We start from the raw sequence: 59,832 nt of genomic DNA, 5'->3' as shown, positions 1-59,832 counted from the left end.
TATTTTCCTCGGGAAAATTAATGGTGCCGCTGACAAGCCGCGTAAAAAAATACGACCGTTCGTCGTATACATCGATTTCCTCGATGCGACCTCGCAATTTCGTCGGTGACTCGCATCACGCTTTTTCCTTCCCACCGTCGAACTCCACTTCGTGGCTCGGCGCTTCGTTTCTTCTCTTCCAAACGCCGCGTGATCGATCGTTTGTCTCCTGTTACGCGAAACCACGGTTTCGTCGACCGGTTCCGTGGACTTCGAATCTTTAAAAGATGGTCAGTCCTGGAGTTTCTCTCGATTTTTCGGCAATGGAATTTCGAAGCAGGCTACGAAGGTTATCGCTAACGCGGTTGGTCAATTAGGACTATCTCTCCGCAGAAAATCGGACACTTTGATCTCTAAGTAGAGTGATGCCAGATTCTAGTGCATTTGAGGGAAGAACGTGGAAAAAAGGATGGATGGTTCGAAGAGTAATCGATCTGCGATAAGTCTGTCCTTTAGAAGAAAATTGGAAAAGACTATCTGGTCGAGTGTTTGCGTTTTAGGTTTCTTCGAGCGACGCGGGGATATTCGAGCTACCTGTTCGACAAACATTCGTTTTTCTAGATTCCCGATGATTCATCTCTTCCTTTTTTTCATAGTTGGCAGAGTCCTACCTTTTATGTTTTTAGAACTATTTGTCATTTTCTTAATGCAGATCTTCCTAATTGCGGTACAACACGATCCTCGTAGAAGAGGAAGGAGAAATTCATCCACACTTTCCAAGCACCGAGAAGATATCTTAGTTACCTATTCCGCAAATATTTATTCTTAAAGATTCGAGACAATGGTCTTTTCTTCCCTTTTCTAATTTACAAAATTCTCTTTTTTCCCTGCTCTTCAAAATTTCTAAGTTAAATTAATAGTTTCTGATTTCGTAGAAAACGATTCAACTAAGCTACATTTATTGCTTGCAATTTGAAATCATCTTTTCATTCTTTTAAACATTCTACTTTCATCTCCAGCAGCTTTAATTTAATTTGTCGACTCCCGGTTTCCCATTGTCTTCCTTCTTATAAAAAAATCACCCCAGTTGGAATTCGACCGCAGAAGTTCGTTTCTCAAGGACGAGAGACAACCAGGAGGGTTGCGTACTCGAGTTCCATCGGTGTCCTGGCGAAACGGAACAGCCTTACAAGATTTCCCTCTTAAGGAAAGCAACCTATAAAAACGAGCACTTTGGGAATCTTCCCGTGGAAAAACGTGCCTCGAACAATTTCACAGAGGTGCACTTGATCCAAACCTTCAAATATTAGACACGAACGAAGCAGTTCTCGTTTCCTGCAATTTCAAACGATGTCTGGCGCGCAGATTTCTTCTTTTTCGGACAGATTTCATGAAATCTTTGTCTCCTCGTAGTACAACGTGACGAGGCATGTCGTTAGCATCACGGAGATTTGAAAACGAGCTTCTGTTCCAAAGCGATGGCGTCACGTGCTCCATAGAATTTCGTGGACGACTGTGCGACACGTGTTCGACGAGCTGACCGAAGCTCGCTGTTCACTGCTGGACCCGCATCGTTTCAAGATCCACAGACACTTGAAAAGGTCGGCTTGGAGAACATTAAAGAAACCCTCATTGATGCACGGAGAAACAACTAGGAAATTTAGCGGACTACACGAAAATAAACCGATGCGGAATCACCATGCTACGGGTAAACAAAAATAGAGCGCCGGCTGGGTCTCCATGCGAACCAGAGCGAATACGTTGTTAAATGCACTAAAATATTGGTACTAATACTTGACAGCAAAGTATCCACTGTTCCTCGAAAATATTTCAAGAATATCTTGTATTGTATAAAGTTGTATGGCAATATCACGAAGTGAAATTGTTAATAAAGAACCATGTCACTTCGCAACCTCAACAACGTTGATAAATTTAGAGCGACTCCTTATCCAAAGTATCATTGAATAAAGAAAATTCTCATCCAAGCGGAAACAACCCCTAACCAATAAATATCCCTGAAACGATACACCATATCATATTTTCTTTACACTACATTTTCTCCATACATAAATAACCTTTCATAACAAAATATATTTCCCATCACTACTAGTTATACCCTCACGCAATTTCACTACGAAAAGACCTCTACATACATACATGTATATAAGGTGTTTCAGAAAATTGGTACCAACCTTTTGGAGAGTACATCTTATATCCTTTTCACAGGTATATTTTATATCTCAATCTGATCGTTGGACACGCGTTTATTACGGCCTTTTTGTTTGCTTTAGTGCTTACTAGATGCTTCTGAAATTTAACATCAACTCTCTCAGACACCTTGTACATAATATACATAAAATCCCTAAAATAAAGTCGATCAAAATTCGACCTGCTCGCTGGACCACGTCGTCCTAACTCGTCCCTTTCACCAGTGGACGAAGGAAAATGCGGTCCCCGAGGAATGCGACTGGTGCAGGCCCCAGGACAAGACCTCGAAGGGCTGTATCATGCACCGGGTGCCCCCCTGCTGGGTGCTCTGTTGCGAGCAGAGAAGGGGGTGTGGCACCGGTGCACCCCTCGGGATCCTGCGGTCATCCCTACTCGTCGGCGGCCCTTAGAAGCGGCCGTGTACACGCACAGCGTGGCATTATGCAGGCCCCGTGTTCTACAGGCCGTTACGGAACCGCCCCATAATGGGATAAAAATAACCGTGTTTATATAGGATTACGAGACGATCATCTTCCATGGGACGAGTTTCCAGGATGGAAGGGGGCGAGGTCGAGAAGAAACAGGAAGGGTAGAATTTTCGTCGAGCCGGTTCCTCTTCTCCATTGTCTGCGCCACGTCGAGCAGTCGCGGCTAATAGATATGTGATAGGGAGACGTGCCGTCGTCTTGGGTACGAGATCGCTGCTACGTTTGTATTTATACGCTGATCAATTTGTGCGCTGTCGCGTGCGATGCGCCATTGTTGAATGCGTCTAGAGGCTAGACACGCGGTTCGGTAATATATCCGGTTTACCTTTTTAGGAATACGATAGATTATTTGGAGTTCTTTCTTGGTCTTTTTGTCGTTTGTTTGACGAGGAAGATGTGCGACGTTGAAGTCCTTTGTATTGTGAAAAGTTCTTTGACGAGATATTAAGTATGATACGTTCTTTGAACTTCATATTATGATCATTAATTATTTCCCAATGTAAATGATGTATTTTGTGTGTGATATTTACTTTTCAATTTACTATACGGTGTCTCTATGGAGTATTTGTCTGGAGAATCTTCTGTATGGTGAAATATGTGAAAAAAATGAAATGGAAATAAAGCTTTTCCTGTTTCAGAAACGAGATTTTGTAATGGAGGTGTATGTTTTGAGAGTAAAGTTGTCGATCTTCGCTTTCTTAAATGGAACTATATATTTTCATTTAGCTAGACGTGTAGTTTAAATCCATAGATTTGATATACTGCTCTTCCTATGATATAAAATTACTGATTTATAACAAATCAAATTTGCATAATAAAAAGGTGCATATTTTATAAATCGTTCCCTATGCAAACACCCTATGAAGGGGTTAAAACGAGGCCAAAAAAAGCCATACGTAAAGTTAACCTCTCGCGCCTCCATCACCCAATCAATCAACCCCCTCCCCGATTCCCATCGTCGCTCACGAGAGGGAAGGAAAGGTTACAGCGTGTGTTTGCCACGGTACTAACGAGACAGGAAGCTCTGTCTCGGAACCATGTCCGTCGATATTAACAATCAAGCTATATTTGATTACAGTCTTGCTAATTGCGCGTCGCCGTTCATTGTTCTCTTCTCCCTCGTCTTCTCTCTTTCTCACCCCTATCGGACGATCAATCGCTCACTATGCTCCCTCCAGTTGGTTTTAGGTTCAAACGTGACAAAGCTGGACAAAGAGCAAGCGCGACAGGGACAAAGGATCCTCTCTGTCGTGCGTAGAAATGATGCGCCCGGGTTAGCTGATAAAGACAGAGAACTCACCCCTGCCGGAACGTTATTAAATTATTCTAGCGTAACAGTAGATCTACCCGCAGATATAAATTGACACTGACAATGCCGATTTCGCCGGCAACAGGACACGCGATTCGGGAACCACGAGCCGCGACTAAATACGCGAGCGCCAGTTCACCTCCGCAACGGGGTTAAATTCCTGTTATTAATGGATTTGTTTGCGGTTCCTGCCCCGACGGTCAATATTTATTTATCCGGGCGAATGTTAGCGTTGCGACAAGTCCTGGCCAGTTCGGTGTTCAACAGAGGGAACGAGAAAAGATCGGAGATCGAAGAGGATAGGCCACGACCTGCGGCAGCGGGGAGGGCAGGGATGGTCGGAGTTTGCGGGTCACGTGAAACAGCAAGATCGTAAATAAATGGCCGGCGTATTTATTCGGGGGAAAAAACAAATTTATGCACCGGTCGAAAAAACGCGGCGATGGTAAGAAGCAGGAAGAACATCTCTGATTTCCTGAACCCTTTTTTATTAAGGTTCCACGTCGGCTGTGAACCGGTGACCCCACGACGTCCAACAGGAAACGAACGCCGAGTGTTCACCTTTTAAGGGTTGCCTTTTAATGGGATCCGATGAAACTCTGCAGGCTGTTTGCTGGGCATTTTTTCCGTTAATTTTGCTTTCTTTCTTTCTTTATCGGTTTGGTTGCATAAAGGTTCGCGTAACGTGGGATTGGGCTTATGTAAATGTAATGCAATTTGGCGCAGACGTTTTGGTAGCTTTGCGTATACTGATGAGAAGAATCAGAATTGTATCATAAAAATCAATGGCTTCGTATGTATGTTCTTTTTAATAGAAGAATCTAGCCGTGTTTTTATCCTGCCGTTATACGAGACTCTCCGAAGCCAAACTAATCGATTTCACTTTTCATCCATTTCTTCATTTCATTACATAAGTGTTCTAATTTTCTAACTTCGTGTGTATTAAAAATACTATGATATCGATATGTTCTAAAGATTTAAACAATCTTAAAATTGATCAAGATACGTACTAGCAATTTTGTAGCCATAAAACGATTCTATCGAATCAGTATGTTTTAATATTGGTTTCATTAGTATACATATATAGATGTTACAACAAATACGATTGCGTATACGAATATCTTTCGAAGCCACGGTACAACGATCGTCCGATATATCGAAACATCGATCTATTCAACACATCAACCCAACCATAACGACTCCGCCCAAAAATCGTAAACCACAGACTTCCCCGGCAAGTTCTTCTTTTCCCAAACACCCGTCCCAAAAACCTTCCGAAAACCTCCTCATCCCTTCCAATGTTTCCATAAAACTCATACGAGACAACAAAGTTACTCGTAGCAACGGCGTCGAAGCGTTTCTCTCGGCAGCTCGCGCGGCACTCTGAAGCGGTGTTCACGAGCTAACCATCGAGAGCTCCAGCATCCGTACTCCCACCAGCGTGGCAGCTCGAACACAGCGGGTTCAGCTCGTCTCCGCCGCTACTGCCACCACCACTAGACACGTCTCCACCACCACCAGGGTCGACGGCGTCTCCACCACCACACGGCGACCGAGCAGCAGCGGCGCTCAAGAGCCGAAGGGCCCCGAGGTTTCTGCGCTCGGAGTCAGTTGGCCGACATGAGCCGCGCGCGTTGGGGCTCTCGGTGTTTGTTCGCTCGTTAAGGGTGGCAACGCGACCGGTGGCGTGCACCACTGTCCCGTGAGATGTCCGCGGATCAGCAAAACTACGCGACTCGCGACCCATTCCAATCGAATAACACGTTTGAAAACACGTTCGTCGAAAGTGACGGCGGCAGATAGTTTCTCGAATCAAGGGTAAAAAAAAAAAAAAAAAAAAATCGGGATTGTGTAAAAGAGATTGAATCGTGAGAAGGGTGAAGGACCGAGTTTTACGTAAACTCCGGGTCAGCTTTAGGTGAACCTGAACCAGTGTCAGTGCAGTGGGCTTTTCGAGTGTGGATAAACAAGAAAAAGTGGTTTTCGGAAACATTGAACCGTGTGTTGCTCGTTGGGGTGCAAGGTGGATTTCCTTAGAGAAAGCTGTTAATTCTGGGATTCCAACAGTTACAAGTGAGTTTCTTGTAGATTACGTAGAACGTATCTAGGCGGGGTTTAATTAAAATTGAACGAGGTACGTGGAAATTGGACGAGTATCCTCGAGGAGGTCGTCGAAGAATTTTAACGAGCGACTTGCCGGTTCGAGTACCCTTCCGCTTCTTTCGATATTTTCTATTTGATCGACGAGAACTTTTATATATTTCTGGTTCCTTTTTTCTTTTTTTCTTTTTCTAAACGAGTATTTCTTTTAATATATTGAAATGTAGTCACGGTCGAGCGAGCGTCTCGAAAAGCTTCTACGAAATTAGGAGGCGGTCTCTTATCTGGCAAGGCGAACTCCCGCTGGGCCACGACTTAAAGGTCCCCTGGAAAAACTATTTAAAAAGCCGCGGCATCCAGTGAAACTGTTTTCCCTGCTCTTACGCTTCGCTTGCCTCGCAGCAGTCTCTGGTTATTGCTATTCAAATTAAGCCACCGTGGCCCGCGAATAAAGCGATTCCCGTGTGCCTGCTTATCCGAGTCGAGCGTTCTCGGTATTCGGAATTGGAAAAATTCCGCGAAAGTGCTCGGGCCACACGAACGATTTACTTGTTGCTTGTAGCAAGTTTTATCGTCCACGAACTCGTGATTGGAAAAATTGCTCGAATCGAAGGCAGCGTATAGCTTGACAAGTGTAGATTCAAAATCGTGTTGGAAATAAATGGAGACTTGTTGCAGTGGTTCCGAGTATTTGTTAGAATAGAAATCATTTTTATAGCTATTGAATGGATGAATAGTTTATGTAGTAGGATTCATTGATTTCCTGATTGATTCTTTCCACTGACTATGATTTTTTCGTTCGTATAATAATAGGAATAATAGGAATAATAGGAATTTCGAGTCAGATAAGCGGATTTATCAATTGACAAAAATTCAATTTACAAACACTCGTGTTTTTCCTATTTATTCTAGTTTCTTCGATTAGTTGGTACTTTATTTATTAAATCACTGTATTGTAAAGATTTATCTAATACAATTATTTTGCTCGATTAGATGTATTCGCGATTGAAGCTATTATTTTGTGCTACATCATAGTCCGATAAACAGAATTTTACTCTATTTCTATCGCATGGCAAATTTTTCATTCAACTATTGATCAAATAATTAACAAGTTATCATTCGATTTAAGATTTCATACGTTTCAAGATAATTGCATTTCAGGAAATCGTTCTATGTCGCTTACGGCTGCTATAAACGTCAAACTCTAAAAACAATCTCCAAAAATCGCATTTTCACCACCATACAATTACTCAATCGTAAATCTACCGAACGATCCAAAATGAACCAACAACATTTAAGGTTTCGCTAAAAACGCCGTGCGTAAGCAGTTTCTGTCGTCGCAGCACGCGATCCCAGACACATAACGTCTGAATCTTAACGTTCGACCGGCGGACTCCATAAATTCTATAAAATGGGGAACCGCTAAGTTTACGAAATACGCATGTCGAATAAAGCTGCCAGCTCCCCGGGGAACAAGCGTGCACGGAGGATGCTCCGGTTTGGAAAAATACCCGAAAGGAAGCGGGTACTCGTCGGTGGTCGCGAACGAACGACTCTCGACCTCCGGCGGATAGCATAATCGTAAAGTGGCCGTCCATATGCGGCATCGAACGAAGATTCACAAACATTCGGCTCCACTTACCAGAATTACGTGGTCCGAATCGGCGTTGTTCGCTATAGAAACCGGGAGCAGTATGTTTTCGCGGATTTACGCGAAACGCGTGCAAAGAGGGAAACGAGTTTCCTCGTAAATACACGAAATATGCAGAGGGGCTCAGCAGTTTCTTAGCTTTCCTCCTTGAAACGGTCGTGTTCAGGCTTTTCGACTTGCAGATAGGGTGAGGTTGAGAATGTGTTTGGTTAAAAGGCGAGGGTGTTCGAGTTCATTGATCACCGTTGAGAGACAGAGGTTAATTCATGGAATTATCTTCGTAAATAAAACATATAATATTGGAGCCATTCATTCACGTGCGGAAAAGAAAATAATGAATGCGGATGAATAAAAGTGCAGCTCGAAACAAGGTTATTTCTGTAATTCACTGTGATATACATTTTTTTAATTGATACAAATTTTGGTTCGTTTATTTGATCATTTAGATTAAACGACTTCAATTTTTGGATGAAACCTTCCAATTACCAGCAGACATTTTTTTTTTAACAAAAATGCAACTTTTAGTAGAAAATTGTAGAAATCTTTTTAGTAGAGCTTTTCATAGAAATGTTAATAGTACTTTTAGTAGAAACTTTATCCTTGAACGATTAATCTCTAACTATACACGTTTGTAATTTTGCTAGTACCATATTCGTACTCTTTAATTACAGTATGATCTTATCTGTTAAATGATATGTTATACAAATTCTAGAATATAGCGTACCATTTTAAACTTCACAAAATTGTAATAGCGAGATAAAAATTCCGGCTCTCGCCTACCCTAAAAGATTAAACACGCAAAGTTGTCTAGTGATCAAATGCATTCCATCATCCCTAACATGTTTATCTTTTCCACCCAACTGCTTCCCACCACCTCCATAAACTATCCTCCATGCGCAGCACCCATAAACAGCGAGAATCTCCAACAGAATATCATGAAAGCCCAAGAATCTGCTGATATTCCCCATTTCGCGGTCGTAGACGAAGAATGATCGATAATTCACGGTCACAGGCAAATCGACCTGTTCTATCTATTCGTGAATAGTGGCACGATTGTCAACCTCGTGCGATCCCTTTCGTATTTTGTCTAGTCTAGTTCCTCGTTGGGACGAGGGAATTGCTGCGATTTCCACGACCCCGGATCGATAAACGCTTGAAATTGCGGAACGTTCGACGGCGTTGTTTGCGACGGCCTGTTAACCTTCCGATCGAGCTGACGCCCGATCATAGACGCCGCTAACGAGGATCTATCGCGAGAGACGCGACTACAATAATCGGCCTTCGATTTTGCACACTCTATCTCCCTCTCTCCCATCGTTCGCTCATGCGTGCACTGTGAATGCAATTAATTAATAAGCCGCGTATCTCTCTCGTCGGGCCGCCATTGATAGCGGGCATTAATCGTCGCCGCGATACCGCTGCAATAATTACGCCTTTGTCTCTTTTCACGAGAACGATGTCCGCGGAAACGATTCCCCCGAGTCCCTGACTTGTTTTGCACGGAAAAAGTTCGCTTTCTGGGAGGCATTTCTTTAACAAGATTCTGCGTTGAATGAATGTTCGTTGGTAATGGAACGTTCGCGTGTTCTGTGTCAGTGGATCGAGTGGTTGCCGTCTTCGTCAATGGAATTTTGTAAGAATGTTACGATCAACTGCAGCTTTCTTTGGGACTATCACATTAAAATATAGGTTTAGAATACTTGATTTTAGTTATAAGGTTTTGTACATTTCACATATTTTATGAGCAACGTCTTCCAAAAAAGAAAGGTATCTAATGAGATACAAATACGAAGAGAATGCGAGGAGAACAGCAGAGTTAAATTTCTAAAAACCTCTACATTTTTTTACAGTCCTTGGTTATCAATAATACCTGCAGGAAAACTTTTTTCTACGTTCCCTCGAAATCCCCGATTCCTAGACTCCTAGATCCTACTTATCAATAAACAAACGGGAAATGGATCTTTTTCGACACTTCCCTCAATTCTTATCTCGCGTCGTATCGACCGTACAAACACCTCCACCTTCGACCCTCCAACACTTCTTAAACTATAAGCCAAATATAAAAACGCATCAAATAGAAAAAAACTACGTTTTACTTTTTTCCAAATTGAACCATCAAGTAACGGCTCCCACAAGCGGGTCCCCCCTCGTGTCTGAGCCTAATGCTCGAAAATGGCCGCCGCCCACGCGAGTAACTTCAGCTCCCGGAGCTCTTTAACTCTCTAAAATTCTCTTACGGCGTGAAACTGCTCTCGCAACGAGCAAAACAGCTCGAAATCGCAGCGATATCGCGCGCTCGACTCGCGAATTCCATCGACGCGACTCGTCGACGATGAAAGAAGTCGGCGGAAGCGGCGAGACGAAAGCGAACAGCACGAGAAAACTGAAAAGCGTTGACGGGAACATTCAAAGGGGCGCGTGTCGCGTTCACGGGAACGAGACGACGCAGCAGAAATAAGAGGATCCATTGGCACCGCTCGCGGGTCCCCGCTCGACTTTCTTTATTTTCCGGTCGGACAGGCTGAAAAAGAGAAGGAAGAGAGAGGTTCAGCAGCGTCTTTCTTTATCCAGCCACGCTTCGCCGGAGATCATTACGCGGGCAGGAGCTTCGCACAGAACGGTTGGTCGTTAATAATGTCTGTCAAAGTCAAATAACAGGTCCCATTCCTCCCGATTCGTGGCGTTTAGTCAGCGTAATCTCATGCTCCGCGTAATCTCATGCTCCGGGTAATCGAGGCTTTTTCAATTTTTCTCTCCCCTCTCGCAGGACGTTTATTATCTGGCGGAATGAGTTCATGTGGCGCTCGAACGTTCCGCGTTATCCAATCGCCAATTGACGTTTTCATACGGAAAGTTTCTTTGATATTGAAAATTCCGTTTGACGTCGGTTCGATAAGAAAAGGGTTGAGTAAGTCGTAACGCGATAAGCCATAGTGCCTAGACGCAAGTGAAAGATCGTAGATTGTCGGCGAATAATCTAGAGTCGATAGTCCCGATTCTCGCGCCGCTTTTTCGTGGTAAGGATCGTTAATCTTCAACGAACGTTTTTTGCATTCATGTTATGAGCTCGCGTGTTCGATCTGCGCACGAGCTTCGTGAGTATCCCGTAATTATCGAACGGTGCCGTTTTTGCATGGATATCGGTAGAGATTTCCATGATTACCCGCGGGTAATCGAGAATCGTCGAGGTAAGTCGACGCGACTCCGCTGTAAATTATATGCATATACCGTATTCGACTCGCGGGAAACTTGTACCGCAACGGGGCGCGCACATGATCGATAACATTGATGATAATGTGTATCTAAATTTTCTGTACTTGTCCACATTAACAATAGTATTGATAGCGTGTAAATCTCTTAAAAATGTCTTTTGTATCTCTAAATCGCGATTGAATCTTCGTCTTAATCTCCATTCCCTTCTTAAAGGAGCTATTTCCTACAAGTGTCAGACAGCTGAACCTGATGCGAATGCATCGGTCGAGCATCATTTAAAAATACGCTTCTTCGATGTATCATTATATCTACAAGCGTTTTGCACGCTGATAGAATATCTCTCTATGCGAATACGATATGCAATCGAATCAGACGTCTCACGCTGATGAGCATATTACAGATATTTCTGCACAATCATACTTTTATAGTCCAATTAAACATATGGAATCTAAACAGAGACTTGTTTCATCTATCGAATATTATAACGACCGCCTTATTTTAAACATTTTATACTTGTACATTATCATGCATATTCTTGATAACTCTATGCTTCTACGTTTTTCGCAGACGCATAAGAATCCTCTAGATCCATCGATAAACTCGCAGCTTTCTCGCGATATAACGCGATACCCATCATTAATAATCATTATTCCTCTGGTACTTTAACAAACTGAAACCGAAAGAATCCTCCCAAGGCAAGAAACGTCGAAGAAAAACATCGGTGGTTACTATGGACAGGAGGCAGGAAACGAGAGGCACGTGATGGGAGTGCGTAAAGCCGGTCGAAGGCGTTTCGTTCCCCTAGCCCGTTTTCCGTCGCGAGGCCATTAAAAACTCGCCGATGCGGCCTGTTATCTCGGTCGACGGATCGATTTTCGGTATCACGGTCTCGATCGGCTCGCAGGAAACAACGTTGTGCCTTGCAGGAGGCTGAACCGGGGCCCACCTGGCACGCGTTGCCCCTCCATCTGCGTTCTCACGGCTTCGTCCTTCTTTTCTACCTGCCTCCTGTTCGAAACCTCGGCGTGCACGCGAGCGTGCGCGGCAAACACCATGTTCACGCTTCGACGAATTTCTACAGTGATCCTGGGTTGGTGGGTTACGAACGACCGATGAAGATGAAGGACCCCGAGAATTTTCTTGTTAGCTTATAGAGACTTCCTGAGGTCTGAGGGACGTCGAATATAATGGATACAAATCGAATCGAACAGAGATTCGCAGGATAAGGAGATACAAGGTTAGATAAGGGAGGCCATGAGGGTAGAATTTGTGGCTAATAATGCGGAAATCCGACGCCTGGAAAAGTTAACGTGTCGATAAAGAGATATTGGAAGACACGATTATGGGGAGGGATGGTTTGGTGAATGGGAGGAAGCTGAGAATGGAGGGTAGATTTGTTAAATCGTATTCTCTTCGAATCGTATTCGATTTGTTAAATAGCATTCTCTCTTGGGTTTTTTCGTCGCTTCGATTATGATTTTATTTTTATGGTATAACGATAGATACGGTGTAAATTTTTGATTCGTAATTACAGATGCATCGTTTATGAGACATTCTATGTCTTGGTTTGTGTGCATGAACTCTTTGATGTCATTTACTGTAAGATAGAAATTTTATATAGAAAGAAACTTTGAGATAGAAACTTTTTTTTACTGTTAATGTAACGTTGTTCGTATATTACGAAGCTTCAAAATATTCGATTTAAACGATACTTAAACAAACCTCTGAACAAACAAACGAGCCTATCGATGTCGAAATCTAGCGAAACGAGATAAAGGAAAGCAAATTGAGCGGGTGTCAGGCAGGATAGTAGAACGAGGCGAACAAGAGATAGAAAAAGAGACAACCGCTGCGAGACATTCATCACGAAACGTCCCAAAAGTGCTGGTACATGTGTGTATACGTGCTGTGTGTACGCTTGGTATGCATGGCGGCGAACGATCGACACGCGAGATTAGAGGGAAAGCGTATCGTGGAAACGAGTTTCTTCTGGCGCTAGGTCCACCACGTCAAGATCGCGCGACAGATATGACTAGTCGGGAAAAACGTGCTCGAAGGAAAAAAGCCAGTCTGCATCCTGAATTTTCCGTAGTCTGGCACTGTATATTGTGTTTCGTGTATTCATAGAAAAACGTCAAATAATTCCGCGACTCGAATCATGGCATAGAAGACTAACGTTTGATCCTCTGGACGCCCAACTCGATGGCGTCGTTGACTAACGCACACGTGGCTCACTCAATGTATTTTCAGCGACACGCGGCATCCAGTCGCTCTTATTCGCGTAACGCAGCGGCGCCGCTTTAACGAAGCGATCAAAGAAGTTACGAAGGTGTGCTTCGAATTTAGACTTTGAAAATAGAGAAACTAGAATGATCTACTTAATAGCTTGTATTACCGACGATATCGATCTTTTTGGATTTCAGTAATACTTAAATTCAGATGATTCAAATTTGATCCTTCGCTACTTAGTGTTCTCAGCTTATAATACCAATTGCAAAAGGCAATGAACAGATGCGATGAGAGTATTATCGTTTATTCTTGTAAAATCTCATCAATTCTTTCTCCTTGTCGGTAGAATTGGATTTCATTAATAAAATCGCTACCTGTTTCACGAGAATTACAACATAAACCATCAATTTGTTGGAATTTAACCAAGCACTATTGTATACAAAATCATAGGAAAGTACAGATTTTCCGCGAACGAAAAGATTCTGTTGATTTTTCACGGAAATCCTACAAGTCATCTTTCGTGTTACAATTTCACCAAAGAAGTCACGATTGAAGCCGGGTCTTCTCGAGTTCCCGTGAAATCTCGTCGTTTCCCCTTGACAATTTTAAAAGGCTCAAAGTCACGGGTTAAACCCTCTTCGTGCCACTTTGACGTGGCTGTTTCAACCTCGTTCCTTTCACCGCCGTGTCACCGTAGCAATGGAACAAACACTCGCACGAGGGTTCCAGGCTTCCTTTCGACGCTACGGAAAATCGATGGATCAAGGATCGTAATGGACGACGTTACAAGCTCACAGCGGTGGCCACGATGCACTGGATACCCATAAATCGACCGCGCAGGCCACGTCCCAACGAATTGAATCCTCGTTCTCGTAGGTAGCTGCAAATTTGTACACATTACGTCGAGGTTTTGTCGTCATCCTCCGTTAGCCACCCTGTATACCACAAAAAGTTCGTGTATCTTTCAAAGATACGAAGGAGAAGCGACAAAAGAGGACCTTGGCCGTATGAAAGCTTGTATCTTTGAGATCGGTTCAGATCTTAGGAAGATAGGGCACGCGGTCGTATTGTGGTTACGCGTGCAAATTTACTGCTTGTAGGCACGCATCTGGCTTGAGGACCGTCTACATTTACAGACAATTGTTCGCAGACACGTAGATAATTCGCAGAAAGTCTATAGATAATGTGGCATACAGTAGAAGTCCAAAGGTAGTTCGTATAAAGAAGAGGAAAATCGGTATAAATGAAAAAATTTTGAGGTTGATAACATTTTTGAGAAGTTTGAGAAATCTGTGGACAAAGAAGTCTGTGTGATGTATTAAACTTCTTCTAAGCATGAAACTTAGTTTAAGAAACTTTAATACAATTAAACTTTAGTAGAAAAATTCGTGCGAATTCACAAAGCTTAGGACATTTATAATAAAATCCTTTGAATGTAAATTACAAATATCACCTACTTTTGAAGAATAATATTTTTAGAAAATAATGCACTTATAGGTACTTGTCCGACTATTAAATAATCATCGGTGCTTCACTGCAATGAAAAAGAAGGAATAGTGTCTGTAACTGTCCTCGGACAAGTATATATGAACAACTGTCTGTAAGTCTAAACGAGTCTTTAACTAACGGACCCACAGCTAGTCAGAGGAACTATATCTCCAAGGATCTTCATTCGAAGACTACCTACGTGGAAGATAAGCAGAAGTGAACGAGATCGAGGAGCATAGAGAGGAAATATTCTAGTCGCGCTGTATAAAGATGCTCCGCAAACCCACATCCCTTCCTCTACAGGGGGGTTGACATGTTTATTTCGCTCTGTAATCTTCTCGGATTACGTTTTGGCCACGGAACAGGGTGAAGAGGGGAGGGAAAGAGAGACGTTTGTCGAAGAGAGGGTGGAGAATAAAAAGAAAGGGAACGGAGAAAGAAAGGATAGCCAGGGGCGGAGACACGAAGCGCATACCTGGCGTCACACGTGTACCTCTCCAGAAGAGGCTTCTTGAAATCCTGTACACAAAACGGGCCCTTAAACGCAGTGACTGCAATCGACTCGTGGTACGTTCGTGTTACGCACACTGTGCTACTTCTGCGTAGAACAGCATTCACTGATGCTATAGTTGAATTGGGAAGATGTCATAATTTTATCGATTCAATAGCAGCAAATTATTTTATCGAAGACAGAATCAAATGTAATACGTTGCGGAATATTTTGAGGAAAATGAAGAATTTATTTGTTGCACAATTAATTTTTATTGGATTTCAACCTTCGTGAATAAATTACTTCTATTTATTATTATATAATAGTTCATTTTTTATTGTTACGAGCTCCAAAACTTTTCTGAAATAAAAATAAAGATTGAATGAATAAAAATAAAAATAAAGAATGAACTTCTATTTATTATTATATAATAGTTAATTTTTTATTGTTACAAGCTCCAAAACTTTTCTGAAATAAAAATAAAGATTGAATGAAAACAAATTTCGTTTTGGTAGCTTTTGAATGACCCCGTCATTTATGGCAATTAAATAATTAAGTAATCAATTGTATGTAGATAAAATGAGAATAAACTCAGATTTGCAACACATCCGAGTCGTATACCGAATAATTTCCTTTTCTTCAACGACTATTACGGATTAGTTCCAAACACCACAATGAGAGATAATAGTGGAAATGCACTTGCATGTTTCCACAGGAAAGAAGATGTTCCATGTGAAATTTACGACTCCCCACGATCGCGTGTTGTGAGCGCAGAATGATCTAGAGATGGATACACGCGGGCAAGAAAATTGGTCAAGGGATGATTTAGTGAGAAATGTCTTTTTTATGGCGCTTTGAGATTCGCCGGGAAGATACCAGGATGAAAAGTACGGTAGATCGATCTTTGTGTACATTTAGTCTGTAGCAGGAACTTTATCATCTTAATACATACTCTTCTTTATTCTTCAAAAAGAATCCTCCATAAATTATCATTTTTTATACTACTTTATTCTTGTCATTTTTTAAAATTCCTCGTAAATCATTTTGTTTGACAAACACATGTTTTAGAAAAGGTACAACTATCTGTATATCGTATCTCACAATATATATATATATATATATATATATATATATATATATATATATATATATCTAAATCAAAATGCTATTTAATGGATGAAGCTCTTCAGAAAAATAAACGTAGCTAATTAGTTTAGGCAGATCTTTTAAAAAAATTTTTATGATCTCTATAATCTAGCCTCTGGAACTACATAAAGAAAAAATTAATATCATTTCATGATCAATGTAACGGTGTTCTTTGCCAGAAAGAAACACAGATTACAAGGAGCCACCTTTGATTAAGCCATTCGACTCAACCTTTTGGGTTTCTCCGTTTTCATTCACGGAATACTCCGTACAATATAGATATATCGCAAGCCAATTTCTCCAACCACCCAGTGTATACTCAATCCCTTGCGGGGGAAAGCCTGGAGAACACGATCAAGTTCGTGGCTGCGAAACGCAAAATTCGTGACACGTTACGTAAATGCATGCAAATTTATTACAACCAGAGGCGCATGCGTGCGTCGCAATTTACAACGCTGTAAGATAAAATGCGTAATATCCCTGGGTATTAGAAATGTTACGGCGAGCTATAGAACGCTTCGAGATTACACGGCGGAGAGAAGACGAGATCGGCCGGGAAGTTTCTAAATAACACGATGCACGGTTTTCACGATTAGTCGAAAGAAAGAGAGAAGCAGGAGGAGAGACAATGTCGTAATTACCCGCTGTTTCACGAAACCCCTGCGATCTTCGAGGGGTTGTAGCTTCTTTCGAGAGCGTCTATCGATCCGTGTCGACCCTGACACGCAGACATACAGCTACGATGCTGACGAATAACGGAATACAATAGAAGTATCGTCGAAATATCAGAAAGCATCGGCATTGATTTGTAAAAGATCCTTCTTTGCAGAAGAAAGTTCGCCGGAACAAATATGTATAGATATCGATTTCACGTTCGCTGGATGAAAGCCATAAGCACTGTCATATTCTATTATTGTATTAAACATTTTATTTATAAGTATGATTTGTTCCAACGTCACTGATTTTATGCCAGAAAATAATTAATTCTATAGGTAGGGTATTCCATATCCGAGCCAGTTTTTGGCTATTGTAAGCTTTTAAGAAAATTGGAAAACTTCTGAATTGCCTATACCAAAGATAAACATTGTTTTTCAAACACGAGGATAATAAAATTTTACTCTGGTCGTGTCAATTTACTCGGAAAGAATGAATTATTCTTTCACCAAAATGAAAATAACCTGTTATATAAATCTAACATCGATAACTTCACATATTTTCAGTATCACATACATTCAACCCACATATCACTTTTCTCCCCAACGGTACAAGAAAACTACATTTCCCGACTACTTTCGTTGCCATCGAGCTAGCAGCCCTAATAGAATCCGTCCTCCCCAGAGGATCAGCGAAATTTCGCGCGCTCTCGCGAGACACGAACAATCAATAACGAATTCTCGATTGGAAGTCTCTCGCGAAAAAAACATCCAGCTATTTCTTCGTTCCTCGTGCATAAAAGATTCCCCGATATATTGGTGAGCGCGTAAGCACGCGTGGATCGTTTCTCGTTCCTCGGGGGCCCGCTTCTGTTCCGTAGCCAAGGTGGAATAGAAACATCGAAGGGAGGCGGCTTCGCAAACCGGTAGCCGCTGAATACTCCGGGGAATCCAGCCCCGTTGATTCCCCCCTACCTGTTGTCACGCGATACTCAGGTTGCCCTTCGAAGCTTTAAACCGCTTTTCAGTCGCGGTCTCTCATCTCTTAACATATAACATCTCTCTGAACCTCACTGATCCAGAGCGAGATAAACCAAGAAGAAGAAGAAGAAGAAGAAGAAGAAGAAAAGGGACAATGGGGAGAGAGAGAAAGCGAAAAAGCAAAAGAAGAGAAAGATGAAGAGGAAATGGACAACACGAAGCGCGCACGATGCGTCGGTTTCGAAACAGACGGACAGATTGTGCCGCTTGTAAAGTGGCGAGGAAGACCCCTGGAAAACAGGTCTCATGAAAAGAAAAGACCTTTCGTAGAGCAGCGAAGCGGGTGAATAGCACTCGAGTTTCTCGCGTTTATCCCCGACTAGCGCGCGCCAGGGCGAGAGAGCCAGGCATTCGTGGCAATTGCAGTGTGAAATGCCATGTGTTCATCCGCGCGCGGCACCACGACGTCTGCTCGGTGTCGAGTGTTTTAAGCCTTTGAGTGGTAATACCGGGCACGTTTATAAATTGAGTCCTCGTCCTGGAGGATTAGACCCCGACATCTCTCTCTCTCTCTTTCTATTCTCGTCGATGGGAAATCTGTGTAGGGACGTCCGATACGTTCGCATAATGCGCGTTCCACGGCCTCTCTACTCGTCCTGTGGATTATTCCGCGTCATGAATCTTCGAGACCATCCTCGCCCCGTGTCTACCTTCGCTAACACGCGGTCTCGTCCCTGTAGCTCCTGTATTCCTCACGTGGTTTCATCGACTTTCCACCGGATAACGGCCTGACTATCGATTCGACGCGATTTCATCATCGTGATCCACGCTTGTCCCTGTTAACTCCGTTTGCGTTTCAATTAGAGAGATATCGTACCACGCGTCGACACGGAATTTTGATGTGTCAGGGTCTGGTTCTGTGGTGTCGTCGTGGAATTATCATTTTACTCCCTTAAACCGCGATTCAACCGATCTTTGATCTAATTTTACCCTGTCGGAGGCTGCAAGGAATTTCTTAAAGGATGGTGAAATTCATCAAAGATAATTACTTCGAGCGCTGACAGAGCACGTGCACACGAAACCACTTTCGATCTCGAACGAAATAGTTTGCGCCGCCTACAAGCGCGAGTTCGCGAGGCTAACAAAGGACCCACGAAGGACGACATTGACAAACGATCCTCCTGTCGCGTTTCAATCCGCCGATAGGAGCTCTTACAAGTCTACCAGCGTTTTCTGTTTCTCCCTCTTCCTCTTTCTCTCTCTTTTTCTCTCTCTTTCTCTAGAGCGCGTTTGTTCCCATGAATTTCCTTCGAGTCTTGTCCAACGAAACACGAGCTCGCGAAACTAGTTCCCCGCGAGTACACACCGAACTGTTCCAAGCAAATACGTTTGCCGTGTGTGTAGCGCTTTATCGCCGCTCGTAAAGTTTCATCTGGACTTTAATTAAACCCGGGAACCTCTCTCGATACTAGTCAGACGCCGATATTTTGCATAGAATGAGCCTGTATAACCGGAGCAATCGAATCTTGATTCTCTGCCTTCCTCTAGGAATTCCTTTCTTTTTCCATTCTTCTTTCATGTAACAGAGGAAAAGCTTGATTACCTGAAAAATAAAATTCCTCCGCTTATATTTACATAGCTGATTAATTTTCTCTATGATTGTTTCTTATATTTATCAAGTAATCGAAGAATCTTATTAATCCAGAGGAGCGAGCTACCCCCTTCGAGCTTCCAATTATTCCCAGGACGAAACGAATTTTTCGCGTCTGGCGATCCATTTCAACTAGACGGATCGCCGTTAATAATTAACGATCCCCGGTTATCGGACTGGATTGGCCACGAAGAACCGGCGCGAGGTTGATTCGAGGGAAACGAAACGAAGGGAGCGAGAAAGGGGGTGGAATTACCAGTCTACCTCTCGCTCTCTCTCTCTCTCTCTCTCTCTCTGCCTCTCTAGGTTCGAACGAAGGCACCACGAGGAAATTTCGCGTGCGGGAAAGTGCGCGGTACCGGTGGAATATTTAAATGGCAAGGGTTGCCAGCCGGCACCTAAGTGGCACTCTCACCACTCCTAACCGTCTTTTACGTTTTCCGGTGGAAACAACGGAACGAGCAAGCGAACCCAAGAGAAACGTTCAATCCGCGTCCCAGCGTCGATGTCGCTTCCGCTCTCCATCGCGTGCCACCAAGAAGTTTCCATTTTTTTTCTTTTTTTGAGAAAAGGCCGCTGCTGGCTTATATTTTCGATGAAAACGCACCCTTCCAAGCGGCAACCATAGCTCGAACGCGGTTCCTATAGAAACTGTTAACTTTTTTCTGAGTCCTTTTTCTATTTTCTTTCTATTTTTTGTTTTCACGTTTCAAGAGTGGATATGTATTTTAAGATGAGATTGAATATACGAGAACGTGGTTGGAGGAACGTTATGTCGGTGGATTTCGAGTCGAGAGGGATCAAGAGTCCATTTTTACCTCTAGAAATGAAATATCTTTGAATATGGAATTTAATCTGGATTTTTCACTGCATTTTCAAGTCCCTGAACGATATTGGAGAATAATATGGAAAGGAAATATATATATATATATGTATAGTACCGATTGACAGTATATAAAGAAGTCGTATTCAAAGTATATCTGATAATCTAGCAACACACAAGTTTCCATTGACTACTCAAAATAACAAGTCTTTAGTCGATTTTACGGTGAATTTGTGTAAATGTAAGTTGAAGAGCGTGCACGAGACCCCAGAAGTCGCTTTCCAGACATTCTTCGTATATACATATGTATCTCTGAAAAACTTACTGCTTCATTTATCTTAATTAATCATGACTGACGAACTACGATGTATACCCAGGCTAGTTCATGCAACGTTAATCTATTCCCTCGTATACGCCGGTGCACGCTTCTAAAACATTCCGTAGAAACGGATAATAGCTGCACGCTGCTTTATTCATTCACTTGGAAACAATTGCATTAGCCTCGTCAAGTAGATATATCACGATGCTGTTTCTCTGTTAGCTACAAAGAATACTCTTCGTACATTTTCAACCTTAGACACGCCATATTACAACGCATACGCTCACTTACCAGTTTCAATCTATGATGGAGATAGAGCTATAGTAGAGTCATTTATATTTGAATTGCATTTCTTGGAATAAAATTTTAATGGATATCTTCCTATAATTCAACATGATTGTAAAATTATAGAAAGAGAAATTTTTACGCCGCAACCTATAATTTGACATCCTATATATTTATTACTTCTGATTCAAAGTTTTCTTTCATAAGAATCGTAACTCGTGGAAAGAATCAATGAACCTTGGTTATATCCATGAACTATTTGCCCATCAATGAGTTCGAGTAAACGAAGTTCAACTACATTACCATCTCTCACGTTTGAAAATCCTACAGCTTTTAATTTTAATCGGATTACTCATTTTTCTATTTCAGGTGCAGTCCACAACCACCAAGAGGTTTCACGGTGAAAGTGCATCGCCACCATTTTCTTTAATCCAATTTTCTTCGACGTAAGATGAACGAATGACCGACGAACGACGGTGACACGTACGCGATGAGGCCGAAATCGTGTTCCCTGTTCCTGTTGTTCTGCGTGCTGTTGCCGGGACTGGTGCGCCCCTTCACATCCGGCGAAGGTGAGCAAACTTCCATCCCAGAATCTCTCATGACGACAAAATGCAGTCGTCAGAGACTCTCCAGTTAGAATCTCGCTTTCTATCGATTCAAGAACCCGGCTGCGACAGTCGATGACTGAAGTGATCGAGTGCACTTCGTACGAGTTCTTTCACCACAGAAACGGGAAACGAATGCTCACGGCCTCGTAGATCGTTCGATAAGTTGGGAAACGGGCGGACTTGTTCTGAGAAACAGCCGCCATTTTGTTATTTTCTGCTCATTTCACGAGGACAATTAGTTCGGAGATAAAGAGCTTCTAATGTTTATCGTAAAATTCTGCATAAACTCCCCGGACCTTTAAAATCATACTATACAATTGATATTCCAATTTTTCAGAAATTTACTTTAGAGATCCTGATTTGTTTATTTGTATTATTGATATTGTTTGTTTAGATTCTGAGATTGTTTATTTCCATTCTTGATCCTTCGTAGTCGAACTGTAGTTGGCAATGTATGTTATGTCATTTCTTTTACCTTTAGCCGATTCCGTTTATTCTTTCGTATCAAAATTTAATTTGATAAAAATGTTACAACGTAGGCAATATCATTATTTTATGTTTATAATATTTGTTCCAACGTATCGTCCACTGATTCGTTTCTTTCTCTGATGATAAATTATTCTATTTTAAAATACCTTTAAAATAGAAAACCTAACATGTAAGAGCATAATAATCGAATCAAACCACCGTGTCCAACAACTAATGTGTGTTAATCCCTTAAATTCCTTGAACGAGCCTCCACAAAAAACTTCCATTTATCCATCATTTTCCTACGATCGCTCAAGATTCGATTTCCAATCCCCACAGCGAAGCTTTATTGTTCCCCGATCCCGATCCAAGGGTACGTCAGTAATGAACGTTCGACGCTCACGAGGGAGGAAGCCGAACACGGACATGCTTTTTGCGATTCCCTAGCCGAGAAAGAACCTGGTCGTGTTCTATGTGCACGGGGCTAGTCACGAGCACGGTCTTTGGCTTGGGAAAGGGAAAGGGTGAACGGAGAGGGGCCCAGGCAGATCTAATTATACGGCAAGTCAGCGTCGTTGATTAGTGGTGGGCATAACCGGCCGGTTACGTTACACCAGCCGTTTTCGATGATGGATTACGATCCCCTGGAGCTAGTTTTAAAGCGACTTTACGCGAAGAGGGGGGCTTTTGGTCTTTCTCGGTTTCTTCGCGCACTCGCGAGACCACGTGGCCGACTAATTAGCGTCCCCGACATCCACCGGCCTCGTCATCGCGGCACATAGGGATGATGAATGGCACACGGCGAGCAAAAAAAGAAAAAGAGAAAAAATGAAAGAATCGTTACACATAATGATAGAAAGTTCACGGATTTATACGCCTTAACTGCGCATATCTCGAAGCGAGAACCACTCGAAAATGTATTCCTTCGAGTGTGCAGTAGAAGAATTATTGCGTTCTTTAAACCTTCTTTCGAGGAAGTTGGTTATCGGTGTTCGCTATGTTGGTCGTATTTCAAATTAACACATTGGCAGTAGTACGCGTTATGCCTCAACAATTTCTGATAAAAAGAATTGTAAAAGGGGTTATGAATAACATGCGGTTTATGAGAAAGGTCATCGTATCTGCTTAACGATATTGTGTTATAGAATTGGTTGAAAAAAGATAGCGGTTATCGTGTGTGAGAAAATAAAGACCCGTTTAACTATAATATACGGATAATTGGAATTAGAGTGAGTAGATAAAAATGTACAGATATGTGCAATTGTGCCTCTGTGAAACCCATAGTTTTAACTTTTCGACACGTTAAACTAATCAATTCTAGCTCCCACTAATTTTCCGATTTCAACACTACGGAGCGTGACTGATATTTAACGCTTTTAAAAACAATACTTTAATCAAGTTCACGCGACTCAATTATTAATGCGTTAACGAACATACCAGTGGAACCTACAAAATCGTTTAACGAATGAATTTCACCGTTTCCACCTCGCTTGCAGTGACTCATTCGCGGATACCGGCAAACTCTTCCAACAACACAAACTCATCAATAGGCAAAGCCACAGCCACGCTTCACCGACGCAAACAACGCCAGCCAGACTTTTCTAACGCTCGGAGTAATTACGCTTTCCGACAGCTGGCACGGTCGTTCATTTTTTCCCCAAGCCACGGGAGAGGCACCGCCATGCAAATTGCACGCGTCGACATTTAACGACTTCGATTGTGTGTGCACGCGTGCGACTTTCCCGCGAAGCCAGCGCATCGTCGGCGACACCGTGGAGAGGAAACGGCGCCTAAGAAAATCGTTCTCTGTTCTTACGTTGCCAGGTGAACTGTTAACTGTTCAGTCGATAAAGAAAGAGGGAGAAAGAGAGAGGCTCTTACGTGCGTAGAAACCCGCGTGTGAATAATAGCTCTGACGATTTATCGCGATGTGATATCGTGTCATAATTCCAACGACTCGGCTGGCCGACGTTCCGGCGCGCCGAGGAAAATATTAGCCGCGTTAATAATTAACGGGCCGCGGGCAGATCGACGCCGCGCGTCGTTCTCACGTTTAAGATCGCAAATCACTTTGTTTGTAGCTTCGTGTCGCGTCTATTCCGTGGCGTCTTCAATTTTTCAGCCTCCTGCGAACTTTGAGAATTTTAAATGGTTCGAATAGTCGAGAATAAGGCGGGAAGTTACTTGGTTCCAGATGAGTCATATGATTAGTCTAACACAGTGGAATTGAGCAAATGAGCTTTCATAAATCGTAGAAAATTTATACGGTCTGTGGTACAAATTGGTGTGATGAATGTTGGAAATTTGCTTGAAGGAATAACAAAACACAGGAAGTAAGTCAGTCAGTAGGATTGAATTTGTCGATACAGTGTAGATATTTTGTATTCTTCGCAATATGAATTGGCACGATGAAGACTAGAAGTTTGCTTAGAGAAATGAAAAAGGTTCAAGGGAAGTAAGCTGGTAATTAGTAGGTTAAAATTCTACTTAACGGCGTGGAAATGAGCTTCGTTAGCATAACATGAAAGAGTTGTACTGTGATGGAAATTAGCGGTATAAATATTAGAAGAAACCTGGGAAAAAGCAATAGAAGAATCAAAGGAGAAGAAAAGAAGACGAAGATGATACTAGCGTATACTAGTAACACGAAGTGAATACTAATAAGTGAATACTTAGAAAACATTTAAAAACGCTTTTAATAAATGATATTGCAATTATTTGTTCGTATCAACAAAATGAGTTACAAAATTCAATGAAAAAGAAGAAGAGCTAATTGATTAATTGTTACTACAAAACATTTGGAAAAATAATTATTTCCTATAGATTGACGTTTGTAATAATAATCAGTTCGTACGAAGGGAATAAATAAAAAAGATCGATCGTTTCCACTGCATTATCCCCGTAACAAGTTCACCAAGCTTGTCGTCCGGCCTGCAGATAACATGCATCAAAATAACGAGTGCCGTTTTCCAGAAGATAGATATCCACCGAGACCCTGGTAAAAGCTATCGAACGTGTCTGGTTTTCGAGCTCGCGAAGCTAGCCAGGTTTCGCTCGTATCCGGTAGCGAGAGAAGAATTACGAGCGGAGAAAATACGAAGCTTCCCTGCCTTGGAAAAATGTTTATTCCGGCGTGCGAGAAAGCGGAAGGCGAGAGCGGATCGCGTCGACGAATCTTCAGATTTACGACTAATAAATTCTCCATACGCCGATGCTCCTTCTATGCTTTCGTAAAGGTCACGTCACGCTGCTGATTTCGGATTCTTCGACCCCATTCTATCTAGCACGGGTTCACCTCTGGGTAACAGTACCATCCTCGGGATTTCGCCCTTCGTGAGAACCTATTACTCATCCTCGTGCTAGCGTGGGCCCGTTTCCGAGCGATAAGTATCATAAGTAAATCGCGATCAGGTCCCGCGATACGACCTTCGATCACGTAGCTGACCACAAAAACAGAGATGGATAGATGAGGAACGAGAGGAGGAAAGATAAAGAGAAGAAACTGTAAACTGTTTGAAGATAGTGGGAGGTCGTGTGGATCTCGCGAAATCGCCCGGAGCAAAAATGCAAAAGCCAACGCGAATGCTGGTTGGCGGGTTGGCTCGACCGAGCAATTACCCGGTTGGTTCCACGTCGGAATGGGGCCCGTTCTCGGCCTCACAGCCGCGGAGGAGGAAGATGAAGGGGAAGGGGAAGAGTGGTTGAGTCGAATGCGAAAGAGAATAAAAAAATACACGGTGAAGTTAGTTAGGCGAGAGAGAAGGGAGAAAAACTCTTTAATCTCTCGTGGTCTCTCATCGGCACACTGCCCGACCGAGTGTATACCGCGGTCTTTCTTGCGCTCGTGGTGTATGCCTTTCTCCGTTTCCGTCATTCTTTTACTCGCAGCGACGAAAGGTCGGGTCAGCTTTAATTATCGTAAATCAAACGAGAGAGTGGTGCGCCGAGAGGAGGCCCCGGCAGTTGTGCAAGCGCGAGCGCCGCGATTATTGTTGAAATCGCGGAGAACCGCCGGGTAAAAGAGTGGCATGGGTAAAACGCAAGCCACGGACCGGCAGATCGTGAAATATCGACCGATCGAATTACAACACGACGATATTTTCGCGCGTTCCCTCGTCCCGCGAACTCTCGATATCTTCGAAGGTGGTTAGTCAAGTGTTGGTCCGGCAATCGCGTTGCGAAATTTCTCGATGCTCTTGGACACATCGGTTCGAAAACCGGATATGTTCGTTGTTTCTTAATTGCATCTTTCGACACTCTGGCTTACAGGCGTTTTTCTTCTTTTTTTCTTTTTTTTTTGTGTGTGAAATATACTTCTGGAGGTTCGAATTGCAAATCCGCTTTCTTAATAAGTCTTTGGAAAATTCATATCATTGTTCGCTGAAGTTTCTAGTCGTTTCAGTTCGAAAATTCCATATGTATTTTCATTTAACTCTTCTTAATTGTATCTTTGATTGCATTATATAATTCTAATAATAGATTCACGAAGAGCAAATTATATGTATATACTATAAGGTCAAATTATGTAATCAATTTTCATACCAAAGTTGCCAAAGTCGTCATTATCTTCGTCCACCAAATTCCCGATAACTTTAATCATATCAATTTGCCATACTTGTTCTTTCGTACATCTTCGTCTCAAAATACAATTCTATACAATCCAATTGCGAGTTTTCGTACTAGGTTCTTGAATATGCCAATCATTCCTATTTATTAACTTAAAAATTCTCCCATACTTCCAATCTCATTTTAATCACGATTCAATCTAAAGTAACTCGTTGCGATTACCATCCAGCGAAAAAAGAAGAAAGCTAAATCAAACGCAACGAATTTTTGAAACAAGGTACGAAGAGTCGCCAACCACAATCGAACGATATCGAGGGGAGGCACGGCGCGCGCGAGTTTTCCTGCGTTCGGTCCCGCCTCGTCAGAGATTCGAATCTTCGTGGCTCGCAATTTCAATGCAAATCGGTACACGAGCTCCATTGTGTCTGGCAAATGGAACGATGAATCCGCAAAAAGCGCGGGACGTGAAATTTTGTTCCAGTTCGACGGGTATCACGGATGAAGTACAATGGGCAACGGGCGAGAATCGACGTGACGTCGTTTTGAGGGCGGTGGTTATCGATAGCAGGAGGAAAGAAGGCACCGCGGGAGGCGTTCACGCAACCAAGCAGTCGTATCTGATTCTGTTACTCGGTTAATTACACGCCTTAACGTGGGCCTTGCTGCCGTGGCTGCAATCGACTCGTGTAATGCGCATCATCGCCCTACGCTTTTTACGATTCGCCGCCTCTTCCGGAGGCCTCCGTTTAATATTCACCCTTTCGTCAGCGTTCGCGCGTTTTTCGACCCGTTCCATTCGTTTAATTTTCTGTCGTTCGCGAGCAGGCCGATCCGCGATGACAAGTTTCGTGCCGCTTAAAACAATCGGTATACGCGTGATGGATGAAACTCGATAACGGATTGAGTTAAGCGATCACGCGCATCGTTGATAGGTTGATTCGCAGGATGTAGGTTTGTTATACAGCGTGGGATCGAACTGTGGGTAATGTTCACTGGAGCAGAGGGATAAATCGTAACGGGGAATTAAATTTTGTATATTACACTTGTAATCCTTAGCCTATATTTTAGAGATAGTTAATTTTGTTTACTGAACCATGTTATATAATTATTATATAACGAGATATAATTATATATACCATAAGATATAAATTGTAATAAGAAACAAAATTTTATATATTACGTTGGTGTGGAATTTAGTTTGTAAATCATAGTTAAAATTTTATAACTAGGATTATGCTCAGAATCAAGATGTAAATTGTACGATAATAGGAGATGAAATTTGACGTATCACGTATTTGACGTGTCTGTGGAATGTAATTCCTAAATTGCCGTTTGTGAAGTTTATAATTAATAAATTTCAGGTATTATAAAATACGTGTTAACTAAGATTTCCTAATCTCCATTTTCATGTAAAACGCTTTTCGCAACAGTCGGAAAGACACTGTCGTCGCTCTGGATCGTCCAGCCACCTGAGAAGTCTCTATCCTCCGGGTACACTGACCGCCCTTTAACTCTGACCTCTGACTTCTGGTTCCGAATACAATGCGGGGCTGTTGTCGCGCACCGTTCAAAGATAATGCGCGGCTGTCCAAATGGAACGAATCGAGGAAGGTTCAACCTGATTTCATCTCGGTGTCGATCGTTCTCCAACGATCAAAGAGAAAGATCCTCCTCCTCTTTATCGGTTCATCCTTCGTTTGTTTCTCTGTCTTCCATTTGGCCTGGTATCGATCTACGTACCAGCTTGTCTGTTACGATAAAGATCGATCGAGATACGAAACAGACGAGAGAACCACTCGTGGTTGACGTATGTATATCTCTCGTTAACCGGAATGACGATAGAATAAAGTTCCCTGGGAGCAGAGAACCCGACCCGTAGAAACTTGACTGGCATTATTTGGGCCCGAAGGTCGTGAACCGTGAAAGGCCTGGAACACAATGGCAACTCGAGGCGGACAGGCGCCGTCTTATTGTATATTTCAGTACACCCTCCAGGCCGGAAGTAGTCCTTTTTTCTCCAAGGGACCAATTCATGGGAAACGTTAATTCTTCAACGACTACCTTTCGCCACCTTTCGCCGAAAGTCGTTCAAAATATTTGCCTCGCACCTGGCGTTGACTTCTCTAGACTGGAATAAGTGTCGTTTCGGATAATCCGGGAATAGAAGTCGCTCTTGAAAAAGCTTTCCATTTCGATCGTCCACCCTAGCGCGACTTATGAAAACATTTACTTGTTGAAAGAGCAGCATTTTATTTATCTGAATGTTTTTTTTTTCGAGAATATGAAAGTTCGTATTAATCGATTAATTTCTATAACGTGAAACGTCGAGATACTGTCTTTCACGACTGAAATTCTTCTGATGTATGGGGATATCGAAGTGCAATAACATTCACTCACATGGAGTTGAATAATATGACCTGTTGTTTTGTAATATTTTTTCATATTGCCAGGGCATAGCACATCTACGTGATTCACTCATTGCATGATTTTTTCATATTTTGATACACTAATATTGCATTTATTATCGTAACTGTATCCATGTTGTATCGTGTTTCTGATGGAAAATTATGTATTTTTGAATCCTATATTATACATAAAAGAATACACTAAATTGAATTTATGAATGAGCATTTCCCTATTTACACGTCTGCTACCATTCATGCCTATTCATTATATTATTTTAAACAAAATTATATAGCAGACAGATTAATAATTCCAGACTTAAATAAGTAAAATCTAAAATCATAACGTATTCAACAATCCCCTACAACGTAAAACAACAATCACGTAAAATCAACAGCGTTATGGTTATCGTCCACATTACAAAATTTATCGCGACAATTTCCCCTTTCTCTCACTGTTTAGAAAAGAAAAACGAGATAACAAAGAGTCTAGTCTGTTACATTCAACGTGTAATAACGCCGATCACGCGAGGATCGGGTACTTCTACGGAATCGGACTTCCTGGAAATTCAATTCTCTCCCTCGGCCTTTTTCCCCGCAAATTAGCACCCTTCAGCGGTAACGCGGTGTCAAGGTGTCAACGAGGGTCGCCAGGGCGAGCACCTTGATTTCGAGACATCGTTAGATGCGCGGCTCACGGAAGATATGCTGTGTATACGCGTAGCTGCGGAAGAGGCGGAAGAGTCAAGCGGCGGGGTCAATGAAGCCCGGAGCACGAAGCGTTACTCTTTGGCCGACGTTCGGCCTGCTAAAATAACAAGGCACGTGACGCGAGAAAACAAGGAAGCTCTTGTCTCTTCCTTCGTCCGTCTTTCTTCTCTTCTCGCTTCGACTGGCCTTCGTTCTTTCCATTTTGCTTCTCTTCCAATCTTTCCCCTCTCACCTATTTCATCTTCCCATTCGATTTGTATATTTTGGTATCGCGTAGGAGATTAAGGAAGATTTTACCGAATCTTCTCAAGATGTTCACGTTCTTGTTGATTTTTCTTAATGTCATGTAAATTAGAAGTCACATGCCTATATGTCTTCGGGTTACAAAAATTTATGAATCATGGTCTTATCTCATAAGCAAATAAAACTCTGGTTTTAGAAGTTTACTAAATTCAGTGTGTTCAAGTACTGATGCAGTAGTAGAAGTATGTAGTAGAAGATGTAGAAGTAGTAAAGTATACATAACATACAAATTAAAAAGTAAAGTTGTTCAGGCACGTTTTGTACATTACATTTAGTACCTTTTAGTGCATTTAGTACATTGACGTTGAAGATACTGGTAGTGTGACCGGTATTATTTGTTTATGCAATTGAAATTCTGTAATCCTGGTATCATTGGTCACTGATCGCTTTTATAGCCATCATTGTAAAATTTAATGTCGCTGTTTAGTAACCGTGACAGTCATATAATCCATACTCATAAATCAATATCCTTACACCAGCCCACTCTTTTAAGAAGTGTCTCAGCCCCGTTTCTCTGTTGTATCTCTCCATTTTTCAACGGCTTTAACTCGAGCATAAGAGGATATATTAACAATTAATGAACTGTCCGAAAGCCTGGAAAATATTCTTTTCCAAAGTACCAAGCGCCATATGAATGAAACTCGTTTCCAAGGACGGAAGACATTGACCAGCCGCCGCCTCGAAATAGAGTCGTCGTCGTTCAAGTCCTCATTGTTCGCCACTTTCACCGCCATAAATAACCTAGTCCTAACACCCTGCATACACCTCTCGCCTCACCTAACCACAAATCTATTCTCCATATCCGTAGTTGAAACAAAAATACACATCTCGAAATCTTCCGCGCCGTATCGCGTCCCATCCAGAATCTCTCTCCCCATCGGTCTCCACTTCCTTCGAATCTTCCCCATCTCTGGCGAAGCACGTTCTCTAATCTACATCGTCCGCCTCTCCCCCAATAGCGCGTATGTTCCATTGACTCGCATAGCCGGCAAGAGCCAACCGTGCTGCAGGTACCTTTGTTAATTAAGAGGCGTCATGTGTGGCCCCTCAACCGTAGGTACACGTTGAAACTGTACACGCTCGCGTTCGTGTATCTGCCCGGCGTAATACGTGGTCAACCCATATAGTGACCACGCGAGACTTCCCCTATATATATGCATGTGTAGATGCATACACACAGAAACACATATACAGGGTGATTTTGAAATCGTGGTACGTGAAAATGTGAAGGATGTGATTCTTTACGTAAAAGTATTGGGTTGGCAACTAAGTGATTGCGGATCTTGTCATTAGGTGGTATCGACAAAATCCGCAATCACTTAGTTGCCAACCCAATATATTGAAAAAGATATCGGATAAAATGTGTTCGTACGACGCTTCGTTTGCAGGAAAATTGGGGTTTGAAATGTGTCGTATATGATGTTAGTAGAAATTCGTTTGAAAATTTCATTTTCATCTCATTTGGAAGTTTGAAGATTTCTCAAATACACGGGTGAACTAAATATGTTCAAATTCTACTTTTTCGAAAACGAGCCATTGCATGAACGAACTTTTGTTGAAATGCGTCAATATATCGTGAATGTTGAAATGCAGCCGAAAAACGTCATACAGAATAAGCAAATTATACGATATTTTATTATGTCATTATTAAATGTTTATATTATTTCATATCGTTAAATTGTTATTAAATCTTTATATCATTTAATACAGTTAAATTTTCATTAAATTTTATGTGAAGTAAACGCATTGTATCTTAATATATCACATTAAATCCGGTATATATATATCGTTATATTAATAAATCATATTTATTCTGTATTTCTACGTGACGAACCACGTCGTTTTCAGCTGTGTGTATCGCAATTTTAGAATCACCCTGTTAGCACAGAGGGAGCTCTTGTATCCAGGCAAGGGACACGACTAACTATCCAGCTACACTGGCTAACGAGGGGCCTCGTGCAGATCTCGTGGTGGCTATTCGATGGCGGGACCGGATTACACCGTTCCGTTCCGAATTATCGGAAACCGATGAGCTCGGTTTTTCCGTAAAACGCACGGCTCGCGTGTCGCGTGACGTTGCTCAATTAAGTTCGCAACCCCGGAACTCTTGCTCCTTTTTCGTCCCCGTTGTTCCCTCGTAGATGCGGGGGTGGGTTGTTTAGGGGGTATTTGCCACAAGCAATTACCGTGGCGCGATGGAAAGAGATTTCGACGGAGGTCGGCTTGTTCGGGAGGTGCGGCTGATTCGGTGATAGATCGGAGATTAACCCAGGTTCCAACCTCGGTGGTGGAGGTAGGGTCGATGTTGGAGGTTTCGGGGTAGGTGTTCGAAACCTTGTTCTCCATGCTGTAGATCCTACGGGATAACGTTTTTGGGTTGGTGTGTGTCGGGTTACGTTAACGTTTATGCATATCACAGAGACGATCGAGATATTAGGTTGCAATATATGAAACCTTAGGTCCTTAAAAAGGATAGGTTAAAGAATCAAAGTCATTTATGGAACAGAGAATTCTCATGTTTAAGAAATGTTCGTCGGCGAAGGAAGATTTAGGAAATTGATAGAAGAAAATCAAACGCGCGTTGAATGTTATCTGCTGTGAATAATTACAAGAATCTTTTAAACGTCTTCCAGTAATCTCAGCGCCCTAGCGATGAAATTAGATAACACGCACATATAGCAACTTAATGTGGACAATTATAGAAGAGATATCGTCCCACATTCGGAAAATTCATTACAGTCTCCGAAACACGAGGCTTCGTTAACTTTCTAACAGGGACAGCCTCTGAATCGTACACGTGAAAAGAGTTTCACGTCTAGATCGGTAATTTAAACTGCAGAAGATTATACTGAATCTCCTTTGAATCCACGTCGGAAGCTTAAAATCTCATCTATCAAAGAATTACTATCCGCGGCTAAATAACCAAGGGGAACCGTAGGAATAATCCACGCAAAGGAAGCAAAACGCGCAAAACAGCTCTGTTTCACCCCGTTCGGTCCCTCGATCGAGCCGAGTTTCTCTTTTTCTCGAGCTCGTGCGCGCGTTATATCGCTCGATTAAGCGCTCATCCGGTTACTCTATTTTTTCCTCTCTCGTAGCCTCTCGCGATGTCGAGAAGAAAAAAAAATCAGCCGCGGGGGGTTGCAGCGAAAGGAGGGGAGTGGTGGTGCGCGTGAATTAGCGTGGTACTGGGTGAGCGTGTACGAGCAATCAAAGACACATTGAAGAGGGAAAAGAGATCTGGTTGTGCGCGAAAATGGCCAGTCGGAATTTATACGAACTCGTCCCGAGGAATTAGACGGGGAAACGATTCCGCGGAACTTTATCGGCCAACCGATCAGCGGAATTATCGGAAATCGATGGAAATCCTCTTTCGCCGACTGTTCGTGTCTCCTCTTGGCCTCGCTCGATTGAGTCCTCTGGGTCTTCTTTTCCTTCCATGTTTCTCTTTCTTTCTCTTTTTCTCGTTGGTGCTACACTCGATTCCACGGATCGCGTGTTTGCGAACGTGTGCACACAAAGAGAACGGGGCTTTGACTGAGCTAACTGAAAAGAGAGAGGAAGCCGAAGGCGCGAAAAGAAAACACCGTGGATTGATGGATAGTCGTGTAGATGGTCGTTTGTTTTAATCGACTCCGTGGAAATCGCCGCTTCATCAGAGTACTGTAATAATGAAAGGAAGAGAACGAAGTGAAGAACATTTTTTAGTGAGTGCAATACAATGGATGCTCGTATAATACGTCTAGCGTTATAGGAAATAGCATTACACGAAAGCACATGGCTTACAACAATTCAGGTAGACGAAGTAAACTTTTACGTCTTTCATAATTAGAATAAAAAATTCCGTTTAAATGAAGTCCACTTATTCGAACGAAGCCTTAATTAGTGTCTGATTAAATGCCGATTGAATCTACTTATCTGAACGTGATTCCCTATTATACTACGAACAATCACAATGAAAATTATATGAAATGATTTAAAAAAATCATAGATGTTCAATTTTCTTCTGATGATCCGCGATACTTTGTGATTAGGAAATTCTCGATCCGTACTTTTATCGACTCAATGTCCACGTTCGATAACCTGGTGCATTCACAAAAGACGAAAAAGAGGACAATAGAAAAGGAAGCATAGGCGTGAAAAGAAAACATCGTGGATGGACGAATCCCATGGTGCAGGATATTCGTTTTAATCGACCTAAACCCACAGAAAATCGACGTTGCCAGCGTGGTGTCGATATGGCACGGTCGCGGTCGTCCAAAGTGGCTAACGACGACTCTTGTACGAACTGATTCGGGGAAAAACTGGCCGTACTACGATTCTACCCTATCGGCCAATCGATCGAGATCCATTATCGAAAACCGATGAAAATTCTCTTTTAGTTGCGCTTCGATTCGCCACGGTACGTCACGTCGCCGAAAATTTTTGCTTGCCCCTCCTCCACCATTTCTCGTTCTCTCACCGATATATACATATGCGTGTCAGCGTGTCTTTTTTCCTCTTTTAGTTCGTTCGTTCATTCGTCCGCCAACGCTTCTCATTTGCCCGTTGCACGATTCCCATCTCCACGGGCCGGATATCGAAGGTATCTGTTCGCCATCGAATATAAATTCTGACAATTTTTTTCGACGTGAGAGACGAATTTTTGTTTCCTCGTATTTTCCCGATTCATTTGGATGACCGGCTGCTTTCCGTAAAACGCGCGAAAAATAACGAGCAAGGACAACGATAAAAAGCTGCGACGTCCGATTGTAAAGTCTGTCGATCACGATGTCCATCCGATGTGCACACGGATCTTGTCGCTGATATTCAAGTTTCGCATGATTGACGCTGATATACTTGTAGAATCGTCGGGAAGATAATACGAATCGTTATAGACAGCGTAAATAACATAAAAGAAAGTGAGTTGATAAATCTGACCGCTTTGATTACCACTGTCATTTTTAGAGATATGAAAATATTTTATTCCTAGAAAATATACATCCCAAAGAGAATTATATTGCATATCTGAGTAACATTTTTATGATTCGTGAGAACTTCTTGGGCATTTCAAGATCTACTTTTTTAAATAGTGGATGTTTATGCAAATTTATATTTTTATCAATTCAAGAAATGGAACATGGAAATTCCTTTCACCTAATAAAAATCGTAACAAGTAGTACCGCTACTCTTGAATATTTTATTAACTGTGCGTTCTAAGCGTATTCGATGCATTTTTACACTTTCAGAACATTTCCTTAATAAAACAAAGTACGCTAGATATAAAGCTCTTCTCCGAAGAAAGGCACACAAGTTTTTGCAATAACGGTTTCCACCACAATCCCGCTGCACGAGTGGCAATTTCATTTTTCCGTTTCCCCTTCTTTTGGGAAGCGGTGCGAGACGGAGAAGTCGATATACGAGAACGAGGACGATTATCGCGATGAAAATTGTGGCCCTCGGCCAAATGTCGCACGGGGATAAAGGTCTAACCGCTGGTTGGCGGGAAATGCATCGGACTTGTGCACCGGTGCGCCGCGTAAATCCGAAAATTCATTACTGCAGCCTCTCGCGAGCGAGCGAGCGAGCGTGCAAAACGGGCCGATTGTTCGCGAGCAGGACGTTCCGGCGAGCGAGACGCCTGGCAGTAATGGGTCGGCGTCAGGATTTACAAGGGGATGGTAACCAGCGTTGGCTATTGTTGACAAGCAAATATAGAATTTTCACGATTCCGATGGAACAATCCCTGGGGGCGGTGAATAACGTCCGCGCGAATTAATAACTCGATCGTAAATTACGATTACGGAGGGTAGAGAAGGGATGGGTTCGTGTATTTAGAATTCAAATGACTGACTGCGCTCCCAGCCTGATCCTGCCTGATTGCCGGTACCCCCATCCGCGCTCCGATTTCTGCCACATGTTAATGACGATAATCCAATTCTATGAATTTATCAGGAACTGATAATAACCAGCGACGTTCGTTTTGATTTGTCCACCAGATTCGAGATTATCGTCCGGCTGGTTTTAATTTGATGTGAAATCATATGAAGAGTGCACTATATATGTGCATATTATATTTATTATCGCATTGCGATAGGCGCTTATTGCTTCAGTAATATGAGCAAAAGCGGTATTACGAAGAGGAAGCTTGATTTTCAGAATCATATGCCAACACGATGTTAAGGTTCGTCGATTGTTCGACAATTTCTTCTTTCGAAAGAAAGGTGACTTCGACGAAACCGTATTATAAAGTACAATATAGAAACCAATATTATCTATTTTCCAAGCAAATATTTTCCAAGCAAAAAATGCAAAGATTATTTAATACAAGTTTGATTTTGTTCCAGAAGGCGAGGACGCCGCGGAAGACGAAGATTCCTATCTCCTGGAAGAGGACGACGTACCTTCAGCGACAATAGCCACCGACACGGAACTAATCTCCGAGGCAGGAGGCCATCTGCCCGTCTTTCTCACCGAACCAGTCGATTCGTTTGTGGTGAAGAACAAACCGGCCACGTTACATTGCAAGGCCGCACACGCATTGCAGATCTACTTCCGGTGCAACGACGCGAGGGCGGAAGATTCGCAGCAACAGGATTTCGTAGACCCTCACACCGGCACTAGAATAGTCGACTGCGAATTGAACGTAACCAGAGACCACATCGAGGAATATTTTGGCAGAGACAAGTTCAAATGCGAATGTATCGCATGGTCTGGTTCTGGACAGATTAAAAGTCAGCCTGCGACTGTCGATGTTGCTTGTAAGTGCGAAAATAATATTGTCCGATTGTATTGTCAAAATGAATATTAGTTTAATATTAATTGGAATATTATTAATTTTTGAAATGTCTCGTAAGATTGAAATTAAATTTTCTGTATCTCTGTAAGTTACGAATTGAAGGACAGCTTTCTCGGCAATTTAAAACAATTTCTGGCATTCTGGTTATTGAATATACCGATGAATTATAAAATTAGTCGAGCGTAGACTAGTTAGTTTGAGTTGCACAGGAGGTTTAATGTAACGCGAGACATCTCAATTCTTCCAAGAACTTCGCCGATAAATATTCGGCTGTGGACAGTTGTTTGCTCCGCTGTCGGGACAGCCACGACTTTCGTCTTACTTCTGGCCCCTCGTAATTATCTTGATTCTCCTAAGCGAAGTCATTATTTAATTCCGACCCTTAATGCGAGGCAACACAATGACCGGCAACCATGAAGTTTCTAAGAGAATCAATTTAGGAAAGGACCGTTTGTTCGGTACTTTGCGCTTACGTAACTATCGTTCGGACAAAAACTTTTGCTCCGCGAAAATGCCGTAGATAAATCACTAGAGCTCCTCTTCGACCCACTAGTCTCGTTATCAACGTGATTAAGGACAATTGCACACATTTATCAATACTCATGTTTTGTAGGTAAAACGTTTCGAAATTTTCTATAAATTCGCAATATTTCTTTATCGTTAATTTAACGGTCTTCTTTGCTATTTTTACCTTTTGAATTCGTCGGTACATTCAACGAATTGCATAAAAGTTTCCTTTGACTTACAACATTTTTTTACCATTGTAATCTTTATGATAATTTTCCTTTCCATTTCTAATCGCTTTCAAATTTCATAGCATCGAATTTCATAGTTTTTTTTCAACAAATTGTATATATATTTTCTTTAATTTCCAAGATCTCTTTATCGTTATGTACTATCTTCAATGTAATAATTTTTCTTTCTATTTCCATGTGTCAAATCCGCCAATATCTACTATTACTTTTTCTCAAAGAACCTCCGTTTGTATCATGTTTCTAACAGCCATAAATCCCATTTTCTCAGACCTGAAGAAGCAATTCGAATCTCCGCCGTACTCGGTATCGGTGGAAGCAGGCCAGAGCACCGAACTCAGGTGTCTTCCTCCTGTGGGAGTGCCACCACCGAGGGTGTACTGGCTAAGAAATAACGTCCCCGTCGACACGGAGTCGGACACGCTTTTAGTGTCTAGCGAGGGACACCTTCTGGTTGGCCAAGCGAAGCTAAGCCATCAGGCGAATTACACTTGTGTCGCGGAGAATATCGCGGCCAAGAGGCTTAGCGAGCCTGTCAGCCTGACAGTTTATGGTAAGTTTGCTTTGATGGCATATAATTGCACGTTACTTCTCGTGATTTGTTTCCATATTCCATTTCAAAGGAATACGTGATGTAATTAGACGTAAATGACATTGAACTTCTATTAACTCTCCATAGGCGAAATGTATTTTTTAATTTCCGGTAGATAAAACATTTTAGTATTCTTGATTTTTTAAAAATGTTTCCTGAATGTTTATTTTTATAATTATTTCTTTGTAGAAATAAAAATACTTTTCGAAGAAATTTGACGATGAAACACAGATTGTCGACGATCTTGTTCGTCTGCTGAAGTAACAAAGCAAAATAGCTATTTTTACTATAATACTATAATATATAATAGATATAAAAATCGGAGTTTCAACTCAATGGATCAAGAATGCTACAATTCAACTCTATCTGTATTTTCTACTCTTTCCAAGATACTAAACGAAACCAAAATTAAAATATCCATAAAAATTTGGTTACAGTGAAGGGTGGATGGTCCTCGTGGTCCGCATGGTCCGAATGTCACTCGAGATGCGCGAAAGGTGGCCAGAAACGAACTCGAACGTGCACGAACCCCGCCCCCATGAACGGGGGTCAGCCTTGCATGGGTCCGTCTCAACAGAAGATGGACTGCAACATCGCCTGTCCCGGTAAGTGTCCCGTGAATTCATTATCCAGCCGGGACAGAATGAGATTTTCAAGGAAGCATCACGGTTCGTTAACGTCGATACGCCGTTCGGTTCCGCGACTGAACAGAGATTTCTTGCCGACGTTGTCCCTACCACGCGTCTATTTCTATCCGGTGGCGAACGAGCGAGCAAGAGATCATCGTCTTCTCTTCGTTCGATTGTGAGTCGTGTTGCGCGGGAACGACGCGACGGTCGGGCAAGCAGGTTCTACCACGACAAACCGATATTACCGATGCCAAGGGAGAGGAGAGGCTCTCTCGTTTGATTTACGAGCTTCCCTCTTTCCCTCTTCGAATGTCGCCGATGTCTCAACAGGAGGCGGTTCTCAGCTCTCTTAAATTGTATTCACCTTTCGAAAACGCTTCGCGACATCCCGAAGGAGAAACCTGCACGCACGATCGGCCATGCGCCGAGTGCTATTGAAAATCGTCGGGGGCAACGTCCACGGGAAACGTGGCGGGGAATCGCGGAGGATCGACGAGTGAAATATTAACCCCTTGTCTCGTAGTTCGCGCTGACACGCTGCACTGGCAGAATTTTGATATGGTTACTCGTTTTGAGTGTTATCCTCGACCAAGAGTCGAGCTCTTGAATGTAAATGGCAGGTAATTGGAAAATGAAGATGGATATGCATATATGTATTTTCTGTTTGGTAAAGGCGAGAATGGCGAGACAGGGAGTTAATTAGAAAGTCTATTGATACTATTGACTGTCGCTTATGTGTGCGCACGTGTTTCTCACTAACTGTCTGTCCCGCTTTCGATAATGCACCTATACGTCTTTCTGTCTAACGCTCGCTTCGGAATAGCCGGCACTCTGGAGGAGTTTACCAACGCTCTAGGTAAGTGTATACTCGTAAATCCGCCTCAAAAGCCAACCATTAAATTAAAAAAGAAAAAAAAAAAAAAAGAAAGAAAGTCAGAAAACGTCCACGTATAATATCCACATAATATTCCAATTCAAAAGCTAGAAAAGGGAAAAAGATTTCCCTCAAGGGAAAGAATCATTTGTAAGTATCGCGTCGGAACTACTCGAATCATGGCTAAAGATCGAACGCATACGGAACAGAGACTGCTTTTTTCCACGAAGCCAGTACGAGTCAATTAAACGGAAAGGAAGCGGAGTCCTCGCGACCGAATTGACGAGTATGGCTTTCGAAAAAGGCTCGTGGGGATACGGACGAGTTACGAGTCCCGCTGTCCCGTTTCCACGTAGCTTTTTATCCATCGCTTTAACGGCGATCCGAGTTCCCCTTAACGACCTCACGAAAGAAAGACGATCCTTCGAACCGTTCGTCTCTTTTTTCTTTTCCCGGGGACACACAGTGGTGGACGGAGGATGGTCCAGATGGTCGGCATGGTCGGTGTGCGGCACCGACTGTACGCATACAAGAAGAAGATCCTGTGATGAGCCACCACCCAGCCACGGTGGACGACCTTGTCAAGGGAGGGACATCAGCGTGGCGAATTGCACCGGCGGCATGTGCAACAGTAAGTCACGAGATCCTTTCTCACTTGTCACGACTCTCTTCGGCGCCACATCGGCTCATCCACGTGAAAAAGATACCTTGTTCGCGAGAATACACAAGCTAATCACCTTTAAGGTGGATCGAGGGTAGGCTGAATGGCTTAGAAGATAGTAGAAGCTTTTTTCGTAGATCGGATAAGGAATAATAAATGTTCGATGATTCGAGTTTAACTGGACTCCATTTTATCGGTAAAGTGAAACTTTGTGGTGTTTGGAAAGTCTGTTTGGGGATTCAGAGTTCTGGATTTTTTTATAGTGTGAGTTGAAGGTGATCAGTGTGTAATTAGAGTTGATTAACGACCGAGTAAAATGAATATTCAAGTAGTTTTCTGTTTTCTGTTTTATGAAGTCGATCATTCCTGAATAATTATAGACTATAATTATCTTTATGACTACTGCTTTTTGCCTCGCATAGAGAATATACTTATCATAAATTAATCTTTACTCACCATTCGCCGCAAACGCTTTGATAATCGTGCCATTCTACCAGGTTCCTGTTTCTTTTCCAGATGGCAACACGAAGATGGGCGGTGCACACTTGACCGAGCAGGGTAAGCTCAAACTTAAAAATTCACTTTTTCCTTGATACTTAGTTCTCTTAATAAAACCTGGTATAATCTTGAGAAAATGTTATAATTATATGTTTGTACGTGCCATGTTTGTGGCACAAAGAATTCGACGTCACGATTGGACAATAGCGATTCGCAAAACGTTCGAGACCCACCCCCGATCCGTTCCGCGGTGGCGACGTGCGAAAATCGAAATAAAATATGGCGAGTAGGCGTAAGGCACGACCAGCCGCGAAGAAAACGCGCCTAACTCGTCGCGCGACATTCTTAGATGGATTCTTCACGGTTTGTGAGCGCCGTTTATATCCGCCGTAGAGCTCGGTTCGCGATCAGATACCATTCAAATCGTTCGTCCCATGTTGGGAAAATAGAACAGAGCGATCGTGCGCTGAGCGCCGCTCTAAGAACGATATTCATCGATTCAGGTATATTAATGCGAATGTCGAAGGCGTCACGAGCCTTTAAACGGTTGCGCATCGTCGAACAATTGATGTAGAGGAAAATAATTCCAATAGCGAATGAGTACACCCATATTTATGCAGAAACGATGAAGAAGAATAACCAATAAACGATTGACACTAATAGAAAAGAACGGTCAAAGAATTTAATTCTCAAACGAATAAACTAAAATTATTAGTGAAATTTAACAAAACAAATTTTACTTCGCTTAAAATTATAAAATTCTAAAAGCTATTTTGTACAACGCAATTCTGTAATCTACAACCTGTCAATTCTCGAATAACAATCGATAAATTATTATAGAAGAGGATTGCGATCTTCGATTCTCGCAACTCACGCTCAAATACCTTCTCTTCTTCTTACCCAATTTACCATCCGCCTCTTGTACAACTCCAGTCGCTTGCCATCGGTTTAATAATCGTTTTCCAGCCCGAGGAAAAATGCCTCCTCATTCCCTCGTCATCCCTCCGCTATTTACCCAGCAAGTTTTCCACGCCAATGACGAAGGTCCACGGCCCCTCCGCGTATTTACTTTTAATTACGCGACCGGTTAATTATTGACGCTCCGCAGGACGATCGTCGAAGGGCCGATTCGCGGTCCAAACAGTCGCAACAATGAGGTGGCGGCTGCTGCTAGTCAAGGGTGGCCCACTGGTCCGTATAGATCCAGACACAACCCCCGTTAGCTGGACGATTCTATCGACCGAACCACATCAAAGTTGCACGCGATACCGTTCGACGTAGGCTGTATTCTCTCCCCATTCCGCCTCGCGTCGACGGGGGTGGGTTCGCTTTAATATCGAAGAAAATTATGTAATCGGTAGCCGTTACGCCTCCCGCGCCCCTTCCAACAGGGGAAATTGATCGTGCATGCAAATAAAGTGCCATTATCCCGTGGCGAAACTCTGAACGTGAGTATATGGATGGTCGAACAGAGGGAAGAGAGAGGGTAGCAACCACCACCCTTTGGAACTTCGATTTTCGTCGAAAGCCACGATAAGACGCGAAAACTGTTGCGAATTACACCCCGGTGGTTGGTGAGAGGTTTTAGGATAGTTTTCGCTGAAATGGTTAACTCTTAGATAGAAAACCAAGATTCTGAAATTATTCTACGAGCGTGTAGGTATGTTTGCAGGTACGATATTTGAAAGTTTTCCATAGACTTCGACAATAAAGAATGCTCGAGAAAAGAGGAGCCGAAAATAAAATGTTAGTGAAAGGAATATAGAATATCCAATAGTTGTACCAGAGTTAAAGTAAAGTGGAATACACGTACTTTGAGTTTACATACGAATTTTCTTTCTCTCTTTCTCGTTCGCGAATCTTTCCCAATTCTTTTTCATAAAAATACATGTGTATTTTATAAAAATTCCTACAGTGTTTTATTGCCTACGATGTTTCAAAGTAGTTACGTCTCTTTCAAGGAAAGATTCACGAAAGTGAGGTAACAAAAGGAAAAGGCAATCGAAGCCAGAATTCTTTCAAGGGGTTCCGAATGAATTATAGGCTTCAGATACGTTAGGTCGAGGTTATGAAGCGTTATCAATTGCCGTTAAGAAAATAAATCTCTGCGACCCCATGCACTCGCTCCACTTTTCAGTTTGCGGAGGGTGAAGCACGCGAACGATCCAGGCGAATGGAGGAGAGAGCCTGCGTAACCCGACTAACGACGTGGAACTATTGCGTTTCAGGGAATAGATCCTCTTTCTCCTTTCTCCCCCTTATTTTCTGGATCTTCGTATGCGTTTTCGTCGCCGCGTATATTGATGTTCGAAGCACGTGTCCCGGGACCAGCGTGCGCCAAGCAGACGCACATGATCCTGCGAACGAGAAGCCGGCTCTCCTCCGAGAGTCACGTACCGGGGTTACAACCGGGAATGGCTTTGACATTCTAAAATTGGAAGAAGCTTAGGAACGTCAGCCGCCGCTTTCTCGCCGCGCCGGAGACCTGGTGGTATTTGTCGAAAATCTCCTGAATCAGACACGGATACCTTGAACGTGGCAATGAGACGATGAAGGGTAGACACCGTGGAAAGAATTATTTCTCCTTTTTCTTTTTTCGTTTTAGAGCGAGTAACTTCGCTGATAGGCGATTAGGCGATAGTTCGTAGAATTTATTTGAAAGTTCTCGGAGACTGTGGGCCAACTGCTTAAAGCTAGTTTTAGTTCTCAGCGAAGTTTCATATTGCAAGATTTTTGATAAAGAACTTTTGTAATGAAGCAATAAGATTACTCTTGTTTTCAACGATGGTAATACGGAGCTCTGTGAATTTAAAGGCTGAACTTGGTTTCATGTTAGACATTTTTACGAGGAATCTCTATAGTACAAATAATAATTTATTTCAGAGCGAAAATATCGTTTCAACTTTTCCGTACTTTCTTTATGTCTAACGAAACTTCAATGCTTTATACTATATCACGAACTTCGAATTGCACGTTTGTCTTAGTAAATCGATTAATATGTCAGTACTTTGTATCCCCATCGTTACATAAAATATCACGTTAAGCTTCTTCATTTTTTAATCAAATATAACAACCGTCTCGAGACTTTTGAGCAACATTCGCTAGGAGAAAAGTTGCACGAGTAATTGCTTTACTCTCCTCTCGTTTCGTAAATTGATATCCGCGAACTTTCGCGATTTACGACGGCACGTCGCCTGTCGAATGAAGCGTTCACAAGCGATCCATTCGCGGCTCACCGGGACAAGAAGCACCGATGAATTCCTGCGTTACATAATTCATAAAACGCCGTTCGAATCTCGGTGAAACTTTGCATACAGCGTAATTCAATCCCGATTTTACATGGATAAGAATAAGAATATCATAGTGTACGATGACGTAATCTCTCTTTCCCGTCCTCTTTACCTCCTCCTACTACGTTTTTCGCGGTTTTAATCGCGTCCCACGTCGTCTTTGTTGCCATCCTGTGTTCACTGACCGTCGAGCGACACGACACCACTTAAAATTATTATTCCGTTCGAGTTCTCTACATGCTTGCCATGGTGGTTTTTATTACGGGCCGTTTAACGGCCACGATAATAATGATCCGAATGTTTATCGTCGAAAGCGCGGAATAAACGTGCCACGATGTAAAACGATAAAACAGGAGACACGAAGGGAGACGAGCGAAGGTTGTGTCCCCTTGGCGTAAATGGAGAGGAACCGAGCTTGAAACTTTCCTTAGACGATGCTCGTAATATTTAGCGGTACGCGGGAAACGTTTAAAAACTCGTCTTCGTCTTCTTCTGTCTGTCTCCTTCTCGCCGTCAACTCTGTGCGTAGCATTGGTCCACGCGAACACGTTTCGTCGTAAAAAAGGAAAAAGAAGAGGGAAAGAAGGAGGAGAAAGAAGAAGAGCGTATAAAAGTTGCCGCGTAAATTATTCATGAATGGTGGTCGGCTCTGCTCGTCCACGATGAGCACACTTCGCGGATACGCGAGAATTACCGGCGCCATTTGCACGCTACGTCTTAAACGGCGGCGGAGAGATCGTATCGCGGAGTGGCCCCTTAAAACGAGGAATTAACGCCCGCTGGTTACTGTAATCTCCGACCGGGCGATAATCTTTCGACGCGCGGCTTAACGCCATGCCGTAACAAAGTCTCGAATTAGCGGCTATGCTTTCTCGCTTCTGTAGCGTGTTCCCCGGAAACAAACCTGCCAGAGTTTGGACAGTGAGTGGTCGGCCGCGTGCATGATTTCGCGTTGACTCATGTTTCAAAGAAAGTCTCGAGAGATACGGTATCTTGGAGATCTAGTCGATTCGCGAGTGTTAAGTGGTGGAACTTAATTGGGCACTAATTACTTGTGCCAATGGATGTTCACTAGCTTAAAAAGTGAAAATCTAGTATGCTATAATGGGGTCTTCGACGTGGGAAATTTTCAGTGTTTAATCTCTTGAGGGACAAATTCATTAACACACTACGCGCAAATGATAACTTCGTCGAAAGTGTGTGCATTTTTTTAATAATTACGAAGACGAACGATCTGATACCTGTGAGTTTCGTAGCTTGGATGGCTAAAATTAAATATTCATAAAAATATTCCATGTACTCAGGAATATTTATTCGCAATAATATTGTCAATTAGTCACCTTCTAAAACTAGACTTTAATTATAGAGGAACATACAACATATAAACGTACACATATGCGCTGGTATCCCTCAAGAGGTTGTGAAGAAAATACAATAAAAATCAGTTTCGATGATAAAGTAATTAACATTCTACAATTCCTGTACTACCATGTCGTACGTGTCTGTGACCGGTTCGTGAGACAGGAATAAGAAAGAAACGCGTCGTTTGATGTTCACAGCGAACTCGCAGATGGACATGGCTCTGTACGGCAGCCTGACTGCCGCGTGTGCAGTAGTCGGCGGCCTGGCATTTTTCATAGCGAGGTTTCTGAGGCGCAAAGGTCGGGACCATTCTCTTTACTCCATGGCCCGTAACGGTAAGCATTTCACAAATGGAAGAAAAAAGAAAGAAAGCCAGCCGCGGTGGCTCTTCGCGAACGAAGGAGCGAAACATGACGTTCCGCGGCTGTATGTAATTATATCTCGCGTTTGTGTCGTCTTTCAAGAAAGCTGAACTCGTTCTCGTTCCTTCGTCACGCTACGCTCGATCGAAATGATACTATTTCGAAATGTGATCGACGCCACGTGTTCGCTACTTTCATCCACGCATCAAGAAAATTTGAGACGATAGCTCTGACTATGTGAGTTAAATATAGAAGAATCGAAGTTCTTGGATGGAATGCTTCGTCGTCGTTCGATGATTTGATATCCAGCGATGAAAAATAAACGTCACCTATCGTAAGAAAAATTTATCGGTGAAACGAAGAAAACTTCTCAGATTCCTGCGTACACGCTCAACTCGCCTAGCCAGAACACATCACAATATAAACATCAAATATTCTAAAAATCTGATGAAAGTGGCGGACGTGGTTAGCCCCTGAAATCGGAATAGTATCACAGCGGCGTCTGTCCGCAGCGCGCAGAGATACCCACGAGCCGTGGCTCGGCGGTGTGCGTTTCAGAATTCCAGCCGGAGTTCTTCCCGGACCAGGACAAGAAGCTGAGCCTACAGCCGGACGTAACAGCGACGAGCGTTCCGGCCTGTTACGAGTATCCTTTCGACCCGAAGCTGTCGATGTCGAGATCCCTCTCCGAGCACCATTACGACGTGCCCCACCTATCGATCGCTCCACAACCGTCACCAATGTCACCAACGCCAAGCACATCGACGCAGGAATCATGCAGCGACAAACAGATCCATTCCGATTGCGAGAACAGCGTCACTAGCTCGTACCCGTCATCCGACTCGACGTACAACGTCGCCTCGGAGAGCGTTCGTTTACCGAAGCTTGAGACCGGAAACGTTGCTGGAGCGGCGGTAAACACGCGTGGCGCGCTTTTGGTGCTTCCGGACGCGGGCATATCCATGTCGGTGCCCGAGGGAGCCGTGCCGAAGCCACTCAGGGAGGAACTCTACTTGGCGGTGCTGAACGAGGATCGCTTTAGGCCTCGATTACCCGGTAAGTGGTGCGTGCATTATTAATTGCCAAGCGCTGTCCGTGACGGTTCCACCGGAACGAACACCTCATCGATCCGACTCGATTGCGATTCAATTGACGCGGACGGTCTCGATGGAATGGTCTGGGTGTCTTTGAGGCGAGAACGCTTCCAGCTCTGATGTTGCTCCGTCTAATTGCAAATTGTGGCGCGTGTAATAGATGTGTATCCTCGTGGAAAGACGTGAGATCGCTTCTCAAGAGATTAGATTCAGTTCCTTGCATTCCTATCCTTCCATATTCGCAAACAGATAATCCTATATTCAGCGCGACTGACTAGAAGCTCGATTGTTTGACTAGAAATTTGATCGCGATCAAAAAAAAGATTGTTTCGAAGAGAATATTTAGATTTCCGCGTTTTCAAACTTTCATAGTTCTGCTCTTTTCTGCTCTTCTATCCCTTATGACACATATGGAAGCAATAGCTAGAGATTTTTGTGTTTCCTCCAGACGGTATCACACAACTATCCGCGGTGGTGACCTGCGGCCCTTCGTCAGCGACTTTCAACAAACCAGTAATCCTCCAGTTCGAACACTGCGCGATGCTTCACCCAGCAACGTGGGAGTTGAGCGTCTGGGCTAGCGATGGTCTAAGCGTCGAGGACGGTACAGCGATCGCCTCTTCCAAGGATCATCAATCGATCACGTGGACAAGAGTGTTAACGTTAGGCAACGAGACGATCAACACACCGCTGTTCACGCAGCTGGATCACGCGGAAGCCTTCATCGTGACGGAACAACTGAGAGGCTACGTTCTAGCTGGCCAAAGTTGCGAAAACGTGATCGCCACGAAGAGACTGCGGCTAGCGTTGTTCGCCAGCCAAGCAGGCCAATGTTGCGTCCGAGTGTATGCCGTGGAAGACACGAAGGCTGCCATGAAGGCGATCGTCGATAGAGAATCTCAAATTAGAGGTTACTTGCTGGATAAGCCAAGAACCCTGCTGTTCCAAGACAACGGTGAATCGCTCTGCATCAGCCTCGAAGAAGTTGGTAACGAGTGGCAGAGCAAGTCGCCCACGGAACGGCAGGAGATTTCGTTCAGGGACATGTGGAACTGCCAGGAGAACACGAAACACGTAACTTTCGGGTTAGACACCGCGTTCGGACCTACCAGCAGCAGAAGCTACAAACTCCAAGTATCGCAAGGGAACTCGGACACCAGGCAGGTGTTTAGGATCGTGTACGACGGCGCGAAGCAATTGATCTCATCCGGAAGCGTGACCAGACCGCTCAGAGAGGTGACTGTGGTCAGCAGCGGGCATGCTAATAACGTGACCACTGACTCCACCACCCTCAGACCGTTTCGGTTTACCAGGTCCCTAAGGAAACAGCTATGCCAATGCCTGGACCCGCCGAACGCTCTTGGCAACGACTGGAGGATGCTGGCGCAGAGGCTTCAAGTCGACAGGTTGGTAATCTTGAGATTTCCATATTTGCTTCGATAGATGCTTGTCTGTTACTTTGGTAATTCGATCGACTGACGGGATATATCCTCCGGGGACACTGATAGTTTCTTTATATGCTACCGTTTCTGAGTATCTCTTTCAAGGCTTCGCGTCCCACAGGAGTTGATTGTTCTTGACAGCCGGTGATTTGTAAGGATCGTATGGCCATTTTCGATGCAGAAATCAATACGAGGGATTTGCAAATGTCTTAGACTACGGTAGAATTATGTTTATCTGAATATATCGGGAGACTGATAGTTTCTATTATCGAGGTTTATTTGTTAACCTCTTCACTCGTTCTTATCAATTTTGATAGTAAGAGCTAACGTTCAGAAAATCGAAGTCGAATGTTCAACTTGTCCGCTAGATACGTAATTTATTATGCACGTAAACAAGTAATTTTATACTTAATTTGTCATAAGAAGATACGTTTATGTGATTGGAGTTTTCCTCAATCGTACTTTGGATAATTAGAACTCAGCTTTATAGCTTATGCGCAGTACTTGAAACTTAGAATCGACTTCTTCATACGTAGTTCTACTATGTTTCAAAAGTTTGTGATAGAATTTCAAGATCAAAGAGAGAAGTAGTACTGTAATATCCATATCAAGTGTAGATTGGTATCTATTTAATTTCTGATTTTTATCGAATTTTTTTGATCGATAAATCAGGAAACATGTATCTCAATCATATTACTCAACGAATTTCTACATTTCAATTTCTGTTTGACAAACACAAAGACTGATTTTATTCCTAAAAAATAAAAATTTGTTGACCATAGGAAAACAGGATTGTGAGTCAGAGATCACGTGAAAGATCAATACAATTCATCTAATAACAGCTTCTACTTTTCCATCTATCATCGATAGCTTTTCTTCCATAACGAAAGACGCGTGGATTTCCTTGACTTGCAGGTACATCAACTACTTCGCCACCAAGTCCAGTCCCACGGAGCATATCCTGGACCTGTGGGAAGCGAAACACCACGAGCCAACCGCGGTGACCGACCTCCTGAACCATCTTCGAGTGATGGGCAGAACCGACGCGGCCACGATCCTGGAAGCCCAATTGGGTCCGTGGCTCTGAACGAACGGAACCTCGACGCCACGTGACGTTCCCTGTGGTGAGTGAAAGTCCATGAACGAGCCGAGTGAACGAAAAAAGAAATGAAAAGTGGTGAACCGAACATTGTTTTGGAGTGGAGAAGCCGGTTCTCCGGGATGGACTCATCGAAACACTGCCTTAATTTTGCGCGGGTCAAAACTGTCTCTCTCCCGCTTACCCCTTTTGTACATAGAAATTTTCGTCTCTTTCTTTTCCCTTATTTTCTATTTTGTTTCTTTTGTAAGATGAACGTTGTTCGAGGTGACATCGTCGGATCTATACGAGGATCGTATTGTAATAATCGTGAAACGAAGTAAACTAGAGACTATACGTTTAGATGGTTATATATGTGTACATATCGTGCTAAGGACTGGCGAGCAAATGCAAATGGATATATCCATTTAGACGGATGTTTATATATATATAAATAAATATATATAAAAATATATATATATATAGTTAGATAGATAGAGAAACATCGAGCATGGAACGAATTACGAAAACGAAGAAAAGAAAAATCGTTCCGACGCGGTGAAAGAAGTGAAACGAAAAGAAAAGAAACGAACGAGATAAGGTAAGGAGGGAAAAATGGAAGATGTTTTTATCGATTTGTTATATACGGATGCACGAGCACACACGCGAGTGGCCACCGGTTTCCTGGAAGGATGATCGTGCCAAAATTCTCACTCTCGGTTTCGAAACCCACGAACCCGTTTCCGTTGAATTTTGTATTCAGATGTTTGTTAAAAAGTATGCGTCTGTGGTTTCTTTCGTGCACATCGACAATACCATTGCTCCGTGGCCCGTTCAACCCTCGAACAACACGGCGAGGGATAATGCACGCTCGCGCGCGCACACCTGAACGGGGCGGAAGTTCGATCGCGTAGAAAACGACCTCTATTCGCGGTAAAAATCGGATAATTTTTAAATCGATGCAAGTTTATTTGGAAGAACTGTATATTTGTTACTTTCGACGAATAAAATATTCTTGTATACCTCGAGTGGTTGTTCATTCATTTTTTATCCCTCTTTCGCTCCTCCTACCTTCGTGAAAAAATCGTTTTAAAGTATTTCAGCGCGTTTCCTAGCAAATGTTTCCAATCTTTCGTCACTTTTGCGAAAGTTGAAATAATTAAGATAAATGAAATTTTCGATATTGTCAAAACACGAATCCACGATTAAAGGAGAACTGAAACTGTCAGATTTAATACGAGCTGAATTTAATTTCGACTCGACATAAGTGTGGATTAGGTGTGCCGTATGTTAGAATAAATAGAGGCTGAACTGGATTAGGTCTACAAACACGAGAAATGAATTCGGTATAACTACATCCTGAGGTAAGTAATTGAAAGCTGAACAAATAGAAATATTCTCATGTGGAAGGATTTGTAAAATATTCAAGTCCCTAATTTAATAAACGTCTCTCATAAATAGAAGCCCCATAGACTTGACGTATCTCTAACAAATTAGTATTAAATTTCTGCGTAACAGGATCATAATTACGAGGGGAAGGTTTGGTTAATATTCACGCGAAAAACTTTCCTAAATAAGAAACCTTGTCGAGGTGAAACGAGTAACACGATACGAACACATCTAATACCCAAAGAGACGCCGAAAGAATGCTGCTTTCACTGGTCCAGTGAGTCAGCATCGATCGCGCGGACTCCCACATTTCTGACGAGTAATCGTTGCAAAGTTTCAACGACGACCATCACGTTCCTCCATTACCAAGTTTCGATTCCGTGATATCGAATAACCGTTTCCAGCGCGCCATGCGTGCACTTAATACGACCGCGAATTAGTTTCAAACCTTTTACCTCGATGCCATCGTTCCCAGAATTACGGACGTGCTCGCGTAAAACGCCTCGAAAATGGAGCAACAAACCGGCCAACCAAGGAACATTCGTGCACTACTTTGCCATTCGCTTGAAAATTACCATTTTCTATTCCACTGATTCGACGAATCTAAAATAAATCCCACGAATCACTTTGCACGATTTAATGAAATTTATCGAAAACAAAGTAAATAAATATCTCGTTAAATTCTGACGTGAAATAATATTTCAATTTTATGAAATTTTTCATGAAAGAATAACAATCTACCTCGAACATATATATTTATAAATGTAGATTTTCGAATAGATGTATAACCGAGTCTTTCAATGAACACGTTCGAGAATCGACGTTTTTAAAGGATATTCGTAGGCGCGAACTCCATATTTCAACGAAGCACGCTGAAAGAAAATTGCATTTCTTTCGGTAATCGCTTCACAGAACACGATTTGTTGCACGGCCGCGTGCCACATAAATCTAAGTAAATACAGTTTCATGTCCGTTAGAGGAGCACGCAACGCGGCTCAATCAAACTAGACGACGTCGAGACGCGATTCAGCTAGGCGATCTATCGGACACGGAACACCGTCTGTCACGGTCTTTCACGAAAGACACAATGGCTGCCGCAAATGCATTTTATCGACGTATCGTCGATAATTTCCAGCGAAACACTCTTTTTTTTCTCGCGCTCTTTTTCTCTCTTTCTTCCATTCTCCGACCAGCCACTACTTCCAACAACGACGACACAGACGCTTCACTTCAATTCCGTGTTTCCTTGTCCCCGAGCCTATGATTCGACAAAGACGAAACGTTTTGTCCTCCTCGAGCTGTACGTTCTTAGTCGAACGAGCCTGAGAATCGCTACCAAAGAATATTCCTCGACTTTTCACACCACCCAACCATTTCTCTGTCTGTGTTGGTACGTACGCCGTGGAAAGAGAACCCGCGACAATGGACGTCGAACGTAGCAATTTTGAAATGTCGATACCAGTCACGCGTACAGCTTTTCCACGGCTTTTGCCAGTCTAGCTGCGAGCGCTGTCTCCTACCTTTCCATCCTATAATCTGCCATTTCCTCGTCTTCTCGATGGGACACGCACTTTTTTCTTCATAAATATCGGTACGTCGTTGTTTAGCCACATGGAATTTTTTTGAAACGTTCTGATACAATTTTCAATCGATCCTTTCTATTCATTTTGGGATATTGTATCAAGTTACTGTATATGTCATTTGTTTTGGTTTCGTTATTTTTCAAAAAGCATTGTAATTTTGTGATAAGGAAAAATCAAGACCATTCAATTGCGAGTCAAAAACATCAATGACTCTGCAGAAAGAGCACTTTCTTTCTAATTAATAATTAATTTCCTTTGAATTTTTGTCAATGCTATAATCGCAAATATTGACAGTTTAAAATTCTATTATATAGTTTTAACGACATTATGCATAAATGTAGCATTGCAGGGGCAAAAAATATGTTCCTAATGCTTACTATTTTCGTTGATAACCAGAGACGCTTTACGACTCTTGTTTATGAAATCTTGTAATGCCAGAGTCAACGCCGATAACCTTACCTATCTAGCAAGAGAATAAAGCACTTCCTATGAATGAAACAAATTTCGATAGGCCACAAACTATCGTTTTTATGAACGACTCTACTCGGACAACAAGATGAACCTGTCATTTGTAGCCAATCGGTAGATTTCGAACTCTAAACACAACTCTGCACGATAACTCAGCATCTAGAGATAAGACAATCGTCTGTGAAAGCTATCTGTCGATGACAGCTCGATTGGAGCTCCACGTTCCGCTAGACGAACCGCTCACAGAACGTATCAGAAAGATCCTCGAAATATCCTCGACTCAACAAAGAAAAAAAAAGTCATACGAAAATATATTCATTTGTCAAAGCGGATGGAAGTTTCATATTGGTGTACAAACTTTATATTGGCATACAAACTTTATATTGGTTAAAAATGAAAACGTCAAAGGGAGTGGTCTCTCGTTTCCTAGTACGAAACGCGTATCGTCATAAAGCGCGTCGAAATGCCTGGACCATCGTAGGAATCTCTGAGTGAGTGGCGCGATATTTAATTTAAATTCCGGCGAGGAAAAGAGCGTCCATCTGTGTGACTCACCGGTCATGCCTCATAGGTAGCTTCATACAGAAAACATGGAAAAAAGAGCGACGGAGAAAGGAAGTAAAAGGAAGTGGGAAGGATGGGGAAAAAAGAAGAAGAGGCACGAAAACGTGAGCGAGTTTCTCACGGCGTGGCGGTCGGCCTCGTCTGAAGGATCTCTGGAGGAGAACTATTACGGCGGGCCTTCGAAAAAAGGGGTCCGACTCGGGCCCTGGAGTGGAAAGCCGCGCCTACTAGAAAATTAAAAAGCCCTCCACTTGATCTTCGTTCGCAGAACGTAGAGACTCGATCCTCTTCTACTCATAGCGGCGCGCTGTCCGAACACGTTGCGTAAACGTAACGGAATGCACACAAGTGTTCTTCAAGTGCTCCAGCATGTTGCCGCACGGAGGAAAGTCTAAGTGTCATAAAAATAGCTCGACAGAGGAACGGTTACTTCTCCCTCTACTCTTTTGCGAACCGTCGCGTCGCCGAGAGATGAGCCGCCAATGCCGCTTTTACTATTCGCGCGATCGCAACGTACTGGACACTTCGGTATGTCGAACACTCATTGATATGCGTCTGCCGGTAGACGTGTCTCGATTACGCCCTTCCATCAGAGGTTCCCAATGCTTCCTCGTTAGATAACAGATCTTGCTCCTTGCTGTCGATCCTGTATTTTTTATTCATTGGCAGATTTGGTTTATCTTCGCTTTTCTCTTTGTTACGAACGTTTGATGGAAGAGGGAAGAATTTGAATTAGAAATAGAGGATCGTTTAGATCCTTTCAAGGATTTCTTTCAATGCGCATTTAGGTAGTACAATATTTGTTAAGAATATATCAAAGTTCTATAGAGAACTTAAGCGAGATTTCATTCTTGAATTTCGTTTCTTCCGATTTTCATCGCTACTGAAAGAAATTTGAACATTTGTCTTAACGAACAATCGTATAATGTATTTAGTAACGGCTGATTGAAATATTCTATTGTCAAATTTTTTGAAAGCTTAGAACAGCGAAAAGATTAGGCTCGAATAGAAACAAACCTTAATAATAAATTTCAAAGAAAAGAACTTTTCTTAAAATTCTAATTAGAAAATCTCCTAACTTGTACCTTATACAGATTCTTTTCCACCATATTTTAACATTGGCAACCGCTGACCAAGAATGTGCAGCCATTAGACGATCAGATTTTCTAAATACCCGTCATTACATGCCAAGCCGGATCACGCGGATCTTCCAACGATCATCGTACGAAAATAGGTTCGTTTCGCTCCGAGGTAGTCAAGAGAGCTTACCTGGTTCAAACGAAATGTTCACCGAATGGTTGATCAACCAGCTGCACAGACTGGTTTCGAATCGACGAAAAGTAGAGTCGTTCCGAGAGCGAATTTTATGTGACTACTTGAGACACGGCTCGACAATTCGCCACGATATCTGGATCGACCGCCACACGTTCAATCTTTATCACAGATCCAATGATTCGTTCCTTTCGATTCGATTTTATTGTCCATGGCAAGAAGTAAATGGAAACTGGTCGAGTTTGGAAAGAAAGTAATTTCAAGTTTTAATTAACAAGCAGAGCTCGTAAAATTTTTACTAGCTTCCTGGTGAGAGATATACATAATAAACTCTATTTTTCAACAAGATTAAACTTTATTACCGTAAATCTTAATTACCGTGTTATATGTACATATATGTGTGTTATACAATAAATAACTGTCTTATGTTAAAAGGTTTCACAATATATTTATATGCGCACTAGGAAATTAAACGGTAGCCTGTTATATTTCATTTATTACCTCCATTTTTTATACTTCTAACGAAAGTAATAAATATTATCCAAATTCATATTTTCTTACCTCGATATTTGCTAATTCCAATTAAAATCCTATTAAACGATCCAATTAAAATAAAATCTTATTTACCTTTAAGATCAGATCCTTTTTATCCTCTTTTAAATGCATTCCTCGTCTTGTTACTACACGTTCAGTCTTACCTAACAATATAAGACAGCCAATAAAGCATACGTAACGTGTTAATTCCACTACTTTTATTCCGTTTAGATCCAAGAACTACGCGAATCAGTCTCCACGTAACAATCTAAAGCCCCGATCTCTCCATCGTTCGCTGGCAATTGCCGATGCAACGCTCGTTGTCCATGGACACGACACGGGTGTAAATTATAATAACGTGGCGTGAAGGTTACGCTTTCGCGAGTCTCCGTTTGCTGTTTCGCGTCATCCGCTTATTGGCATGTCGAATCGTCATTAAGGGCCGCGTCCGGTCCAGTTCATTTCTTTCGCCGACAAGGTGTCGTGAATTTTTGTTGCGCGGTCACGTTCCGTGTTCTTGTCACGGGTTTTCTTGTCTCTGGGCGTTGGAGTAGACACGCGTGACATGGTAACGCGAGAAAGCCCTGGCGATACGGGATGACGGACGATTGCAATCCTGTCTGTCCAATCTCGAACCACGTTTTCCTCGGTACACCGCAGGAATTTTCTACAAAACTCCTTTAGGTATCTCTTCGACTTTTATCGTTTGACCTATTTCGTTCCTCTCGATCGGCAGATAAATCGTTCCGGCAAATGGAAATATCAAAGTTGGAGTCGACGATATGCGTCGATAGATATAATTGGTCGGAAGAGTTATCGATCGAGAGGATAATTAGTACTCTGCGTTGGTTATGCAATTAGCGTGGATGTTAGTATTCCAAACGCGTGGCCTTTTTGCATTTGCTATTCTGGTGAGATTGAACGATAGATCAACTTGGAAATAACCGCAGAATTTTAAGCTTGTTCAACCCTAATGAAATTTCAATTGCAACTTTAAAGAAAACGATATCCGTTTCCTCCTATTTTGAAGTTTATCTTACAATTTATTATCTATTGTTTATACGATTGTTTTACGACGAAGGAACTTACGATGGAAACAAGTCGCTCGATTTTCGAAAATTCAACGTTAATCATAAACTTAAGTAATGAAACTACGAAACTTATAAAACATAGAGTTTGATTGTTTCGGCTTTTGAGAGTCTCGTATATCTCGAAACAAGAACAAGAAACGCAAGAATCCTTCTGAGTAATACAACGTGGGAGTCGAATTACCCGCGAAAGCATTTGTTGGTGGGGCGCAGGGATCGGGTTCGGCTGAACACATTCTAATTGATCCCTCGGCGGTAACAAGGCGCTGGTCTCTTTTCTCTTTCTTTCCTCATCGACGCCGTTTACACGCGTTCTCAAGGCGCCGCGTGCGCGAACACAGCTTGCGGCAAGACACGACGAGACCACGAGCCGCTCAAGGAGGTGTAAAATCGCGCCGAGACGATGAAAGTGAGCCAACATTCCAACGGCGTCGTTCTCCGCGGCTATTCCGCCCGCCCGCTGTCGTAACGCATGACAAACAATGCCGATAACCTATAATCTTCGTGGCCCGTTAACGTCCTCCGACAAAGAGGAAAACAGAGAGAAAGAGGAAGAGAGAGAACGGAAAACCCGTGAGCTAAAACGAAGCGTGAGCGTGCAGCGTTATTTTCCAGCGATTCGCAACGCGTCGCCGTCTCGACCGATTTTGTTCCGTTTCACCGATGAAAATCGGGATCGAATGCCAGGTGACCAGGCAAATGCGATTTCAACGCGTAAACGCCGAACGAGATGTTCGATTGCTATGTTTTTTCTGAATCGTTCTTTTATTCGCGGAAAATTTGTTTCCATCCCCCAAACTAAAAGTGAGTTGTCGACTAGCTTTGCTTTCAAATTTTTATTGCTATTGGAAAAAGTTTCCTGATAAAAAAAAGAGTAAAACTTTTTTAAATTTTCAAGTATCTATATCAGTAAAAAAAAAAAAAAAAAGAAAAGAGAAAAATGATTCAGTATTCCTACGAAAAATACTTATATTTTAAAATTTAAATTTTTATAGTTATTTAATAAAAGTTGTCCGGAAAATGTAGAAAATGTAGCGTAAAAAGCCACAATCAGATGGTAGGGAGGGGGAGTTAATAATAACAAAAATGTAGACAGCAGCTGTTTTTGATTAACAGCTTAAAACAAGAAACAGCACGTTTCTGATCTCAAATATCTCAGACGGATTAATCGTTCTGAGGAATATAAGAGGATTAAAAAGCAGAACTCCTTTATCATCGAAATCAGCTTTGCTCGATTAAAAAGAAAAATTGATCGTGTGAAATATTAACGTACGAATTCCGTTAAGACTGCTGGATGGTCGGCAAGTGCGACAAGTTGGCATTACGAGCGAATGTACCGTAACCCGTGCGACGCGGCGCCAACCTTCCGGAGGTATATTTCGTATGTATAGAGAACTGTCTTATAGAACTCGAGACACTTGGTACAATTTCTAAGTTGCATCGTTTCTGCTGGATGGCATGGTGTTACTACAGGTTGGCATCGTAAGTTCCTGCGCCGTAACCTATTCGGCGCCGGTCTTCCGGATTGCCACTTGATATCTATGGGTGAACTACTCGAACCAGTCTCGATCGAATAACTATTCTTCGACTTCGATTCTGCTATAGTACATACATATATTGCTCCTTGGAATGTTCTTCCGTTGCTGATCTAGTCTTGAACTATATCTCAGAAAATTCTTGAATGGCTACTTTTTCATTCGCCGTTAAATTAAAAGAACGAATCAAATATAAAGTAACATTATCGTATACTATGTTTATCTGGTTAGTACTCCAAATATGGATGCGATAAAGACATTCAGCTCTAATTTCTCGTATGATAAAAAAGGTGTTCATACTTAAAGCCATAGAAGTACGTTAAATCGTGTACATCTTAAAATTGGATTTGAACAGCTTGAATCGTACGAAGTTCTTAACAATGATCTCTCACGTCATCTTCATCCTACCACGTAAGTACTTCGAACGACGCAATAAAGACACACATCGACAAATTTAATAAATCTTCGCTATCAACAGCAACAATACAGACATCCAATCAACTGCATACACCTTATTCACGAAACATAATCTCAGCTTCATGAACCGTTTCACGGTATTACAGGGACTGGTCCCGGTTCGAACGAGTCCCTCGACTACTCTCCATCCGAATGAGAAACGCTTGACGCGATCTTCGGCTTAGCTGTACACGGAAAGCGTCGCATTCGGTAAATCCCCGACTGGCAGGAGGATACGTGTAAATACGAGGAACAGGAGATTACCACTCCCAGTAGCCGGAGAGACACCCAACGTCTTGACGAGCTGCCGAGTAATACTTTCGAGCGTCATGTGCGTGCTCTTCCTCGAATCCACCGGCACGCTACAACGCTATTTACAATCGTCGAGGATCGAAAGAGCACGATATCGAACGAGGGTACACGCGGCGTCTTATTACATCACGAATGGAACAGCTATTGTATATGAAATCGATTTCACGACGACTGTTCGCTACCGTCCAACAAAAGACGGGCTGTCGACCCACTCCGTCGTCGTCTCGTTCTTGTTCAATCCGTTGCTCGTACGCGGTACTCGTGCAAGAGCCCGCGGCGTTTCTTCAATTTTCTTCTCCCGTTCGTTCGTATATTACGACGGAGACAGGCCACTGGTAGCCGCAACAGAGCGTACAGCCGGGTAAACAGAACGTCAAGCTTTCTAGTTCCGTTCATTTTCTTGACAAACGGCCGCTGCCCGGCAAGAATCTCCTAATCGTCGGCCAGAATTCTCCCGTGGGGAAGCGTGATCGTCCATGATTAACGAGACTATCTTGGGAAACGCTGCTCGATATCTACGTGAATACGACCCGGCGTACATTGACAAATCTTTTCAGATTCCCTGTTATATGGGCACGTTAACGTTAACGTTACGACCAGCTAGTTACGAAAGTAAATTTCGCGTCAATAAATTTCCAAAATATTCACTAGCATGATTGTACATCCTGCAAAACAGTCTCAATTTGTAAAGATTAAAATCCGACGTAATAAATCATTAAAGAAATATATAAATAAATATTTGTATTCTATATTAATAGTTAGCATTTATATGACGTTAGTATCGCGTCATCGATCATCATATGTTAACGTAATGCAACACTGAACGAATCTAAATCATTTGAAAATCTCGATCCGGATAACATACAAGATCCACTATCTGCTCCACTTACACGCCATTAATTCCAACACCGTTCGCTTTAAACACGATCCAAGGAACCAAACTTTATACCATCCACCACCTACGCGAGTCCCCAGCAACCATTCCAATGATCCTGAGGAATATAGGGCCCCCAAAACGAAAGGCGGATCTCTCCGATCTCCTAACGATCCTATACTCTTCTCCGAGTGGTCTGTAAAGTGTTTCGCTCGAATTTCATCGGGTTTCGTGATCGAACGATTTCGTCCAACTCGCCGGTTCCCTCTTA

The 59,832-nt window shown here is 42.6% G+C and overlaps 1 protein-coding gene across 4 annotated transcripts; it reads left to right on the top strand.

Annotated features, from left to right (window-relative positions):
- Positions 1-5,550: 5,550 nt before the first annotated feature.
- Positions 5,551-50,514, top strand: LOC126928913 (netrin receptor UNC5C-like). Of its 4 annotated transcripts, none has more exons than XM_050744789.1 (12): positions 5,551-6,057; positions 21,383-21,585; positions 36,404-36,814; positions 37,876-38,157; positions 38,634-38,801; positions 39,649-39,681; positions 40,166-40,330; positions 40,877-40,918; positions 45,708-45,845; positions 46,431-46,928; positions 47,415-48,372; positions 49,324-50,514. In XM_050744789.1, the coding sequence occupies exons 2-12, from the start codon at positions 21,504-21,506 to the stop codon at positions 49,493-49,495; spliced, it is 2,949 nt and encodes a 982-aa protein (XP_050600746.1). In that variant the 5' UTR covers positions 5,551-6,057; positions 21,383-21,503; the 3' UTR covers positions 49,496-50,514. The 4 variants fall into 4 exon arrangements, with proteins under 4 accessions (XP_050600746.1, XP_050600745.1, XP_050600748.1 ...); XM_050744788.1 differs by having other exon boundaries at positions 5,552-6,057; positions 36,401-36,814; XM_050744790.1 differs by lacking the exon at positions 39,649-39,681 and having other exon boundaries at positions 5,553-6,057; positions 36,401-36,814.
- Positions 50,515-59,832: the final 9,318 nt, after the last annotated feature.

The sequence above is a fragment of the Bombus affinis genome, chromosome 2 (genome assembly GCF_024516045.1).
Source record: "Bombus affinis isolate iyBomAffi1 chromosome 2, iyBomAffi1.2, whole genome shotgun sequence".
NCBI classification, from domain to species: Eukaryota; Metazoa; Arthropoda; class Insecta; order Hymenoptera; family Apidae; genus Bombus; species Bombus affinis.
The sequence above is the reverse complement of the archived record's forward strand: the minus strand, read 5'-3'. Positions and strand labels throughout refer to the sequence as shown.

Bases quoted from the DNA above. Each gene is read 5' to 3' on its own strand.
- LOC126928913 (XM_050744788.1), top strand. From the start codon at position 21,504: ATGAGGCCGAAATCGTGTTCCCTGTTCCTGTTGTTCTGCGTGCTGTTG. The intron at 21,586-36,400 runs GTGAGCAAACTT...ATTTTGTTCCAG, and splicing joins CCCCTTCACATCCGGCGAAG to AAGGCGAGGACGCCGCGGAA. The intron at 48,373-49,323 runs GTTGGTAATCTT...CTTGACTTGCAG, and splicing joins CAGAGGCTTCAAGTCGACAG to GTACATCAACTACTTCGCCA.